The 72,089-nt window shown below is 46.9% G+C and overlaps 2 protein-coding genes across 2 annotated transcripts; both read right to left on the reverse strand.

The window, feature by feature from the left end:
- Window positions 1–1,860: 1,860 nt before the first annotated feature.
- On the reverse strand, window positions 1,861–25,306 carry LOC117891416 (dorsal-ventral patterning protein Sog). The gene is made up of 7 exons (XM_034796872.1): window positions 25,017–25,306; window positions 12,992–13,101; window positions 11,274–11,406; window positions 5,009–5,068; window positions 2,973–4,867; window positions 2,457–2,942; window positions 1,861–2,298 (listed from the first exon to the last, which is right to left on the reverse strand). The coding sequence occupies exons 1-7, from the start codon at window positions 25,159–25,161 to the stop codon at window positions 2,086–2,088; spliced, it is 3,042 nt and encodes a 1,013-aa protein (XP_034652763.1). The 5' UTR covers window positions 25,162–25,306; the 3' UTR covers window positions 1,861–2,085.
- A 31,393-nt stretch (window positions 25,307–56,699) lies between these two features.
- LOC117901891 lies at window positions 56,700–57,990 on the reverse strand. The gene is made up of 3 exons (XM_034812857.1): window positions 57,787–57,990; window positions 57,389–57,661; window positions 56,700–57,307 (listed from the first exon to the last, which is right to left on the reverse strand). Exons 1-3 carry the CDS (start codon window positions 57,856–57,858, stop codon window positions 57,212–57,214), a joined length of 441 nt encoding a protein of 146 aa, XP_034668748.1. The 5' UTR covers window positions 57,859–57,990; the 3' UTR covers window positions 56,700–57,211.
- Between the last annotated feature and the right edge of the window lie 14,099 nt (window positions 57,991–72,089).

A 72,089-nucleotide genomic window follows, 5' to 3' on the forward strand; every position in this document is an offset into this window, starting at 1 on the left:
GTTAGCTCAAGTATGAATGCGTGAAGCTACTCCCATAGTCCCGATCTTAAAAATCAGCTGCACAACATTTTAAAGGGATCAGCAGATGTCTCCAAACAGGCAACCATTGTGCCAGCTGTGCCAGCGAGAGATCGGCGAAGATCGGCGAAGATCGCCTGCGCCTTGGCCTAATGAAATGGTCGGACATACCGAAATAAGGCATTTAGCAATCATCATATTCTGGGCCATAAAAGCCATTTGGATCATTTGATGTGCTGTATGTCGGCTATAAACACCGAGAGATAATGGCTCTATACCAACGGCAGCAAATCCATCCGTCCGTCAGTCTGTCTGCCTGTGAATGTTGCCGGTAAATTGCTCGTTTAAAACTGAGTTGAGGAAGATCTCTGGCTTCCAGAGATCACTAATACCCTGGAATCTGGATTCTTGTCCGTGTATCCCCTCCCAATGCTGTTTATGATAAAAAAAGTAATTTTATAAATTTGTTGTTTGTTTTATTCTCTGTGTGTGTGTGTGTTTTGTTGTGGTTGATTTGAAATTTTTGCTTAATTTGTTGTTAACACTAAATGTACGTTATTAGTAAAGATTTTTCGTTTTTAATATTTTTTTGCTGGCAATTAATTAATTACAATTAATCAATCAATTATTATTATCTGTAAAATATTTGTATTTATGAGTACATGTCAATACAAACTACAAAAAAAAGATCATAGCAATAATAATAATAAACATAAAATAATAATAATAATAAGAATAATTTAATAGAATAAAATAAAAATTAATACAATTTATTTTTCTGCGGTTTGCGGTCAATTTTCATCGACTCTTTTTTGTTTGTTATTTTCATCAAGTGTATTTTTATGTGTGTGTATAAATATGTATGTGTACATGGCATTTTTTAGAATATTTTCGATTTTTTGTATCGTTTTGCTTGGTTGTAACAAATGAATAATAGAAAGAGTTTCCATAAAATGTATGTGTATAAATTTCCAAATGTTTTCATGTGTGTTTCTTGGTGTGAGTAACAATTAGTACAAAATAATGTTCGTTATTTCACTTTTTTTTTCGTAAAATAATAAAAAAAAACATTCTTATGAACTAGTTTTATTTTTGCCATTCAGTCAATCAGTTGAAACTTTTGGGTTGCTATAAAATAATGCGCCAAATGCGTTTCCCACTGTGTTTTGTTTCTCATAAGTTATAAATAGATGTATATATTTTTCGATATATATACATATATATATATATACTTATATATATGTATGTATATACTTATTGTATATATAAAAAAAATATTGTATATATGTATGTATAATCAGAATAATTAGCTTTCATTAAATATTCCCACAAAATGATGTATTTTTTCTCTTTCTGCATTTCGAATTGCAATTTAAATTTGCATTTAAATCAATTGAAACATTGAATATAATATTCAGCTTTTTTCCTGCTGCCAATGTTTTTCCTCATGGTTCTCCATTCGAAAAATTTAAGGTTTTTTTAAAACTCAGTACAGTTTCATTTTCAATCGAACTCTTTCTTTTGAATCGTTTGGTAATAAATTATAGTTAAAATTGAATTTTAATCATTTTTTGTTTTTTTTTCTTTTTTATAGGAGTGGGAAAGGTGGGTCGATTGGGTTGGGTTGGATTGGTAAAAGAAATTCGGAAAATGCTTTTCAATGAAAAATTCTGCTGTGGCGAATTTTAAAGCAAAACTGCACTGGTTTATCTTTTCCTCTGTCTCTCCATCTCTCGTCTCTCTGGCAAGCTCTCTTGCAAGATTCTCTCTCGGGAGGATTATCTCTTTCCCCCTTGCTGCTAATCTCTGGAGGAGCTTTCTGGTTGATCTCGCTCCTCTCTGATTTTTCTGCGCTCTCCCATTCGTTTATATAATACAAGTTTCCATTGTTGCCACAAAACAACAACGATCTAGGCAACCCCGCATAAGTGTGTGCAATGTGTGTGTGTATATGTGTGTGTGTGTGTGTGTGTGTTGGTAGGTGCCTCTGGCTCGGCACACGCCGCACTAAGTGTGTGTGTAGCCCAAGAATCCTTCGCTTTCCCGCTGGTCTCGACGCATCCGCGCTCAACTGCTGGAGCCGGCGGCATTGGAGCGCTGCTGGTGGTGCGGCTGGCGCTTGTGGTGACGCCTCGAGCGACGGCATTGCGTCGAACAGCACTCGTCCAGCGCCGGGGCGGAGTCGGGCTTCTCGAAGAGGCGTCGCTTGCTGGAGACCCGCGTCTGCTGCTGGCAGGTGGATCGCGAGCAGCGCTTCCGATCGCAGTTCACCTTGGAGTCCTAAGTGAATCAGACAAAAGAGGATATTCACGGATTAGTCATTTGCCCAAACCTTGAGGAAATGGTACACATATGGACACATGTATATGCATACACATAAATATGTACATAAAAATGTAAATATGTAGACATGTACATGTCCTCCGATTGACACTTACCTTGCAGCGGCACTTGATGCACTTCTGCTCGCCATGCGACATCAGTATGGGATGCCACTCCTGGCCGTTCTCGTAGACCTTGTTGACCACCTTGCAGCCACCGGCAGCCAGGACATCCTCTGCACTGTGCTGCGGGGAACGCTGCATGGCCTGATCCTGCAGCACATTGGGATTGTTTGGGGCGACCTTGCCACCGGCCGGGCTGCTCTGCTTGCCCTCGGGACAGACCTTGCAGCAGGCCTTCTTGTCCGGGCGGTAGGCCAGCTTCTCGCTGCACTGCAGCGGTGGGCAGACGAGCCGCGGGCAGCGGATCTCCAGAGTCAGGGGGTCGCAGCTGCAGGTGGTGCAAGTGTCGAAGCCATTGGGCGGCAGGAAGGGATGCCAGCTGGCGCCGGCAGCATGGAACTGGTCACCCAGCCGGCAGCCGCGACGCTGTTGCTGCTGCAGCAGCACATCGCTGCCATTGACTGCAGGCGAGGATGGGGCAGCGGCCGAGGCGGCGGCGGAGGCGGATGGGGATGGGGATGACCCCTGGGCCTGTGTCCAGTCCGAGGCGGCGGTCGTCTCCCGCTTGGGCACGCAGCTTGGACAGCATTCGCCCTCGCGCTGCAGCAGCTGCTCGGAGAGGCGGCACTTGAGGGCCGGGCACTTGATCACCTCGCAGTTGGACTGTCCCCGCAGGCAGGCGCACATCTGGCAGGCGTCCTGGGCGCTACGCCACTGCTCGGACTCGTTGTAGAAGCGGCCAGAGTGGAAGCACTTGGTCTCCGCGTTGATCAGGTGGTTGTCGTTGTGGTCGCCGGGCACGGGCACATTGTTGTCGGTGTAGACGGGGAAGCAGTGGGCGGGCACCTTGGTGCTCTTCAGCTTGCCGCGCAGCAGGAGCTGCTTGGAGTGCTTGGAGTGCAGCTCCAGGTAGCAGACACTCATCTCCAGCTTGATCAGCTCCGCGGAGGGCATGCTCAGGAAGAAGCCCTCGAGGTAGGAGCCGTTGAACTCCTCGAGCAGCTTCCGGGTCACCGGTGCGCCGATGGCCTCGATCGGCTTCTCCTCCAGGTACAGCTGCAGGTCCTGCGGCGGCACTCCGCTCAGCGTCAGCTCGTAGTGGAGATTGCACTCGTTGTCGATGGACATCCAGGCCATGCCCATGGCATGGCCAGACTGATTGTTGCCGGCTGCCACACCCGAGTGCTCCTGTCGCTTCAGCAGAATGGGCTCGGCGGAGTCGCGGGCATCGGCCACAGGGCGCGGCACCAGGCGGCCCCGGATAAGGCTGGCCTCATGCTCGGTGCCCACGTTGACCCCCAGCTCCCCGACGTAGAGGGACTCGAGCACCTTGGGCCCGAGCTTCTCCACGCTGCCGATGGCTTGGTTGAAGTTGAAGCTGGGCGTGAGATCCTCCAGCTTGGCCTTGCGCTTGCCCTGCTCCTCCACGAGGCTGATGTTGGGGCGGTCGCGGGTGTTCACGTGGTCCGTCTCGATGTTGTAGGCCAGCGATCCGTCCGTGTTGAGGTAGACCCAGGCCAGGCCGCTGCTACGGGTCGCGGACTCGGCGTTGTGTGGCGCCAGCAGTGTCTGGAAGATCTCGCAGCTGGCCCGCGTCACAATGTGGCCCTGGATGCGCAGCTGTGGGTACTTCTTGGACTCGATTGTGAGCAGCAGTTTGCCGCGGGACATCAGGCGCAGATTCTGGATGGAGATGGGCGAGGAGAGCTCCAGCACATTGATCTCGGCCGAGGGCTTACGCACGCGCGGCACCTCATCGAATATCAGCTCCTTGCGCTCCGGCAGCTCGATCTTCACGCTGAGAGCGGCGTCCGCGAACTCCTCCGACCCGAAGACGCCGTTGAAGACCAGCGTCAGGTGCATGGAGGAGGCCGCTCCGCTGCTGGTCGACACAATGGCCGTGCCGCCAGCTCCGGCCAGCATGGGGTCGACCTTGCCGCCGGGCAGGCTCTGGGGCGGCTCCAGCAGCGAGCTGAACAGCTCCGTCTGCAGGGCCGTGTACTTGGCTATCTTCCCGGCCAGGGCCAGCTCCGACTGGTGCTTGTTGCCCCACAGCAGGACCACGTGCAGGCGGTCGTCGCGCAGTATGCGCTTGTAGTCCCTGGGCACGCGGCGCCACACGCCGCAGATCTTCCCCGTGGCATTCTGGTAGACACTGAGGGTGCCCGTGAGGGTCGTCTCCAGCTGATGCTCCTCGAGTATGACGCCGGCATCGTCGACGAACTGAATGGCCCGCGGGCGTCCGATGCGCGACGATGTGTAGAAGGAGTAGTAGAGGTTCTTCTTGTGGAACAGGAAACGGGCGGTGGCCACAATGTTGTGCGGATTGTAGGTGGTATACATGGACTTCATTTCCTCACCCTTGAGGAAATAAGATGTACGGCCCGTCAGCAGCGCAGCGTAATCTAAATGATCGAAGGAGATGCATTGGAGATGCACAAATTAGCATTGGAGATGATCATGATGTGGGTGGAAGGTAGGTTCAAGGGTTCAGAGGTTCAGAGGTTCAGAGGTTTGTATTTGTGTTTGTGTTAATCTCTACTTACGTTTCATGTTGCGCTCCTCCTCCTCGTTGGGCACTGGCACATCCAAGGCCACATCCGTATCTGCAAATGGAAGAGAAGAGAAGAGAAGAGAAGAGAAAATAAGAATGAGAGATTCTGACAGATAAGCAACGACACGACCTTAAATGGAATTTAGATGGAAACAAATGCTTCAAAGTAATGCACCGCCCCCTTGGAATTCCGTCTGCTCTCCTGCTCTCTCTCTCTCGCTCTGTCGATCCAGAATGGATGAATGAATGGGCTGGCAGAGTGAATGCTGAGTGAATGGCTGAAAAGCGGATGCTTCATAGAGCCACAATGAATGGCGGGGATCACAGGTAGAGAGGATCGGATCGGGTCGGGTCGGCTCGGCTCGGTTCGCGTCGCCCCTTCTACCCAGGTGGCATTCATTAATCGTGCATAAATTGAGGGCAGGTAGAATCCCTATATGCATGTACGTTGCCAGTGGTGAATGACAGAGAATACCAGAGGAGAATTGCTGGCTTCCAGATTCCTGGAATCCACATGACACGCTCATTTGCTGCTGCTTGGCGTGAAAGTAGGTGGACACATTTCCGGGACCGGTGCTGATGCTGGTACCCCAGTGCCGGGGCACACACAGCAGGGGACTTGATTGACACCAGCCTGAGCCGAGCTGAGGCCTGAAGCCTGAAGCCTGAGGCCACATAAATCACATTCATCACATTCTGCTCTCTGCACTCGCCACTCGGTACTCGGGTCGACGAGGTCTCTGAGTTCGTTAGAAGCAGCAGCAGCAGGAGCAGCAGAAGCCTGGCAGACGGCTGTCGGGGGTTCGGGTTCCGACAAAAGCTGATTAAAGCGAACTTGGGATGCCCTTTGAGGAGCACCTCTCCTTCTCTGTCTCTCCTATACAACATCATTTAGCATTCGAGCAGTGCCAGTCCATTCCATTCCATTCGATCTCATCCCATTCCATCGCCTTCGAACCGAGCCGAGCCGAACTCAACTGAACAGATCCGATCCGATCCGATTCTCTCCTTCGTTAGCTGCTGTCGATGATGCTGCCTGCATTGGCATTTCGATTATGCTGCTCCTTCTCGAAGACCCAACCCCAAGCCGAAACCCAAACCCCAAACCCCAAACGAACCTCAGCTCCAACGAAGCTCTCAGCTCGTAAGCCGCAAAAAATGTGAAAAAGAATACTCGAACAGAAGACGGGGAACTTCTTGCCGCCGCCATCGCATAATGAAGGGCGACAAATCTGACACCTTGTATAGCATTTTATTGAGCCCCGGACGAGGCCCTGGCTCTGTGCTCTGTGGGCTCTGTGGGCTCTGGTCTCTGTCTTCCAGTCTCTGGGCCCTGCCTCTGTCCCTGTCACTGTCCCTGTCCCTGTCCCTACCACTAGTCTACTGTTGCGGCAGTGGCGGTGGCGGTGGCGGTGGCGGCGGCGGCTGCTGTCCGATCTTATCGCCTGATCTTAATACTAGCCACTTCTGGACTGGACGGAACTGGACTGGGGACTGGGGACTGGGGAATGAGGTCTGGGGAGCCGCGTTTGGGTCTTCTTGGTGTCGGTTTTGGCCTTTTCTTTATTTCTTTTTCAATTTGTGGCTCTACATTCTTGGGGCTTATTGGTCCGGGCCATGCCTGTCCCCAGGCCGTGGACGGACGGACGGACGAACGGACGGACGAACGGACAAAGGCATCTGCCCTTGAATCGCGCTTGCAGATGAATGAAAATTTTAGTTTCGTTTTTGTGGGCTCTTCTCTCTTCTGTAAGCCAAGATAAATGAGTTTCGTTCGGGCCGCAACGACGACGAGACGTTGGCCATCCAAGACACAGGTAAGCAGGGGAAGGGAAATGAAGGGAAGGGAAGGGAAGGGCACGCAAAAGCGAAGGCGATGGCAAAGAGTGCGGGGTAAGCGGGCAGCCGAGGGCCGACAGCGTACAGCCGACAGCGGACAACCGAAGCCGACAAAGCCAAGACTGAAAGACAAACGACACCTCGGCATTGACTCAACGCTTTGGTATGCGGTGGCTCCCCCCTCCGGGTCCCGCCGACCACCAAAAAGAATCTCAGGCGGCGTCGGTGGCGGCACCTCATTAACAAAAATCGTTTGAAATTTTTTCAGATGGGGGGGGGGGAGGTGGGGAGTGTGCGTGTGTAAGTGTGTGAGTGTGTGCGTGAGTGTGGAGCTTTGAGCTAAATACAGAAACCCACTCTGGCAGCGGCTCGGGCTACGGCTGGGTCTCCGTTTCGTTTCGTTTCGTTTCGAAATACTGGCCAAAAATCAGAACCAAGAAGAGCACTGGAGCACTTCTCGAAGGTGTCCTGAAAGTACCCTTAAAGGAGTCGTAGTAATTGTATTCCTATAAAACAGCACATTAATTCTCCAACTCTTATTTAAGTTCAATCCGCAATCCTCGAGTTCCCCATTCCCGATCCACACTAATCTATCGAGCTCTCCTTCTCACTGTTAGATCTTTTGATACAGATAAAACCCCCATCCCAGCCCCTTGTTAGCTCTGTTCCTGCGTGGCTTATCGCACCACCAAAAATCTCCACTAAAAACAGACCGAAAGAAGGTCTCTGCCAAGGTAGAGGTAGAGGCAGAGGCAGAGGCAGTGGGAAGAAGAGAGAGTGCGGAGAGACGTGCCCAACATAATAGACGGTTCCGTTGCCGATGCAGAACCGATAAAGATAAAGATAAAGTTGAAGATTTTATTACTTGATGGCGCACCTCACGCCCGGCCATAAAAATGAATTTGGTTCAGTCGATCCTTTTGTGGCTGGCAGGGCAGGCCCATCCCAATTCCAGTCACAGTCCCAGTCCCAGTCCCAGTCCGAGTCCCAATTCCAATTCCATACCCTGCTACAAAGTTGCTGGGAACGACGATCCTCCGGTCCCAACATGGAAGGGAATGTACTACACAGTGCAGTGTGGAAGAAGGCCAGGGGCAGGGGAACACCGACCGACCAAGAGCATCAGACCAGACCACAAAAGATGTCATCAAGTTGAATTGTCAACGTGCGAGCGGTTCGGTTCGGTTCGGTTCGAATCGGTTCGGTTTTGGTTCGGTTTTGGTTTTGCTTTGCTTCGCTTAATGGGATCGTAGTCGCAGCAGCAGCTGCGATTGGAATCGATTGGAATCGAAAACATTAACTTTTATTGTCTACCTGGGGATATACCCCGCCAGTCCCCTCCCCTCCCCTACCGACCGTTTCGACTGCGTCCCTCTGTGTCTGTTTGGGACCGCCCGCCGTTTGTGGCGGCAAATGAGATAATTTAATAAGCGTTAAAATGCTCGAGTTATGTCATTATAAAAATGAACGAATGAGCAGAAGAAAAAAAGCAACAGGGCCCTGGCATAAATTAATGCTCCACAGAGCGTAGATGGAGCAGCAGATGGATTGGATTGCCTGGAAAAGAGAGACAGAAGCAAAGAGAGAGTGGTAGGGAGGAGGGAGGAGGGAGGAAGAGAGTGTAGCAACAGTGGCGAAGAGCCAAAAGATTCGATCCCAAAATGGACATTTAACGAAGGAAGGCAATTGCTGATGTTGATTATATGGCCATGTCATGAGCTTCAGGCTTCAAGCAGCCCCGGCCCCGGCCCCGGCTCCGGCTCCGGCTCTGGCTCTGGCTTCAGCTCCTGCTCCAGGCCTTTGCCTTTGCTGACAACTGGGACCACAGTGGTGTCGCGCTAAGAGCAACGGCCGCTCCCGAGTGCCCCTTGCCAGGCTGCAACAGTCGCGAGGCTTGACTGTAAGTCAACTATGAAGGTAGGCAAAAGCCAAGTTGGGCACAAAATAACTTTGGAAACGATCGCTGCAAGTGGTTGCTGCTGCTGCGAAATATTTGTACAATAGCTGGCACTGGGTATGGGATGGGATGGGATGGGATGGCCAATGGATGGACATTGGATGGCCAACTGGCAGACTGGCGGACTGGACGGGCTGACTGCGTGAGAGCCAAAGAGTCCCCTCTGGGGCAGAGCTGAAGCCGCGCCCGTGCCTTCTAACTATTTATGGCAAACGAGTTGCAAGTTCGGGCAGCCTCTGCCTCTGCCTCTGCCTTTGGACGTGGCCCATCCCCTTGCTCTCGGACGCGGACGCGGACTCGGGCTCTATCTTTTGGACAAAAAGAGAAGAGAAAAGCCACAAAATAATTCAAGAAAAGTGAAATTGTGTGAGTGGTGGGGGTGTGTAAGCAAGGGGCAAGGGTGATCATAGTAGTAGAAGGTCCCAATGGGGTCAACGGCTCTTTGCATAAGCAAATGAAAAATTGCCACAAAACGGAAACTAATGATGTGATGCCACAGCCGATCCTCCTGGCATACCCATAACCATACAACCATACAACCACACTCACCATCTGCATTCCCCATTCCTACTACCCACTTCCACTTCCATTCCCGTTCGGTGGCAACCAACCAGTTTGCCCCATGCCACACAGGCAACCACCACAGGCAGCAGCTTTGGGGACGGGGACTGGAATTCAGGCAGCACTTGTGCCTGATTATGTGAAAAATGTCACAAAGCGACTGAGAGAGAGAGAGAGAGAGAGAGAAGAGTAGAGCAGAGGGGGGAGCGAGCGGAGAGATGTGCTGTGGCCAAAAGCTGTTCTAATTGTGAATTCAATTCAGGCAGAAAATTAGCCAAAGCCAAAAGTGATTCAGTCCCTGGCTATGCTTCTCCATATAGTACCCGATCATAAATTATATATAAATATGTACCATATATGTACATACATACATATATGTATGTATGTATGTATGTTGGAATATTTTGTATATAGCGAGGAGATCTGACAGCTGCTTGAGTGCGATATTCCGCTAAATGTGCGAATGTTTAGCTTTAACTTCAGAGAGCGGATCTTATACATATGTACATATATGTACATACATATGGACATACATACATATGTAAAGAGTGCCCAGACTTTGGTTCTCTCCCTCTCTCTCTCTCTGTTTGTCTCTCTGTCTCTTTGGAGAGTACAATAATTGATCTATTAAAGCCTCTCGAAATGCGGCACGTGCGCCCCCGTTGGGACCCCCTTTCGAATGAAAATACTTGAAATACTTTTTCTTCCGCTGCTTGTGGCTGCTCTGCTTGTAGCTGGCTGGGGCTTAACCCATTCCTATTCCCACTGCCACTCCACCTCCTCTACTCGTATTCAGATATTCCTATATTCCGATAATACAGAAACAACAACTTCAGGCGCCGTTCGTTTGGGCGATATAAAATAAATTGCGAATAAAACAAAGAGAATACAAAATAAATAAATGCAAAAGTTGCCCAGAAAAAAGCTCCGTAGAGGGAGGGTGGGTGCGGAGTGGAACTGAGGGCTGAAGACGGGCGACGGCTCGATAGCTAGACGGCTCGATGGCCCGACGGTATGGCATATACATATGCTCTCTATAATGTTATGCTAAGTAGTGGGGACCAAAGGAATAGGAATCATCCACATCCGCAGCCACCAAATGATGGGAGACACACGGGGAGTGGCGAGTGGGGGCAGGGGTAGCTACGGACAGACACTGACTGAGACATAAAAACGAAATATAAATTGCGTAGCGCTGACCTTCATTTCGGGCCAAGTAATTTTTCATAAACAATTTACGCGTTTCGGCCACCAACTCGGCCATGTATCAGACAGTAGGAGCGATATGGAAAGGCAGGGTGGAGGGGTTGAGAGGGGTTGAGATGGACACCACCGATGCCGATGAGCATCATAGCATCTTGTTTGTGTCCCACTCGTCGCCGTCTGTCCACACAGCCAGCTGCCGTGGATGCTACGCTTAATTATTCATGGCTATATAGATGAAGATCCCCCCCCCCCTTCACCCCACTCCACAAAATATATCCATTAATGTTGTGTATATATCGCGACAGACAGAGAGCGCGATGTCAGATCTGTGGGAATATTCCATCTAATCCTGATTTATACGATCAAACAGATCTCCGACGGGGCAATTGCAAGTGTCAAAATATTGAAACAAATTCCAGAATTGATGGCCATGAATCAGTTTCGGAAACCAGTGCCAGCCCCAGAAAGGGATCGTTGGGATCGTTTTGTGATGATTTATCAGCAGATACATATGTACATTGTACATACATATATCGGTAGGTATGTAGGTACTTGTGTACATAGGTGGCAATTAGGGCGCAAGATGCATCACTTTTCAGTTTTTGTAGATTGGTTGATGGATTGAGTGGAAGAAGTGGAAGAAGCTCCCCCCGAAAAACAAGAGATTATTTTCTATGGATGGACGAGTACTTACCATTGCGATCACCGGGACAGGTCTTGCAGCATTTGCCGGGAAGCGAGATGGGATCGTCGCACTTGGCCGGCGGGCATTCGTTCTTAATGTTGCGACACTGGACGCGTGCAACGATGCGGCGCTTCTTGGGTATCTGGAATGGAGATGGATGGAGAAAGCCAGAGATCAGAGATTGAAGTACAGAACAATGTCTGAAAGATACTAATTGGAATTAGTTTTGTTCGTTGGGTCATAATGCAGATTCCCATGCCTGTCACCTGTCACCTGTCACCTGTCATATGTCATCTGTCACCTGTCGGTGATTTATGCCACTTGTTAGCAACAGCAACTAAATCTAATCTAAATCAGTCGTCGGCCGCTGCTTAATATAAAGTTTATATAAATATAGAAATATGCGCATACATGAGCGTGTGTGTGTGTGTGTGTGTGTGTGTGTGTGTGTGTGTGTGTGTGTATTTCTTTTCTTTTCTTTTCTTTTTGTTTTTGGTATAATTATTGTATATTTTTATGAATTTGCTGGTAGCTCTTTTTGGCTGCTGCTGTTTGTCTTTTTGATGTTCTTCTCGGTGGCTTTTTATTATTAATTTTTATTGGTTGCTGCTGTTTCTGCCTCTGCTGCTGCCCCTGCCCCTGCCCCTGCCCCTGCTGTTGCTGCTGCTGCTGCTGCTGCTGATGATGTTGCCGCTTGCTGTGTGTGTGTGTGTGTGTGTGTGTGTGTGTGTGTGCCTTAAAGTTCAAGCAGCAGCAACATGTTTTAAATAATTTTATGATGTGCTCATTTGCGACGCTTGCAGCCAACATAAATTATCATTAATTAATTTCCAAGCTGACTTTTATGCAATGCACATTAAAAATTAACGGACACAAAATATATACCTGAATACAGTCGCACTCGTATGTACATGTACAGACATGCATAGATATCCATGGAAACCGACCGACTGCTATATAAGTCGGATATATCTTTGAATATAATATGTATATACGGAATGTGGCCCCTGTCTGGCCTTTCGCAGACTACAACAGCAACAGCAACAGCAACAGCAACAACACGATGCCAAACAGCCTGAAGACCTGATGGCATCAATTAATTGTTGCTGTCTCCCGACGACGCCCCTATATCTTCTATTTATCCCATACCATACCCATACCCATACCCATATCCCATCCCTCCCCATTCGAGGACACACGAGTGTGGCGGTGCAACATTCTAGTATTCATCGCTTCTGCGGTTGCGTATTTTTTGCGTAATTCGATCGAACGGACAGGGCAGGCCAGAAGAATGCCAGAATTTGTTTTTCCGATTTGCTGTTTGCTGTTTTGCTGTTATGCTGCTTTGCTGCTTTGCTGCTTTGGCAACAAGAATATTTCCCACTGATTCGTAATATATCGCCAGAAAGAGCTTTCAAATCGATATTAATCATGCGTGGAAATGCCATAAATTAGGCGCGTCCCGAAACCGAAATGAAAACACAATCATTTTCATTCGTAGTTTGCTTTTTGCTATTTGCTATTTGCTATTTGCTAGTTGCTGCTTGCTGTTTTTCCGCCTCTGTCTCTGTCTCTGTCTCTGTTGCCCTGTCATTTCATTTCTTTTTTGGCGTTCGGCTTGTACCGAATGTCGACGGTCATTAGTCAATCGGTTCTAAGGCACATTTACCCAATGGAATGCACAGTTTAACTTGTCGTTCTCTTAGTTCTAGAGATTGCTTACTTACCGCCACACATTCGCATTTGATGCAGTACATCACCCCGAAGGGTGGTCCCAAATCCGCATACCAGGTCGAGCCCAACTCACGGAGAACTTTGCCAAACTGGCATTCGGTGACTGAAAGAGAAAAGACGAAAATTAATTTCCTCAATTGCCATGTACGGATCTCTATACATATAAGGAGTTTATGTACAAAATATCTATGTATATGCCATATAGTATATGGTTTTCAGGTTGCTCTGGCGCCAGTCAATTGCAATTGCTTATATACGAACAGCCGATGCCTATATATCACCGACTGGCGACTGGCGATTGGGAACTGGGAACTGGGAACTGGGAAGTGTAGACTGGGGACTGGGGACTGGGGACTGATGATGCAAAGCGAGGCTAGTACTCGTCGCACGAATGTAATAATGAAAATCCATAAACCAAATGACAGACGCCCACAATGAATGTGCCATTTGGCGGCTAAAGGGGCACTGTCAGTCGATCAACAACTAATTAACTTCAATCGAACAACTCTCAATTGATTGGAGGTCCCAGCCAGTGATCCACATCTCAGATATAGAGGCAGAGACTCGAGACTGGAGGCGAGAGACAGGAGGCAGGAGACTGGACTCGGATACAGGCCTAGTTGCGGATTCGGGTGGGCAGCTGGCAAATGCAATCGAAATTGCCATCCCGTTGCAGCCAAGAGAACGTTTTGCAGCCAAAAGCTGCAAAATCAGCAGCCATAAGCCAGAGACGGCTGTGGCACCAGTATTCTGTGGCGCCACATTTGTTGAGAGGCGTCGAGGCAGCGCTTCCGGCAGCGTTTTCAATTACAAATGCAAAACCCAAAGGCGATGGCGATGGCGCTGGCGATGGCGATGGCAATGGCAAAGGCGATGAAGAAGCGCCAACAACTGGGACGCTCTGCTGGGCGCCAACAAGTGTCAAATGGCGGGATTAGCTGCGGAATGGGGCTCGGGCTGTTGCTGGGACTGGGACTGGGGCTGGGGCAGCAGCAACAGCCGACTCGATAGTCTCAATTTCATTAGCAGACTCTTTTTTTTTGTGTATGTTCTGTGTGAGATTTTTGTGATTTTTCAGATCGTTAATTGGCTGCGCGCGCGCCCCACAATCGCAGGCAGAAGGCACAGCTTTGGCACAAACTGCCACAAACCGTATGCAAATCGAAGATGCGACCGCGAAGCGACGAGACGCGTTAAATTATGAATATATTTTAATTACCCACACACTCATGGCATCGCATCAAAAATATGTTAAAACTCTTGGCGCCACTCATAAAAAATGTAAACGAATCGAATCGAAATGAAACGAAACGAAACGAATCGAAAAGCAGCTAAAATGCCAACAGCCACCCCAAACAAAGCCAAAAACTAGAAACAGCAAAAATGCCCAAAATTGGAAATTTGTGTGGACTGAAATGAGAATGTCGGATGTCGGATGGGGGACGGGGGATGGGGGGTTGGGGGAAAACAAAGGTAGGAAAATTCATTGAATTAAAATTAGCCAGCGGAAGCAGCTGAAAGCGCGCTAAAAGCGCAGGGGAACCGCGCGCTTGAAGCTTGAAACGCGTTGGAGTCGCTAGGCGGCCGCAGGGAAAACACATTCGAATCGCGTTACATGTAAACTTTATGGAAAAACTTGTCTGAAGAAAATGTTAACAGTCAGTTAAATAGTTAAATAGCAAAAATAGGCAACACCTGTTGGCTGTGCCCCCCCCCCCCCACCCGGTAAACGCTTATCAACTGCGACCATCACTCCACATCATTCACAATTTCATATCTGTTTCATATTTTTCACAAGTGTTCGCCAAAAAGAAGAGGGAACAAGCGAAAGAGTGGAGTGGCAGGGCAGGGCAGGGCAGGGATGGGCTGACAATAAACTAATTAACTAAATACACGTGATAGCGACAGCCGCTGCCATGCTGAACCAGATATTTTGTGCAATCGAACCACCCACCCGGCGGCAGCAGCAGCAGCAGCAGAACCACTGACGGACACCGCTGCTGGGGCTGGGGCTGGGGCTGGGGCCGGGGCGCCATGGCGTATACGTGATAAGTGGCGCTAACGACGCGCGACGTTTATCAATTTTGTTGTAGCTGTTTTTGTTGCTGCTCTTGTCATTGGCGCCAGTTTTATTTGCGTGCGAAACAATTTAAATACGACTGCAACAACAACAGCAGGGGCAGCAGCAGCAGCAGCAGCAGCAGCAGCAAAACAATAAGAGAATAATCCCCGCGCAATAGATTTATAAGTAAAAAAAAAGCAGACACTCAAAGAGCATATAGTATTTTTCTGTCTGTGTGCAAAGCGAACCTCAAGAAGCAGCAGCAACAACAGCAGCAGCTCCAGTGGGAGGCGATAATCCCCAGCAATGTCCGTTAATCGCATTTCAAGAGACCCGCGGATCTGCAGCATACGGATCGCATATAATAAACGGACTGCGTCGGATCGGATCGGATCGGATCGGGTCGAGTCGGTGCACTCCAAAGAGAGTTTCCCAACAAGTGCAATTAGTGCTAGGCAAAAGGGTAGATCTGATCTGTTCCCAAGTACAATACAGAGAATTTAAATATCGATTGCACAAGAAGACAATTAATAATAAGAGGATAAATATTTATTTTGAAATGGAAACTAAACATGGAACGCTCGATCCTTCCTTCTGGGAGTTTCTTCGCCATTTCTGTCTCTCTCTTGTTCTCTCTTGGGAATCCACTTCCTGTTTTCATTTCTAAAATTTGCCCAGACATTTGATGTATTTCCAAAAAAACCAAAACAACACCCAGAAAATACTCACAGAATCCGGAAAATGCTGTTTCTGTTTTTGCTGACTTGTTGGAAAAATGGTTCAATTGTTGTTTGTTTGTGCACTTAATAGAGCAACATTTTTGACGGTTTGTAGTATTGTTGGTACTTATTGTTGCTGCCTGTCGTTCCAGGCAATTTGTGAATTATGGCCGTTGCCCGTTGCCGTTTTGTTGCCGATTCGCAGCATTCCCATTTCCATTCCCATTCATTGACAAGACCAGAACGTGCAACCGAACGAACGACCAAACGAAACAACGAAATGAAATGCGAAATATGCCTGTAAATAAATTACACACATTTTGATGTGCCACAAGGCCTGGATGTGGCCGAGGAAGATGCGGCAGGGTGAGAGGATGAGCAGCGTGGGCGGACAGCGTGCCACACACAAATGCATTCCACACCCAACACACACACACATGGGGCAGCAAATGCATATGTTGATGTAGAATCTGCACATGCATTTGGATTTATTTTTAAGTTTAATTTAAGACGAAATGTCTAGAAATAAATTGTATAGTTTTCTGTTGTTGTTGCTGGTTTTGTTGGCAGTGCATTGGACTCAAAAATACGCAAAAAGGAGACAGGCAAATAGTGGGGGTAGTAAGAGCGAGAGAGAGAGTGTGTGTGTGCGAGAGTGGGGCAAAAATTGCAACAATTTATGGACTGCAGGCAGAGCAGCCACCGCAACTTGAAAGTGTCTGGGCAAACATTTGCAGCCTACGAATCATTAGCAAACAAATGTTAAAAATAATATTGCTACCGCTCCTCCCCCTCGCTTGTCCCCTGCTGCTACCCACATAATGCAGTTTTGGCAGGCGACAAAAGTTTTCAAAGATGACATCATTCGGTGCAAAAACAAATACAAAAAGAATAGAGCAAACCCAAAAGTAAAGCACAGTGCTGACAGGAGAACTGTATTCTAGGTGGTCTGGTTAATCTGTGACTCTTGCCTCTCCATCAATTTGGACCATTGACCATTTGGTGGGGTGTGCAGCATTGGTGCATGCCCCTGCATAAAGACAACAAAATAAATCTCTTTTTTGTGCTGTACAATGTGCTAATTACAGTCAAAAGAACAGCCCCACACACGTGGGACAAAAGACAGGAGACAGGAGACAGAAGACGGGCAGATACAGATACAGATACAGATACAGATACTTGTACAAGCATCTCGTACCACATGTGTCATCAGTGGTGGTGCTGCTGCTGCCACCAGCCTGTGGCTGTGCTGTGGCTGTGCTGTGGCTGTGACTGTGGCAGTGGCCAAAAGGAAAACGTACCACAGATATTTTTGCCTGGCAATTGTGATTGTTGCCAAATGCGTTGCTGCCGCTGCTGCTGCTGCTGCCACATTGTGCTGTGCTTGCTGTTGTTGTTGCAGTGACTCACATGACGCAGAACCAGAACCAAAAGCCAGCAGCGGCGGCGTCGAATTGTCGGCTATTTTTTGTGGCCTTTCGCACAGCAGCAGCAGAAAGAGATAGGTAGAGTGGCTACGGAAAGAGACAGGGAGACAGAGTGCCTTTGAAAATTTTGGCGCTCGTACGCGCTTTTAATTGAGTTAAAAGATCAGCGGAGATCAGTGGATATATGTATGTACATATCGTATATAGAGCAGGCCAGTCAGGCCGAAACTGTTTTTATTTATTTATATACAAACACACACACACACAGGATACTATATATGTATGTATGTATGTATGTATATTGGATGTATCTATAAGATATATATTTATTTATTTATCTGGCCTTTTTGTGGGTTGGATCTTGTTTAATGTTATTTTTATTTTGTGCCTTAATTAATTGCTGCAAAATAATTAGCGCAAATGTTAAAGCTCAACATGGGATATCATAAAATGCAATGAAAAGAAAAGATGCATACATACGTACGTACATAAGTACATGTGTGTGTATGTATGTCTGTGCACAATGCATCTGTATCTGTGTCTCTTTGGAGACTCTTTGGAATGGTCACTCTGTTTGGGGTTGGGGTATTGGCTTCTCTCTCTCACTCTCTTAGACTCTATTAATGATTCGATTACGTTCCTGCTTTCGGGTTGAGTTGCTTCAAATTTGACAGCTACGAGTGTTGGCCTGTCAATCAGTCCATCTATCAATCGAATCTGCCCTCAAATGAAAGCACGGAGCGGCAGAGAACAAAACAAGACGAAACGAAACGAAACGAAACGAAAAAGTTCCCGATCAAAAACCAAGAAGAGAGATGAGATTCTATGGATTTGTACAAATGGTTTACAAACTGCGAGCCAGCTCGGTCCGCCAGTTATTTGTTTTATAAGCAATTAAATTATTTAAGTGCAAAGCAAACAAAAGCCAGAAATGTGTTTGCGGACTGCGTTTATCTTTAATTTTTGGGGACACGCCAGTTCTAATGAAGATTTCTAATGGTTGATTAAAAGCGTCTCCCCCACACCACAGCACACCACACCAAACACCAAACACCACACACCACACACTCCACCTCATCCCACCCAGCGGGTAGCTATGGAGGGGGGTGGGGCTTTGCGGCACACATCATCGCTTGTGGTCGCCAGGGCGGTGATAATTTATGACAGCTGAGGATAGAGGGAGTGGGAGTGGGAGGGGAGTGGGAGGGGAGAGGGAGAAAGTAAACACAGCCTGATCGAAGGCGGCAAAGCGGCAACAAAGCAAACAGAACAAAAACTGATGCACACCCTTAGGACCCCCTGCCCCTCCCTCCCTCCGTCCCCATCCACTTCCCACAGATTACATTGAGGTAAAGAAAAAGGAAGAGTAAATAAAGTTCAAAAATGAAAAAGCCGCACCACGCGTGGAAAGTCGCCAGCGAAACGCCCCCAAAGCAAGCAGCAGCAGCCGCAGCAGCAGCAGCAGCAGCAGCCGAACCCAAAAAGGGGGGCTCGTTCCTCGCGGTTTCTGCCGCGCCGCCTCATCTGCAGCCAAGAAAAATCGCTACAATAAAAGAAAGCAAATTTCCCTTACGCCTGCATTTAGCTTATGTAAAAAGACTGAAACAATTCTATTGTTGAATAAGAGCGGATATAGTACAGTGCGTTTCGTTACAGTCAAAACACACAGGTACAAAATGGGCGCTTTCATTTTCCTCAGGGTTCATCCGAAAGGAATCGAAAACCAATATATTGTATAAATGCATCTTGGGGTGCTGCATCTCCTACACGTACGATTCTGTCTGATCTTGGAGGCATCGAAGGCAAAGGAGGACCCCAGCCTGGCCGTAAACATTTTCAATGACTATTTTTATTTTGAATGTTTTTTCTTGTTTTGGTTTTTAGCTTTCAGTTTTTGCATTGCAGTTCCATTGCCAACCGTTCTGTTCCGTTATTTTCCGTTCCGTTCCGTTCCGTTCCGTCCCGTTCTTTTCTATTGTGGTCCCCTTCCGTTCCGTTTTGCAAGTAAAAAGCAAATCACGCGACTGCGACAGCGGGACTTGCCCCACAATTCTCCCCGCCACACATATGTACGTATGTCCATGTGTCGACGTCGACAAACAGCAGACAATAACGAGAACAACAGCAGCAACAATAAGAGCAACGACTCATGCCTCATGCCTCATGCCTCATGCCTCATACGTTGGCGGTTCAGTTTTGTTGTTGTGTGCTTTGGTTTTATTCTGGCTAATTTTAAATGCTCTGATAAGTTGCACAAATATGTTGTGGATGTATCTTTCTTTTTATCTGTATCTTTTTTTGGGGATGCGATGAGGATGGGATGGGGATGGGGATGGATCGATGCAATGAATGGGCAGGGCAGCAGCAGCAGCAGCAGCAGCAGCAGCAGCAGCAGCAGCCGGCAAAACGCGTCACGCGACACGCGATTTGCAAGCGCATTTTTCGGGGATTTTCTGCTTCTGCTTCTGTTTCTGGTGGGTGGGATGGCGAGAAAGTGCATATGTACGTATACAAGAAAAAGATTTGCCCAATGTGCGACTATTAAAGGGTAAATTTAATTGTTAAGCTATGCAAATGCTATGCCCAATTGCAGACAGTTTCTTGAAAGCGAAATTTGCCCTGCAATTTGTGAATATTTATACAACAGTCGAAGGCCCGATGGAAGGAAGCTTAAGGCCAAGTCCTAAGCTGAAGCATGAACTAATGACGATGCTGAATATTCGATGCTATTGCAAAAGTGCACTGTGCATCTGTCTCTGTATCTGCATCTGTATACAAATTGTAAATTGATGCACAGTTGACTCTGAGATCTATCTCTTGCCGACACAGCTTGGCCAGGGCAGGCACAGAAACAGCGACTGGCCCAGCTCGCCCGGCTATCAGCGATCCACAATTTAGATGATGCGTACAAATGCATCGCTCACTTGTGGGCAAGAGGCGGTGGCAGGAGGCGCTGATTGCGGCCTGATAATTAATGCATGGCAGGAATGCGGCAAGTGCTAATGAAAGGCATGGCGAAAGCCATACTGAACAGAAGAGAAATGAACATAAAAGAACAGGACTATGAGTAGGACAGTGCGGCATATGGATGGCGCCATCATCATCATCCCCTGGCCGAAAGATTCAGAGCGTTCTGTTCAAAGATCAGCTGTGATGAGAATTTGCCCGAAAACTTACTGCCCCTCCCACTCCCTCTCCCTCTCCCTCTCTCAGTGTCTGCCTCTGTGGGTCCTCCCTGGGTTTCCCCATTCATTCGAAGTTCGAACGGAAACGGCGGGAAACGCACAGCCTACGGATTCCGATTCGAGTTTCGAGTCAATGGGATCGTATCGTATTTATTTTGCCTACGCTCTTGGCCAAATTAATTTACACACACGCAGACACTGATACAAATTTCGTTTCAGTTTCGTTTGTGTGTGTGTGTGTGTGTGTGCTTTTTTGGGGTGGGCGAAGCGGAGTTTGCTGCAATTTGACACCTTGTGGGCATTAAGTGCTTCCTCTGCCCACACGCTGTGTGTCGGGGCTGTGCAGCTCTCGGAGGCTCTGGTGGCTGGAGGATGGTGACGCCTCGTCTCCTCCTCGTCTCGTATGGCAAATGCAACAAATTGGTTGCATTTCGTATTATATACATACATAGCTCTGGTCCCCGTCTCCGTCTCCGTCCCAGCCCCTTCCTCTACCCCCACCGTTCCCCATCGACTTCTTGGCTGACATGCAACTGACAACCGTCGTCCGTCTGCGGCTGCGGCTGTGGCTGTGGCTGGGGGGCAGCGTCTGTGGCTGTGGATGTGGATGTGGCTGCGGCTGCGGCGGTTGGTGGCTCATTTTGGGCTGTCGCGACGGCTCCACGGCAAATGTCTGTCTGTCCGACTCTCTCACAGACTTAACGTGTTTCCTCCTGCTTCATCTGCCCTCCCCCTTTTCTCCTCCCCCACCTACCTATACTTTGTTTTCCATCTTCTTCGTTTCTCTCGTTTTTCGCTTTACGTTTTCGGGCCCCAAAGATCATGATATGTTTGCCGCGAGATCCCAGAGATCAAAAAAACACAAAAAACAAAAACGAAACGAAACGAAATTGCCGCCGGCTCATTGAATGGGTCGTCCGCTCTTTGAATCTCTCTCTGTCCCGCCGCCCGCCGCCCGCCGCCGCTTGCTTCTCCGTCTGCGAGTATATGGGTCTCTGTGTGTCTGTGTGTCTGTGTGTGTTTCTGTATCTGTATCTGTATCTGCTGTTTGTCGTGGTCTTTTTACACGCATTCATTAAAAATAAGTTAACAACTTTTTAACACCTAACTGGGCGGCAGACAGTTGAATAAATGAATTATGCTGACGAATGGCGGCAACGTAGGTTGTCAGAGAGTGAGAGATGAAAAGATGAGGAGATGAAGAGATGAAGAGACGAGAGGCGGAAAGGTAGTGTTAGAGGGGGGCAGAAAGAGAAGACGAAGGGTGGGCAGGGGACAGGGGTACATTGGTCAGCTTGTTAATCAGTTAAATTAAATGCGAAATGAACAAAACGAATTGGTTGCTAGTTTTGATCGTCCGATGTCTTGGCTTGGCTTGGTCTTTGGGCGTTTGATTGGGTCTCTCCCCACTGCCCCCCCTCTTGACCACTCCTCTAAGTGGCTAAAAAAGAACGGTGTCTGCTGCTGCTGCTGCTGCGTTGGCTTTTCATTCATTAACCGAAATCATCAAAAAGAAGAGAAAAAAAAACGCAAACCACCGCAGAAGTGTGTCTGTCTGAATGTATGTTGAACTGTAGATGATGGGGAGGTGGCGAGGAATGGAGGGGGAATCATATAACGACTAAATTATGCTAAGACTTTGTATAAACAGAAAACTCCAAGAAGTGGGTGCCCAAAAAGGTAGGTAGATGGGTAGCCACACGGCTACACATTATACAGTATACAGTATACAGTGAGTGGGCGCCAAAGTGTGCCATGCCATGACAACGACTGGGCCATCTACGACTTTGTATGAGAGGCTAACCCATTTACCGGTTACCGATCATGGCCTGAACCCATTACAGCCCGCAATCTATGTTTCCTGGGATGCAGAGAAGGGTAAAGGACGCAAAATGTACTTTTTTGTACGCATTCAAGGCAAGAGGGAAAACGGAAAAGCATTAAGCAATTGCATGGATTTTGATTTGATCGATGCTTTTGCTGTATGTAAATCTAAGCCCAAGTTGAACAGAACCTGTACATCATAATTATCATTTGCATCGAGAGCAGCAGCAGCAGCAGCGTTTCTGTGTGTAAGACGAGAAACGTTTCAAAGTCGTTGCAACGTAAACCGCAATCTGTTTTTAATTGAAAATGCAACAACAAAGGCACCACAGAGCCCCACAGCCATAAAGCCATACAGCCAGAGATACATACACAGGAGGGTGCAGGAAGAGGCAGGGGCAGGGGCAGCGGCAAGGGCACGGGGCAGATAAAAGTGAGGCAAGCAGGCGGAAAATGGTAAAATGGGAACTGGGGAATATAATAGTCAGAAATACATATGTACATACATACATACACATGTATGTATGTACACATAGTGTACTTATACGGGGCCTTCCAAACAGGAAATGCAGCTAATCAAGCGTGTGAGTTGCAACAAATTGCAATTGGGTCTCTGCCTGCCTGGCTGCTTGGCTGCCTGCAACAGAGATATCTGCTTGTGCTGCTGCCTGGACTCTTGCTACGGTTTGTTGCCCGTGTTGTAAGCAGCTTACGGGTCGACAAAACAACGACGCCGACGCCTATGCGTCTGCGCAGGCAGCGCATCGAGCGGAAGGGAATTCCCGTTTTCCGGATTAGCACACAAGCAGAAAACGCACACACAATAATAAGGTGTGCGAAAGAAGTCACCTTACAATGCTTATGACCTGCTGTCAAATCTTCTACGTTGGGTTTAGTCTATTGTTTTTTGGGCAGAGATTCGTGCAATATATTCAACTTAATGGCAACAACAAAATTAAGAAGAAAATCCAATTTGGTTCCGTTATAATTTTTAAAAAGCTCGCGCCCCTCGTAATGCAGAGCGAAATAATTGACCTTACATTAGTAGTCGATGGCATCTTAAAAGTGCATCAGAGGTCCGAATTGATTAAAATGTTTTTCATTGTAGCTTAAATCAACATTTCAACTAAGTTTATTGTTCTAATGAGCTGTTTTAAATATAAAATTAGTTTATTTTCGATAGAGTGCCTCAAAGCCGCTATATGTCTAATGAAGTGCGTGAAAAAATGTCAACTTATTGCGAAAAGGGGATTCCACTACAGCAATTTGCTAGAAAAGTTAACAAAAGCTATTTTACGATCCAAAAATTGGTAAAAGATCCTGATAATCACGGGAAAAACCTTGCTCGGGCCGCCCACCATTGCTGCAAAAGCGTGATAAGCGCCGTATAAAAATCCCAGAAATTAAATAAAACCTTAGCGCAGACCAAATTTGTCACGAACTGGCTCACTCCGTATGCAAGTATCGAGTGCAACAACTTTTGAAAGCAAATCAGAACATTTCACAATAAAAAAATCTTGTCAAATGTCAGCACTTCCTAGACATAAAGTTGCAAGTTTCGAATTTTCAAAAATCATAAGTTTAGGGTTTTGAAGTGGCCAAATATCATCTTCAGTGATTAGAAAAAATCGAATTTAGAGGGTTCAGATGGGTATCGGTATTACTATAGGGATATACAGGCTCCAAAACATATGAAAATGTCTCGAAGTTTCCAAGGAGGGTCCCTTATAGTGTGGCCTGTATTTGGTATTGCTGAAAAGTGTGTAAAATGTTTTGTTACTCACAAAATAAGCTCGGATACATATGTTCAACCATTGGACGAAGATCTTCTCAAATTTTGGGGAACGCATTATAAAGATTCCTAGACATTTCAACAGGATAATGCCGCGGTTCATGTGTTTATGTACACAAAACCATTTTTTGAAGAGAGAAAAGTTCAGATTTTGAAGTGGCCAGCCGTTGTTCCTGACTTTAACCCAATTTAATACCATTTGTACATAATTTCCATCAAAGTGAACATGCACGGAAGACACTCTACCATATTAAAAGAGTTAAAAAAGGATAATGTCAAGGAATGGGCGAATTTGGATACATGCTTACTTCTAGGAATGATATATTCAATGCCAGGACGCATAACATAAATTTTAAATAGCAAAGGAGGTCATATTTAAGCAATTAAATATAATTTACGAATTTTAAACTTGAGTTAATTTAAGAAACTTAAGTTCATTTGAAATTATAAGTTCACTTATTTCGCTCTGGAAAATATTTATTTAATTCTCAAAAAACCTTCCAAGAGTATAAAAATCTTTTGTTGGCATTTTTTGAATTGTTATTTTGTTGACTTTAAGGCAAAATTAAAACAAGAAAAAAATTTGAAAATTTGAAAATTTAACAAAGGTTTTTATGTTTGTAAGGTGACTTATTGCGCACACCTTATCGTAAAATTAAAAAAAGGGAATCTCTATGGCAGCAGGGATAGGATAGGGATGCCGATGCCGATGCCGATGCCGATGAGGCAGGTCATAGGGTGGGATTAGGGTGCGAGCAGGTCCCGCCTAGGCCTAGACACCTAATTCTACCTGACACCGCGGGTTTTGCCCCTGCTCCTGCCCCGCTTTACCGCTTGCGACACGGCGTATGCGCAATCCGGCTGCAGGCGGCAAGCGGCAGGCGGCAAGCGGCAGGCGGTAGAAGCTTATGCAACGACTGTTATGGGAATATGATACATACATATGTATGTGGAAGGGGGGAATTCTACAATGGGGAATATAGCTAGATAGATAGATTTGTGGACTTACCCGCTGGTCGATTGGATCGCCTGCCTGTGTCGGACTCCTCGAACATGAGCGGGGCATGACGTCGCCCCTGCACCAGGCCGCCGGTGAGGCACAGCAGCAGTCCCACGATGAGCAGGTGGCGCAACTGATGGCTCAGCCGGCCCATTGGCCAGCTCACTGATGCGGATGCAGGTGCGGATGTGCTGCTGGAGTTACTGTTGTTGTTGCTGATGCTGCGGGAGGTGGAGGCGGAGTTGGAGGTGGCGGATGTGGCGGATGTGGCGGATGTGGAGTCTGTGGCGCTCTTCCGGCTGTTGCTGCTTTCCAAACTCGGCACTGTGCCCGTTGCAGTGGCCCAGGCCACGCCTCCACTGGTGGTGGTGGTGGTGCTGCTGCTGCTGCTGCTGCCACTGTCACTTACACTTGGCTTCTGCTTGTTGGCCATTTCTCCGGCTGTCGATTTCTGATTTGGTTGATTCGTTCGTTGATTATTCGCGGATACTGTATCTCTTTTTATTTAGTATGTATTCTCTCTCGGATACTGTGTATTTAAGCACGTTTTTTAATAAAAACCACACACAAAAAAAAAAAAAAACAAAGGTCAGAGCGCACACACACTACTCTTTATACTCTCTCTGCTCTCTCTCTCTACGCTCAGGTGGGATGGATGGTTTGGTATATGGTGGGGGCTGGTGGAGGCCTTGCGTTGGGTTTTCTGCGGTGTGGGTTGCCGTGTTGCGGCACGGTACTTTGCGGTGCGGTGCGGTGCGATGCGGTGCGGTGCGGTGTGGCGCGGAGAGTGAGTCGACAACTGTATTGATATAGACTTTTGCGTAGCGCGATCGATCGCTTCTACTTGATTTTCTTTTCCTTCGCTTATTTCTCTTCTTTTCTTTTACTTTTTGCTTTTTGTTGTGTTGTTTGGCTTTTGCTTTTGCTTTTGCTTTTGTTTTTGTCCTACTATATATTTCTCTGGCCGATTAGATAACACATGCGAGTTTCGCGCGCCGATTTGGATTTATTTGATTTTGTGTGTTTTTTTGTTTGTTTGTTGTATAAAATTTGGTTGTTTTGTTTCTGTTTCTGTTTCTGTTTTTTTTGTTTTCGATTTGGTGTCTTCAAAGTGTCGAGACGTTTTCCAGTGCGAGCTTCAGCGATAGATATGTTCTTTCGAGACTTTATCAGATACTCTTTCATTCACCTTACAGACCATATCAACTTTACTGTTCTGTTCGGTACGGTACGAGCGTTTTTATAGTGGAAGCGAAACGGAACGGAACGGAACGTACCAAAGCTGAGCGCGGATCACATCCGAATGGATCGAATGGGATGGGTTGGGTTAAGTTTGGCCGCTGCTCTTTCTGTGTCTGTTTCTCTGTTGCTGTTGCTGTTGCTGTTGCTGGTGGTTGGAGCGGTTTCTCCCAAGTGCTGTTTTGGCACGATGCAGATCGCTTTTCGCTTGGGCTTCGGCCTGGCGTTATTTGAGTTTTAGTTGTCGGCAAGTCGGCGACTTTTTATCTACTAGATAGCTCGCGGTGTGCACTGCCGTGTATATTGCTGGCAGAGCGTTGGCTGCTGCGCGGCGGCGCTCGCTACAAGCTTACTCTCTCGCTGTCACTCTCTCCCTCTCTCTCTCTCTCTTTCTTCCTCTGTCTATCTCTCGGTGTGCCTGTGTTAGTGTGTGAGGTGCGTTCGTTCACGATTGTTGCCGTGTGTATGTCCGTATGTTTGGCGGTGTGTGTGCTGTGCGGTTGCGAACGTTTGGTAAAATAATGTCCACACACGGTATCGGACGTTGGAATAAATAAACTAAAAATCCAACAAGCGCACACGACGATGACAGCAGCAGAAGCAACAGCAGCACCGGCACCACCAGAGCAGAGGCAGAGGCAGAGCAGCAGGCAGCAGCATTCAATTGAGTGAGAGTGAGATAGCAGGATAGATAGCCAGAGCGCGAGAGCCAAAACAGGCAAAAAATGTTGCAGAGAGCACACGCGAGCGCAACAAAGTTTCGGGCCCGATCGGCCGTTCGGGCCGCCTGCCTTCGGCTGCCTTGCAATTTTCCTCTGCTGCTGCCAGCGTCGCTGTTGCTGCTCTGTCGCTGCTATTGTTTGCAGTTTTCGAAAAAAAATGTTGGCTTAAAACTTTTTTTGCGCTATCTGTATTTCTGTGTGTGTGTGTTTATGTGTTAGTTTCTCGGCGTAGATGTATGGATGAGTCGCGTGTCGAAGAGATGCTTGGGCGATGACGAATGATGCGACGTCGCCGTGCCGTCGAATGCAAAGTTGAATGAGCGCAGCGCTGCCCACTGCGCATGCGTGCCTTGCCGGCCCAGCGCGTTCACTTTTGCGCACGCAACATGTTGCTAGGCCACATTCTGAATGTTGCTGGGACCACCTGGCCACCCTTGCCTCTGTTGCTGCTGCTGTCTTACCTGCTGCCTCATCGGCGCTGTCCCGCTGTCCCCTTCCCGGCCCTCGCAAATCACGGATGGTTGTGCAAATTTTGTTTGCTATCTGCGGCGTGGGCGTGAGCCTCTCACCTGGGCCTCCTTTACCCGCTCTCTCTCTCTCTCTTTTTTCTTTGTCTCTGTCTCTCTTACTCTTACTCTTTGTGTGGGTCAGACTTTGGGCCAATCGTACGCTCAGGTCCAATGAGAAGGAAAGAGGATATTTGCAAATGGTCGCAATATATCCCAACACTGGAAGGTTCCTCGTTTCAGGGATGCTCGTTTCATGGTTCATGGTTGCTCTTACTGCAAGGGAGCCATATTAGGAATACCAAGTACTCTGATGGAAATTACCTTATTTAATCATCAATTCCATCGACCATCCTCCAGGAAAAATACTCTAATAGATCCCCATAAAATGAGTCAGATTACCTCATACGATTTCTTGATCCTACCTTAAACATATGTAATGGCAAGCATACATAATGTACATAAAGACTTATATTCTTCATGGATACGAGACTATGAGTGATACTCGCCTGGTCTTGAACACACGCATTCCACAGGCATGTGAGTGACCCATGGATGATGGTCAGAAATAATCATAGAAGTATTCATAGGAGACCCATGAAATAGTCTTGGAATTCCGCAAAACAAAACAGCGACTGACTGCATTCCGTGGTCCCTCAAAGATTGCTCAAACGATGGGCATGTGTGTGTGTTTTGGCCATTGGATTTGGCATTCCTAGTCCCTCCCGACCAAAGAGTTTACGAGACATCTTACGCTAGCCGGAGACACAAGTGCCACAAGACACAAGACAGTGTGTGTCCCTTTATGGCCGAAACCAACAATCCCCCCACCCCACTACATGTACTATGTAGATATGTTTGTACATACATCATTATATGTATATGGTATGCGCACTACATACAGTTGTGTTCTTCGCGATGAGTCGGGGCACGTGTGAGCGCAATTAAAAACCAGAACAGGCACCAAACAGACACAAGAAAGCCAACAACAACAACAAGTGAACTATATATTAAGTATTGCTAATAAATAATGTGAGAAAATATGACAAGCTGAAAAATACGAATTCGAACTGCGAATGTCTGCGGATTGAATCCCCATAGAAAACCCAACAAAATTACCAAATTTTTGCGGTTATTTTTTATGTTTCTTGGGTTCTTCGATGAAGCGGAGAGTGGAGAGTGGTGGTGGATGGTGGATGGTGGAGGGGCGTTTAGTTAATTAATTTGTTTGCTTTCGCTTTCGATTTCATTATCAACGCGAAGGCAGAAGCTATAGCAGCGACAGAAACAAAAACAACAACAAAAAGAGGAAGAGGAGAGCATAGCGCCAGTCGATCCAATATGCAGACAAAAATATCGAGCGATATCGTTAACAATAATTTCTGTCACATTCAAAATAAAAATAAAACAAATTTAAATAGTTTTTGGTTTATTAAAAGCATAAAATAAAAAGAATGTAGACTCCCGTATGAAATAATATGTGCATGAAAATAGACGGATGCCAGCAACACAACACAACACAAGAAACAATACACAAAGAGAAAATAATGTGCACTACCAACATGGCATTAGCTGTAGATATCTGAATATTTGGATTTTCATGGCACTTTCATGACTTTTATTGTACGACAACCATCCACGGTAACTCTTTTTTCTCTGAGTGCAGAAATACCAAAAGCATGAGAGAGTCAACAACATCACCAAATATCACAAACAAAAACCCAGCAGCAACATTATGCTGCTTGGCTTTTAGCCGCATTTCCATCTATTTCATATGTGTTTTCTGATCTTTTTCTTTTGGTGGTCAACATGTTCTTCATGTTTGTGGAATTAAGAGTATGAGCAAAAGTAATTCTCCAATCTCTGGATACCCTATTTTGACTGGTTTTCATTTAGATCAATATTTTGCGGTGTTTTCTAAACATAATTTCATAATATTATGTGCATTCACAGGCATGCAATCTTTATATAATGTTACTCTCTGTTTCTTCTTATTGTTGGGACTATTCAGAGATCAAAAGAAATCTAAAGATGGCAATGGATTCAGAGACTGTTTTAATATTGTTGTCAAACTCCACCATCTGGTATCGAAATTTGGACACAAGTGAGTATCAAATAAGGTGTGAATTTGACGTTTTATAATTTGTTGAATATATTCAATTTTTGGAATGACAAAAAATACAGGAGATGTGTGTCAAAGGTATGATACATATGTATATTCTATTAAATTTATATTCTGAAAGAATTGTTAGGGTACAATCTGCATCGTTGTTGCCCGCAAATGCGGTGTTCCCTATTTCGTTTTTGTATTTATATTTTTTTCAGCCTCATTTAGTGCTCTGCTGTCAGAGCAGTCACCAGCTACGTCGTCGTCTGCAATTTGAAATATTCCTATAAATGTTTTGGCCTCACGGCCCCGCCGCAAACAAATAAATATATATTCCGGGCTCCCCCCTCCCACCGCAACACCCATGCTATGCCATGCCACACAGATGTACTACCTACAAATACTATATTGTATGCATACATGTAGATATGTGTGCCGTTAGTCTCTATATAAAAAAGAAATGTTAAATGTCTGAAACATGCGTACAAAATGACATTGCAAAAGCAAAAACACCAACGACACCAATCAACAATCACCAACAGAAGCAGCAGGGAAAAAGCAACACTTTTCTAGACGCCCAGAAAACAAAAAAATGCTTTTCCTTTGATTTATGTACTTTTAGCGAGCGCCGTCGACGTTGACGCTGCTGCTGCTGCTGCTGTGGCTGACTGTTGGATGTTGGCTGCACTGCCAGCGTCGACGATGCCGTCAACATAGCAGCAGCATGACACATACAACATAGTATATACATATGTATGTAGTACATACATACAAATATTTGAACGATCTGTGCGAGTATATATGTATTTACAAGTAGTTAGTGGAAAATATGATTGCCATGTTGGGGAAAAGTGTGCAAGACAGTGTGTCTCAGGGTGAGGGTAAGAAAGTGATTAACTGAGGATTGAAAATAAATAATACATGTTTTTGATGCTATTGGAGTTATGGTCACCTCTTCGAAGAGCTGCACTTGTAAGTTTTAAGCGTTACACCTCTAAGTAACCCCCAAACGAGGGTCATTGGCAAGCATTTGTTAAGGCGACAAATTCAGGAGGATGCCAATAAGAGTCGCTTATCAGAAAGAGTAGTCCACTCTATTGGGTTACATAAATACGAGTGGTGGAGTACCCCCGAACCGCTTCGATTGTTTGCACCCACCGTTCGATCGTACAGTAAACGCATTGCGCATACGCCGAGTAATCCGATAGAACAGTAGCCAGCTAACGTCCGTGGATTTGTGCTTGCGAGTGTGAAACTCTTTGACAATGCCCCGTCAAGGTGTCAGAGCTATCAAAACCGCACTCAGCACCAGCCATCCGAAGATCCAAGCAACTACGTAAATCAAGATGCTTGGGGTCTTAGTTAATGGCTTGATTGACAAGCCCCGGGCTAAGCTAAGTCGATATCTATCCATAAGGTCTGGCTGCTGGCTGTTGGTCTCCGCCGTAGCAGCATCTCTGCTTTGCGGTAGGCTCATTGCGAGACGTTTGTAACTGTCAATCATAAATTAGATGCCAATCAAAGCGAATCACAAAAACATCAGCACGCCACCAAATTGCCCACATTCATTTAAATGGCAAAGGCAAAGGCAGTGGCAATGGCAAACACAAACGCACACTGAAAGATATCGACAAGAGGCGAAGTGAAACAGAAATCTGCAGAGAACTGACTGCATAACACGTGAGCATACATACATATGTGCATATCGCGATCGATGCATACGTATGTACATAGTTACAGTACATAGTATCTATCACATAAACCCTGCACATTGCTTGTACTTATTGCAATTCCAATTGAGCTGATGGTCATCCGAGCCAAAAGGTTCAATTATGCGTTGAAAATAAACAAATGATGATGAACTGAATTAAGGAATTTAAAAGAGGGCTGTATTGATGATTTGGGCTGCTATCTTTTATATTTCGAAGCCGACGTTAGTTACGCGCTGATCGAAACCAAAAACTCATCCCATGTGATATTGAGAAGCTCTTACATACATATATCCCATGATACTTCCTGATTTGACATCTAAACATTATTGTTTAATGCTGCCACCCTTTTGGGATTGGTCCCTGTTGTGCCCCAAATAAACACGAGTGAATATTATTTATAGGCATCGTAACCCCAACAATGGTTTTGCACCTCCATGGCAACAGAGAGTTCGGGTTTCTTACCACCTCTTTCTGCCTCTCTTTCACTCTCTGTCTTTGTTGTAGCCTCTAGTCTGCTGTTTGCCAAAAATATCACGTATACGTCATGAGTGCGTCGCCATAAACAGCGACAGTGGTCGAGTAAGTAACACTGCCAGTGACTGGGGACTAACTGGCCAAGAGCCGCAAAGCAGTTAGTTGCTACATAACTAACTGTTAGTTTTCTCAATTTCATGATCAAGCCAACGATCGATCGACCGGCAGCCTCAAGCGAGTTCGATTTTGTATTCAATTGATTGGATGCTTGGATGCTGTGAGGTTTATTTTTTGTGTGTTTGCCTTCTGCCACACGTGTGGAGAGATCTCTTTCTTCCTTCCTCTTTGGCCTTTAATTCACCCTGTGCATTGCTCACAGCTTCTCTTCACTCGCTTCACACTCTGCTCTCTTTGTCTATTGCTTCTCTGTCTGAAAGTCGCTACAGTCTTTGCTGAAACAATATTCAATACACTTCCTCACATTGTCACCTTCTTGCATCCTCTCCCTTTTGTTTTACTGTTTTCAATGTCTCTTTTCATCTCTTCCTCTTTCTCGACTCTCTGTCAGCAGTTCTCGGTTCCCTCTCGCATGCTGTCGACGATTTTCAAACGATCGAGAGAATGTTTATGGCAAATACCGATGGCTTCGTCATCGCTTTTAACAATTTATGTACTTACTCCACCGCCTCCACCTTCACCTCCACCTCCACCTCCACCGCTTCAGCCACCACCACTTCCTCCTGCTCCACTCCCCACTGCCACCACCATTACTCCCCCCTGATGCCCTACCACGCCACTACATTTCAATCATGCTGCAAGTCACCAACAATTGCCATTCGATTGGAATTGTAAATGCTGTTGCTGTTGTTGCTTTTCAAGCATTCAGAAATTTCATCATACAGTAGACCGATCTATCCCCCAACAATCCTAAGCCCCCTCACCACCTCAGCGCCCCACCGCCTCACCGCTCGCTGGAACTGGTCCAAATCGATTGATTTTCTTTTTTTTTTTTTTTTCTGTTTTGTGCTTTTGTTTCGTTTTGTTTTAGTTGTACTTTTGTTTTTGTTTGTTTGTGGGTCGCCAGCCCTTTTTAGCGTCAGTGTTGTCGGGTCTAAACATAGTAATGAGGGAAGAAATCAAGCCCCATTCCTGAGTAATTGTCCCGTTTTGGGTGTGTGTCCCGCGTCCCGGACAAGTTTTGGGCCTCTTACCAATCTGAACTGATATGGGTTTGGATAAGATAGGTTTGGAATTGGCCGGGAATTGGCCGGGAATTGGCCGGGAATTGGCCTCTTGCCTGCATTCCATTCCGATGCGATCATTAAAACCGAAAGTGCCGGCTCTGAAAATAAAGTGGGTTACATGTGAGAGAGAGACAGGCAGAGGGAAACCAGCTTGATGGGTTACATATGCGCTCTACAATTGTATGTTCATACATACATATGTACGTGTAGTAAAGTGCGATACGAAATTCTAGGTATCTTGCACACATGTGATTTCCCCCGATTTCGAATGATGCGTATCTTTTTTTGAGGAATTAATATACTGAAACGCACTGTAAGTACCACGAAAGAGAGCCGCCAACCCCCTCACCACAACCCCATACTCTCTGCCATACTAATAATCACAAGCATATGTCATAATTTTCTGGCACTTAACATATTGTTTAAGAACAATTTGAGGAACAATTTTAAAACCATAAATGTTTATATATGTAAATGCCGCAAAAAAAAAACACTGCTCATACACACACAGCCACAGACACAGACACAGATAGAGATGCTAGCGCACATCTACATGCACATACACATGTGTGTATGTACATACAAAAGTGTCAGGAGTGTTTGGTTTGAAAATGTGTGTGTGGCGTTGAACGCGCGTGTTATCGATCGATATCGATTGCGATTAATTTACCGGTTCTATTGCACTTTCTGAACAGGACAAAATATGGCGGCAATACGGCTCCGCCTCGGGCTTTCGTTTTCGTTGCGTTTCGGGTTCGTTTCGGTCTCGACTTCCGTTTCGTTCCGTTTGTTTCGGCTCGGTTCGGGCATCGGCGTCGGCTGTGGGTCGGGTGTGGGAAGCGCGCGCGCGTCTCTCTAGCGGCGTTCGTTCGGTCGAACTGAAGTTTGGCCCCGTCGTCGTCGTTTTCGTCGTTGTCGTCGCCCGCTGCTTGAGCATAGACTTAGACAACGCCAGTGGCAGTGGCAGATTCTGCAGCAGCGACAGTTAGCAACAGTAGAAGATCTCTCCCGCTACCGCTCTTTTTCTCATTATTTTTCTCTTATCCTCTCTCTCTCTCTCTCTCTCTCTCTATCGTGTCACAAAATAGACGGCGGACAGCTGATCTATCAACGAGTGGGAGGACGGAGAGGCTACTGTTGCGGCGACATTGTTGCCAGAAAAATATATCTATCGAAATCCATAAAAAGCCTCTAATAGCATTGAGACGAGAAATGCGTGATGTACATATGGATGTATGTACAATGTGATGCAAACTTTTAAGCTCTTTAGTGAGTGTCCCACCGCATAAAGAAGGCTGCAGCCTATCCCCCTGTAGATTGCTCTAGATTTGATATCTCTCGCAGCTCTTATCTTGCTTGATGTCATACCTGGTGGAATTCACTTTTGGAAGCCTCTTACCTTGTAAGCTTCTTTGAAAAGCAATCTGTCTAGGATTTCTTCTGAGAATGACATTAGCTGTTTCAATATGCAATTTGTGAGATTTCCAAGGGTACATTCAGATTCGACTCCATACAGATGGTCCTATTTGCATACTTCTTGCTTTTTTTTGTATTCCCTTTTCGTCTACCTTTGACGAGTGAGTGGGTCGATCCTCCATCTGATCCAATCCGAATGCTGATTCAACCGCCACCGGGGGGCAGGTTTCAGTCACTAACCTAGGACAGTCCAGGCCACTTTGGGTATTGGATGTTTCATAGATGAAATTAAAGCTATCAATGTGCGTGAAATCGCACAAATAGCTTGCATATTTCGTGATCGGTTCTGCCATCGATCCGGGATGCAGCTACGCATATTGGTTACGTCAACGACGTTCCATCGAGGCGGGGAGCAAAAAATGTGTGCGGCATTTAAGTAATTTTTAGTTGTTGTGTTTTTTGTTTGTTACTGTAGTACGAGCATCGACTATATAAGTATTTCGAGTTACTTTGTAAGTGATGCGGTCTAAAAATAGCCAATTCCCGCTAAAGTTGCAGAACATTTTCTATACCAGCACGGAATGTATACAGACATTTGTACGCTTGTATGTATGTACGTATTCGTTGGGGCACACAAACAATCTGGTTTCCCTTTCAATTCATATTCTGTCACGATCCAATGTCGTCGTTGTTTGCTGCTGGCTCAGTCTCAGTCTCAGTCCCCAGCCCAGGCCCAGCCCAAGCCCCATTCTCAGTCCCAGTCCAAGTATCGACTCTGGAGCTTATTGAATGGGGAAATGTAAATGATAAAATGATGATTTTTGTGCGGTACTTTTACGAAATGTTGACTTTAAAATCTACGGAAAAGTATGGCGAAAACTTATTTTTATTCGCCCTTTTTTCTGTGAGCATATTTTCCGCTGAATCGACAAATATCTTTATCCTCTGACCGGGTAGTTGAACTAATCATCGCAGCAGTTTTCTTTCCTTTGTGGCCACACTAGTGGTGAACCACCCCATAAATATTTCTTTAGCTGCTGGTCGTCGGATACGGGGGATCGCTTAGCGTCAATTTCAGCTGCAATTTCAGCAGAGAATCCAATCAATTAGCGCCTCTGGCTGGGTAAGAGACCTGGCCAAGAGGCATTCCCGAAGCAAATACACGCCAATGAAAGGCAACAAACAACGAAGGAGGGAACAACAGTGGAGTCGGCGGACAAACAAACAGCACGCGATCATAAATATAACGGCACGTGAGAGAGAGAGGGCGAGGAATCGGAATCGGAGCGATCGATGTGAACGTCTCCCGTGATCGCCATAAATCGGGTAGGGGTTGTGCCATGATGCAAATTCTATAAATTATTGCAATCTAAACAAATGCAAATGCTTGTAACTGTAGGCAAAGACCCGACCCGAGCAATGCTGTCCCAAAAAACAAAACAAAAATATACAAAACAAATGAAATAAACACCACACACACTGCAGCTCTTTGTCAGCTTTGTTGGGCGAAGCGGTTAATACCCTTGTAGATCGATCATTATCCTAAGACATAGCCAGCCGATCTGAGTAGTTCCAAGAGATCCAGGTGAAGGCTTTGTGAGATCAGAAAAGAGAAGTCTCTGCGTATTTGGTGCAAGTTGTGATGTGCATACCTTCTGAAAGGGCATACACATAGAATTTTATCAGCGATCGCGTAGAGGCGCGTGATCTTGCGAGAGGAAAATAGAAGCGACGCTGACGCTGATTGTGCCGATGGTGATGATGATGATGATGAGACTGGGAATGGGAATGCGAACGAGGAATAGGAATAGGAATGCTGGGGACGAGGACCCAACTGAGGACGAGGAGAGCCAAAAAGCTAGATGCGAATCGAGGTGATGATGGCGATGAGTCAAGTCAAATCAAATCGAGTCGACTTGCGCCGAGTCAAGCCACGGCGGCGTCGGATGCGGCTGCGACAGCGGTGGCGATAGATAGTCACGGCATGAGCACGAAATCCGCAGATAATTAAGACAATGCTCGAGAGCACGAGCATTGCCAGGCAGAGGCTGTGAGGTAGTGAGGCAGTGAGGCAGATAGGCAGACCGTGGAGCAGTCAGTGCGGGTATCTGCGAGATACCAAACCGTAGATATATCGCTGAGATAACAGTGCGACAAGAAAAGAGGGGATGGGGACGCGGCTGCGGCTGCTGCTGCTGCTGCTGCTGCTGTTGCTGTTGGCACTGGCCACGGGGAGAAGGCCCAATCAGTGAAAATCTGTGCGCAGACAGCGCAAATTGTTGGGCAATTATTTATGTGTTTTCTAAAATTCTAGTTTTTCACTGATGCCCCCAAACCCCACCAAGCAGCGCAACCCACCCACCCCCGGCTCTGTTCTGTGCTTTCCTCTTCGTTTTTGTGTGCTCTGTGTTGGGTGACATACGTGGCGTATGCGTAATATTCACCGTATACGTAATGATACGAGTGTTTGAGTGCAAGTGCATGCAGTGCAGAGATCACTTGGGAGATTTTGGAAACGACTTCGAGTGGGATCATCTGTATGAATGTATTTGAATATACCTTTGCATCCCATTCCTTGGCCCCTATATCCTACAGTCGTCCAATCAGTCCAACACACAGACACGCATGAAATCGTGACTTCTTTATACAATTCAATGAATGAATAATCAGGAAATGTTACGCACATCAGCGGCAAGGCAGTACCTAGTCCCTCTCGAGTTCCCTTCTTGTTAAAGGTCTCTGGCCCAACTTTAGCCGTGACTTACTATATAAAAATACAAACATACATATACGAGACGGATGGTGTGTGCGTGTGTGTGTGTGTATGTGCGTGTGTGCCTCTATCTGTAGTCTATGCGGGCCTGATGTCACTACTTTTTCCTGGCAAATGCAAATTTGTTTTCTGTCAATGGAGCGTGGAACGTGCGAGGGCCGTTGGCACAGTGCTCGGGCTTTTACCACCTTCACGTCACTTCGCTGGCCGCTGGCCGCTGGTCGCTGGTTGCTGGCCGCATCCCAAAATGTCTCGCTGTCTCGGAATGGAAGCACGGAGTGCGGGACAGGCAGTGGATCGGACCTCGGATCTTGTGCTAGGGAGGAGATGATCCACGACAAAGCACGAAACTTTACGCGATTGTAAGGCCAATCGCCAGAAAACCCAACTAGACATAAAAGTGAATCATCCTTGAGGTTCCTTTAAACCTGTTGCCAAGGCGAACCGCATTCCTGATTCGTTTGCCTTCCAGGGAAAACTCTTGGCAGCATTTTCTCATTTGTTTTCGCTGCACTGCGTGCCTTCTGTAGCCGTCACGTACATGCGTGAAGCCTACAGCGTCTGCGTATGCGTGTGGGTGGGTGGGCGTGTCTCCTGCCCCTGCCCGCTACCTATTTGTATGCCTAATTCGTGACACAACAAGGAGAGAGACAGCCGATTGTGCGAGAGTGCACAAACAATTTATGATTTCGAATCGATTCGACTCGTTTGAAGGCGATGCAGCTGGAGACGGAAGTGGAAAGTCACGTCTGAGCACGAGGCCTGCAACTGCAATGGCGAATGACCGAAATCGGGTCGAACGCATCTGGGAGATTCGACAGATTCGACAGATCCAACAGATCTGTCCATTGTCAGGGCTCACGGATTGTCGGGCTGTCTGCCAGCTACCTCCAACATCCATCTGCGTTGGCTGGCAACTTGTTCTGCTTTTGTTGCCACTTTTGCTTTTGCTTATGGTTTTGCAACAGCTCCATCCCATTGCTAGTCCCAGCCCGAGCCCCAGCTCCAGCTACTCCAACTTGACTAGTACAAGATTATTGACATGCCAACATGCTGTTGCTGTTGCTGTTTGCTGTTCCTTTGTTGTTCCTGATGTGGCAGAAGTTGCTCCTTTTCTGCGGCAGTGCTGCTGCTGCTGCTGCTGCTGCCGCTGCCCAGTGCGACTAGTCATATGAAATTGCATAGTGAGTGCCCAGAAAAGCGGTTTGACTAGCTTTGGCTATCAACTTGTTGCATCTCTTGTAGCTGTTGCTGCTGCTGCCCCATAGCCGCACTCTTTGGACTCTGGCTCTGACTCTAACTCTGACTCGGACTCTGACGAGCACGTTGTTGGCTATTAGAAAGGCATGTGAAATGTTCCCTAATTGTTGGAATTTTAATACATCCAACAACGGCCACTCCGCGCCACTTTGTGTGTGCCTGCCTTTCTGCCTGCCTGCCTGCCTGCCTGCCTGTCTGACAGTAAATCTGGGAGGGGACTGCCATGTCACTAGTCCCCGATGCGATCAACTGGGGACCCAACTCCAACTCCAGCTACAAGCCCAAGTCCAAGTTCAAGTCCGAGTCCAGATTCATGGGCTTGCCCAATTGCAATTTTCGTTGCACGGCCCTCGAGTCTAAGTACTCTATTAGCGGATGCCTCGCTAATTGACACCTGCTCCCTGCAGAAGCAGTTACCGAAAAATTACTCGAACAAGTAGAGACCACCAGAAACAGTTGCCAAGGAAAAGACAACAAAAGGGCAGGGACGGTAATCGTTATATTATATAGCTATATTTTAAAAATCACACAATAATAAATATTGATAAATGAAGAACACAAAAATATTGATTAAACTTTGAGTTTTCTAATTCGCTCAAATATTTGCATAGTTTATCCTTAGAGCAGTCTATTGCTCTATTTAATTCGTTTGTGTGCTACTTTAAATGGATGATTTAAGAATATAAAAGTAATAATAACAATCATTATTTACGGTCCCTGCAAAAAAGAGAACCAGAACAAGAACAAGAAGCAGAGTAAAACAAGCCATACGAAGGGTATGGCTCAACCGAACCCAACCCAAATAAAGCAAATCAAGTACAAACAGAGCCGAAAATGTGTTAAGACTTTGATGGTCAGCCATAAACAAGACAAACAGCCAAAGAACGAAACTGTTTCGATAAGGGAAAGCAACCCAAATGAGAACCCTCAAGAAGATGGAGCCGCCATGGAGTACGGGGAGGAGCGGGAGTAGGAGTAGGAGTAGGAGTAGGAGTAGGAGTAGGAGCAGGAGATGGAGAAGGCACCGACGAGGTCAGGAATTGCAACAGAATCAGATAAAGTTGTTCTTGGCATTATCAGCTGTAATGAGGATGATTATGATGATGATGATGACGATGATGATGATCAGGGACAGCAGCCAGTCAGTCGGTACATGAGTGGAGTACTCGCAACTGCACTGCCAGAAAAAATTGCCAAAAGTGAGGCACTGGGCATGGGCAGGCACTTTGGGAGTCCTCGTACTCTGAGTCGGATCTCCCCCGTGCTCAGCGAGCACAGTGCAGAGCGGCAGTGTAAGGCTTGAATTATGATTTATCAGTGGAAGATCCTTCGTAATTGTTTTTGATTATCTAATGAGTGGCAACAGTTCTCTGGCATGATCTCTTCTGCGTCTTACAGCTGCGGCACGCACTGTACGCGCATACATTAATGCAGAAGCTCTGAAGGTCTGAAGTGCGTACCAAAATATAACCATAATAAAAATTCGAATAATGATGCATCATAAATCGCGCCGAATGCCGTCGGCAGTGGCTGCGGCATCGGCCCGGGCATCTGCTTCGGAAAGATCTTTGGCATCATCCTCCTCTGATCATCGGCAGGCGGATGGTTCCTGTATTGAGGATCGAGGATGGTGGAGACCTACCTGACCAGGGATATGTGCATATTTCATACGAACGAACGAACGAATGAGCGATAATTTAGTATTTCTACCATTCCCATTCCCATTCCATCCCATTTCCATACTGCCATGCGGCACTGTCAATTCAGTGTAAATTTCAACTATTAAATGCCAATTTATTGGGCATAGCTTATTATTTTTATTATCCCTTTTATAACACCTTCCCTCAACAAAGAGTCGACACAAGGGGGCGTGGCATTTTGAACCGCATTTAGTCTCCGCCTCTGCCTCTGCCTCTGCCTCCCGCCTTCGCCACAGTTCCGTTGAAGCTCCAGCTTCAGTCTCAGTCTCAGTCTCAGCTTTAGCTTCAGATCTTTTGAATCTCTTCAGTGCAGAGCCGAACGGTCCAAGCTGGATGTGCCCCGCCTGAGACGCTAACAGGCGGAGCTGGAGCTGTTGCTGTGCCGTGCCGTGCCGTGGTGTGGTGTGGCGTGGCGTGAGAAGAGATTGAAAGAAGGAATTCGCAGATAAATCACACTAAATCATTTCACTCTGCCTCCAGTACACGGCGCATGCTGCAATGCAACCGACCGACGATCGGACCGACTAACAACCATCCAGCCACAGACATTCAGTCAGACAGCAATAACAAAGGCCACTGCAAAACCTGCATAAAAAACGAAGGAATATCTGAAAAAAACTGCAGCTACGCCAACGAATCCAAAGGAAAGAAGATGGGCAAAGCCGACTATCAGATACCTAGAGATATATCCGACCAACCCTCGTGAAAAACGCACAAATGTGAGGCTTATACTAACAGAAATTCAGAATTCTGATAACAGCTGTCGGTCTCTGGCGATCTTCGAGAAAAGTGCCCATTATATGTGTTCGATCTACTCCGATATTCATGTATCCAAGGACTTGGACACTTTTTAACATTCGAAACGTATCCCACACAAAGGAAGAGTAACAGGTATGAAAGAAAAAACACAAAAAAAAAAAAAAAAGGTAAAGTTCGCTGCCATCGGCGGATTGCGCATGTTGAACGCCGGCGCGTACTAATCACTCGCATTGTTACACGATCACGCCATGGCATCACGTAGCCAAGGTGAAAGAAGGCCAATACGAGGGGGTGGGTCTAAGAAGGGGGAGGAGTGGATAGCAGTGGAATGAGAGTGGAGGTGGAGCCCCAGCCAGGTGGGAGAGACAAATAGGCAACAAATGTAACTGCACTCCGTGCACTAGGCTAAGGAGGATCAGGAATGGAAATGGAAATGGGAATGGGAAATATTCATCATTCGTTTTGAAATTATATACAAAACACCATCAAATATATAGAAATGTATGTATGTATATGAGGTGACAGAATTTTCATGGACATTTTTTCTGAGGCTGCTTACAGCAATTGCCAAGAATTTGACTTCAGACTGAAAGTAGTTCGCGTGGATTCACCCGATTGATTCTTTAATGAAAAGAAACGGCCAAAACAGACCATAAGGATTTAATTTCCTATGAATTTGAGCACGTTCAGCTTGTTAAGGCGAATCTCGAACCTATGAGAAAGAACTTGTCAGACTTTTTAAGAGCACATAAATGAAAGTACTTCAGAAGATGATACAGAAAACGATAAAGCTTTTATTCAATACACACACAAATTTGTTTACCAGATGATGTTCTCCCCGTTCCTCATTAAAACGCCAAATGGTTGTAGCTTTTCCCATTGTTCCCGTTGCTGTTTACCGAACATCTTTGGCGGAGCAACAAAAGAAGCTATCGAGCAAATATCTGGGTCTGGGTCTGGGTCTGGGTCTAATTCTGGCAAGGCCAACCTTCGGCCATGAACCAATTTCTAGCGATGGATATATGCGTATACCTATACAAATAATACCCGTGCATACATAGTCGAGCACACACAGATGTGTGTGGTTCTTGCTACAAATGACTGACTGTGTTTATGTTGTGTGAGGTCGTCAAGTTCAGCAGTTGAAGGTTGCCGCGAGTCGGAGGCGTTTTGAAGCGCTGGAAAAGCGCGCACAGTGGGCCCCACAGCCGCTTCCGCTCGTTAGGCGGTGCAAAGCATAAGTACATTAGCGGCTTTATATCCAACGAACAATAAAAAGCAAAAAAAAACCAAGAACATGCCGACAAGACAACAACTTGCTAAAGAGCTAATGACTGGGATAATGATTTGGATTTTGACCGTTTCGCTGGCCATATTATAGCATTTTTTCTGTGGGTTGTCTACCCGTCCGTCCGTTCGTCCGCCCGATTCAGCCTCTTCAATATTTCAGTTTTCAATTTTCTTCCCTGACTGCTGGCTGGGGCCGCTGTTGTTGTGGGCCATTGTTGATTCGTGCGTCAATAATTAGATCATCTCTCTGCTGGTTGTTGTAGAGACGATTAGCATCAGCATCAGCATCAAAAGGCAGCAGCCCACAAAGAAAGCGAAACGACATCCCAATACACACGCACACTCGCACACTCGCATACCCATCCATCCAGCCATCCATCCATTCATACTCGTAAGCGTACACCCATAAACAAACACACTCAGAACGGGGAGAGGGGTCGTGGTCGGGGTCTCGGGCATGGGTCTGGGTCTGGGTCTGGGAATGAGAATGGGAATGGGAGGAAATTTCAATTCATTTCAATTTCGCTTTTGTTTCGCTTTTTATTTTAGTACCCATTACCCATTAGGGTTCACAATGGGTGTCATGGCATCGTCGCCTGCAAGAAAGAAAGCGTTTCTCCCCCACCAAGTGCTGCTCTCTCCCAGAGAGTGGAGGGGTATAAGCTCCATCGAAGCATCAATTTTTAATATGCAATGTGAAGCCTTCAGAAGCTCTTTAGGGAAGGATGTGACAGTTGTGCGCAGTTCTTTGGCCAGCAGTTTTCAGGGTATTTTGTATAGGGTATCGCCCTCGTCGTGCACGTATCTCGGCTGCTTGGCAGCTTGTTCCCTTGTTCTCCTTGAAAACAGCTAAGCGGAAAGGAACAAGAAGAAATGCTCTGTTCTGCTTTATAAACAGCATTTGGAAGCAAACATTTATAAATAATAGACGGGTGTGTGTGGAACAAAAAAGAAGCGCAAATTTAATGAAATTTTCGACTATTAGTTAGCTCTTTAGACTTTAATGAATCATGCGGTGTGTGTGAGTATGAGTGTGGGGTGCAGCTAGGGGATCAGTGGTGGGTGGGTGAGATGGGATCTCGCATGGGCTGGGAGCGTGGGCAGGAGCGAAGCGCAGACAAATTATAGACGTTAAAGCATTTGGTTTATGGCCACATTAATGGCATTGACTGGGATTGTACTGCCCGGGATTGGGATTGGGATAGCGATCGCCACTGTCCAGATATTTCCCACAGCCAAACCATTGCGGAGGGAGGAGCCGCATAGACAAATTAATGAATATCCGCAGTCGTAAATGCGAAATGTGCGAAATGCAAAAACGGATCCAGTAAATCGCATTAATTGGATATCTCGGCCATTAAGGCTGCCAGAGCCGACAGTGGCTGTTGTTGCTTTTGGCCAAAAAAAAACCATTAAATCCCGAATAGCCCGGAGCCGAATCGTTCTCAACAACAAAACAAATGTGGAAATTCGCCCCCCTTCCACCCCATTCCAACAGCCATCCCAGATCCCGCTTCACTCTGCCAATTCCTGTCCCTGGCTTCCTCCTTCCTTTTATTTCTTTGGTTTCGTTTCGTTTCGTTTTGGTTTTGTTTTTTTTTATGCCCGTCTGGCGCCTATAATTTCGAAAGCTCCTCCCCACCCCCGCGAGTCCCACCCAAAACAATTCCCTTGTTTGATTTTTGGGCTTTCTATATGTGTGTACACACATACATATGTGTGCATGCCTGTGTGCATACATTTCTCTGCTGTATTCGTGTTTCGCTACCAATACGAGATGTCGCTCAAAATTGACGACCCTGACGGCGCCGGCGCCATCGCCATCGGCAGTGGCAGCGCCAGCGCCAGCGACAAGTGCGATCGCAGAAGTGGGGGGAGGGGCTGGCGACGCCGATGGGTGTATGGGTGTATGGGGGTATGGGTATGGGGATTGGCATGCAGACGGGGTGCTTTCAAGTGCCATATATGATGTATCTGTTGGATTATATGGTCAAAGGCTGAAATGGATTTGTGCTTAAGGCATTAGCAGCCAACACACAAATGGATGACTGACATCGGCATGGACTTTTGGTATCGATCATAAAAGTCCGATCGCTTCAAATGTATGTACATACATTTGTGCATAAATACAGACATATGTATGTACATATGTGCTGCCTCACACAGGATTTTGTGCCCGAAAATATATAAATTTTGATTGAATGAACAACAAAATGCAAAGTCGGCAATGAGATTATATCGATCAGCAGATAATTTGCCAAATAATCTACGCATTCCATCAACATTTCCCTCACGTGGTGCAGGTAACGAACGAAGAACTTGAAAGTTGGGATAAGGATTGGGCTCGCGATCTGTTTGTCGCTGTTTGTCTGTTTGGGGGATCAGAAGCAAAGCCAAGCCAAGCCAAATGGGATGTTTGCAAAGATTAAGTATAAGTATTGAGTATTATTAAAGTACATACACACATACATACATATGTATAAGATGCCTCTTTTTACTCATGTTCAAATTGACTAGTTCAAAAGTGATCCCTACCCTAGACCCCAATTGATGCCGCAGTAATTTTAGATCTTAAATTCGAATCTAAAGTCCAAATTATCTTCACGTAGATCGTGGGCATTCTTATTACATACATACATACATACATATATCAAGTTCATATGGATCGTATGATCAATCAATTAGATGGAACCCTCCTCTGTTCTGAAGGGAATTCAGAGTCCAGGACAGTCGGCAGCAGGACAGACAACAGGTAGGATGGGCAGCCGGAAATTCCCACCGTATAAAACCGAATCAGGCGAAACAGAAAGTGCGAAACAGAAAACAGATGCAGCCTCATAAAAGGGGCGCAGATAAGCCTATGGGCTATGTCCAATGTTGGCGTGGGAAAAGCCCAGCCACTGGCAGGCGGGCGGACGGGCGGACGGGCGGACGGGCGAACCTGTGCGGTGCGGTTGGCGCATCATCGGGACTTGTGCAAGGACACGGACACGGACACCGAAACGAACACAGGCACAATCCAGGGACCAAAAGGGACCACGACTGAGGTGGTCATAAAATGCTGTCGCTTTTGTTTATGCTGCTTATTTAAATTGGCTTCTTGGCGGGCGTTGCGAGCCGCCGTCGCCGCCGCGAAACCCAAATCCAAGTCCGTGCTCGGATCCGAGACTCGAGACTGGCAGAGACCTGGAACTGGGCCTGGATCGACCTGGACCTGCTCTACCTGCCACTGGGAATTTCCGCCAGATTCAACCCATATGGTCGCAGCGGATGCGTGAGAAGAATGCGACGTGAACCGACAACCGACAACCGAGAACCGAACCGAAGCGAAGCGAACCTCTCGTTTCTAGATCATCATGTTCCAACAATCGGGACAACAATCGGTTATTGTGTCGGTGTTTCTTATTTTTCGGGAATCATACCCGGGCCGGGTTTTTCCTCGGTGCCGCGAAACGTGCGTCATCTGGTGGCAGGACTTCTTGCACTTGCTGGCCCGTTGCACCCCGTCCAGGATTACGACAGGCCCCGTGCACGTTCTCTGGAAGTGAACGATCGACCAGAGCGCACAATGACCAGAGCCAGAGGGGACCATGGCCATAGCCATAGCCGTAGCCATAGCCATTGATTGATTTACTTGTACAAAAATGTGAGTATGCATATTTGATGAATTGTTTTCGATGATTGTTGCATGGGTTCTAAGTACGAAGGCGAATGCGAATGCGAATGCGAATAAACGAGTAAGCGAGTTGAGTGCATGAGTATATGAATATATGAGTATGCGGCACTGCCGCCTGCAATTGCTGCCATGGTCGTTTATGGTCTTGATTTTGATTTTGATTTATTTCTGGTTTGTTTGTCAATCGAACGGACGGACGGTGATGATGATTAATTGCGACGGTGAATGCCAATTGTCGCCATCTCGGTGTTCCCTCCCGCTTTCACACCCGCTCTCACACCCTCGCTGGGATGTGTGGGCGCGTGCTGGGATGAAGGCGCTACTGGGACTGGTATCAGACCCAACAGCCCCCGCATTTCCGTCAACAAATCCATTCGAGTAAGTCAGCGAAAGCATGAAAGTCACGTGGGGTGCGTCCCCCCAAGCCCTGCATGATATGTGATCGCTTATCGGCCAGCGGGTTGTATCGAGAACGCCTTCTCCTCCACTGTTGGAAAGAGATCTCATCGATAATCTACAAGACTGGTCGGTCCATGGCTCAGAAAGAGAGGGAGAGAAAGGTTTTCTACTACCCCAGCTGACTTCTGAATGCCGGAATGATTATCGATGGATTTGCATTCAACTGTGTGACCTTGGAGGGCTGATCATCGCTCTGGGAATAGGGAATGGGCCGGGGGTGGGGATGGGGATGGGGTCCCCGTACTTAAGAAAATAAATTGCATAATCGTTGGCTGACAACTCAAAAATCGAACAGAAGCTGCCGCAGAGACAACGGACTCCCCTTCCCATCCCTCCCCAGCACTTCCCTTTGGCTATCTTGGCGTCAGTGGCGGGGCGATGACGCTAATGCTGGCCTCCCGCCACCGCCGCTCCCCTCTGCTGATCTGATGGTGGGACAGAGTGGTGGGACAGAGTGGTGTGGAGATGGACACACCCACCCTGCGGCCAATTACGTGAGTTGAGTGGCTGGCTTCCCCTCTACCGCCCACACCTCTGGGTCTCTGTATTTGACTTTTGTTACGTTTCTTCTTTCTTTTTTTTTGTTTTTTGTTTTTTGCATTTCCATTTCAATTAATCAAAATTTGCGCTTCCGTTTCAATTTTCCTGCTGCCTTCTGGTGACGGAGAGGGGCTGAAAGCGAGGGGTTGAAGCGGCAGCGGTATCCGGGGTGTCGAGAGCTCCATAAATTGACGAGCTTCGTTTTCTGTAAATTTACAAGTGCATTTCCATCTTAATTAATAGCCAGCTGTTGCAGATGCGTAGTGGAAACCGATGTACTCAATGGAAGAGGGTCCAGCGGGGATGACTGTCCATATTCGATCAGATCTTTTTTCCAATGAGTTTTTGTTTGTTGTCCTTCCAATTTCAATATCCTCTTAGTGGAAACCCCACGCTCCCAAGCCTCTGGGCATTTGATTGCTCTGCGTCTCCGGTCGTTGTTTCAATTCGATTCGAATCGAAACGATTCGATTCGATTCGATTCGCTGGGATGTGATGAAGATTTATTGTTTTCATTAAAGTGCCCACATTTGCACCTCCGTTGGAGGGAGCCTCCTCCTTGGCCTCTCCCTGTCTTGTATTTTTATTGCCTGTTGTTTGGGTTATTTATTTGACATTTCTCGGGGCTGGCCTCCGCCTCGGTTCGCCTATGGCCGGGTGATCGATAGTGCGACTCGGATGGATGGATGGCCGGATAGATGGATGGCCGCCCGCCCGCTCTGTTCAGATCGGATCGGCGGATCGGCGGATCGGCGGATCGGTTTGGAGTGAATTGATCGTCGCCGAGTGCAAATATTTGCATCGCTGCATAAATTATGACCAATCGGCACTTGGCCAAATGTTGCTGTCAGCTCCCTCGGCTCCCACCGATCACAGATCACCGATCTGCCGCTGATAGTTTTCTAATTGACACAATGGGAAAAAGCAAAGTACAGTGGCCTCAAGTGCGACAGCTCTGTCCCAGCAAGAGTGCAAGTACGCCACCAGTCAGCGTCACCATCAGAGTCAGAGTCAGCCAGTGCGCTTCGCCGGTGAAAAAGTTTGAAAAGTGGCAGAGCAACAAAGCAGCAGAGCAGCCAGAGAGAGTGGAAATGTGGGTGCGCGGAAAGCCAAAGATCGATCGGTTCGGATCATGGTGCACTTAAGGCCATTGCACCGTTTGCCTCCTGCATATTTGTATATTTATACCCGGTACTCGAAGAGTAAATTGGGTATATTGTATTTGTGCGGACAACGGTTGTATGTAACGCACAGAAGGAAACGTTTCCGACCCCATAAAGTAAATATATTCTTGATCAGCATCAATAGCCGAGTCGATTGAGCCATGTCTGTCTGTCCGTCCGTCTGTCCGTCCGTCTGTCCGTCTTGTTTGTCGGCTAGTTCTCAGAGACTATAAAAGCTAGAGCCACCAAATTTTGGCACCAGACTGCTGTATGCTCACACTGAAACCAGTGTATTTCAAAAATGAGCCCCGCCCCCTTTCGCCCCCGCAAAAAGGCGAATACCTCCCAAATCTACAATTTTGAAGATAACAGAAAACTAAAAACGCCATTCCGTAGGGAATGACTATATCTATCAGATCACCAAATTGGGATCCGATTGGATCATTATTAAAGCCACAATGAAGAAATTTTCAGTGGCCAAACCCACCCCGTCCCGCAGCTTATGGCAGCACACTCTGCTTCGCGCAGTTTATGGCCTCTGCCCCTGACACATCTCTGCCGCTGCCTCTGCCGCGACTGTGCAGTGTGTGTCTATAGGGGAGGGTGGCGAGCTAAAGGAGCGTGTTGGCGTGAGTAGTGTTGTTGAAGTAGATGACAGATGAAGAAAAAATGTAAAATTTGACAAATAACCGCTAAGTTGCAGATGTAGTACTGAGTGCCGGGTATAAAAGTTGTGACGCGTAAGAAGCGTCTCACACGTCCCTTCTCGTTTTAGAATGCATTTTGCCACTTTGGGGGTCAACAAAACATTTTTGGGTTGCACGGGTCTCAATGAAATTCCATCCATGCCATCGGACAAGCTCAAATAGTGGAAGAAGTGCTTGCCCCACCGAATGGCGCATGAACCCTCCAACAATGAACCTCCCCAGCCAACCAATAGACAAAAAATACTTCATAGATACATGTGTCGCAGTTTTTGCATTTATTTCTTAGATGGAGATGGTCCGCATTTCATCACAGGTATTTTGTGTCCTTCAACATTGCTGGCCGGCCGCAAAGGAGGCAAAAAGTAGTCCCCTATTCTATGTGGGAGCCGTTGGTACTTCCATTACTGTCTATTCCTTTGGAGCCGTGGAGACTCCACGCAATCTATATACTCTATCTCTATACATATATTTAGTTCACTCGAATTGCACTTATTTTCACTTATTGGCTTATTATTTTGGAAAGGATGAAAGCATTCTTACGCTGTCACCATCATCTACCTCTGCTCTTCGATGTCGAGTTGCATATGTGAATTTATGTACTGCATTGCCCCAAAGCGAGCCGAGCCGCAGCGCCCTCGACTGTTGAACGACATTGCAACAAAGTCATTTCAATTCCAATTCAAATGGCAGACAGCGAAGACGAGTGGGTATCTGCAAATGTCATTATCGGTCTGTCCCATCTTAATACAGTCGCAGTTTCCTTAGGGTGGTGGACTGGTGGTGCGATGCTGCGGTGGGGCCTGGCAGATGTGGTTGGCTGGAAAATAACATAAATATGCTGGAGGCAAGCGATAAATTCCAATCAAAGGAAAAACAACTGGTCACAGTTCGAACAAAAGATATGCTAGAGATTGACCCTGCAAGAGTACCCCTCCCACATGCTTTCGCACGCTTCATTCAATTTGCAATACCCTCACAGAGGGTATACGTCATCCGCATGGCATATCTGGTTGCGCAGATCCCACTCTCGAATATCTCTGACTGAGATCTTTCTTTTTCCATTGGGGGTCCAGATCGGATCGGATCACATTCAAAGGTTTTGGCTTATTATGCGTTGAATCACTCCTTGTGGGATCTGCAAGGGTATCTGAATCTTCGAGGCTGCGAGGCTAGCATTTCACTTTGTCTTAATTTGTGCAGTTTTTTGTCGGACGGGAGGCTGGAGGCTGGAGGCGAGTTCAGCGACTGCCTTGGCTGATTAACTTCAATGAAACTGCATTTATTGTTGCAACTTGCTTTAATCAACGCAGGGCCAACTATCTGGCAGCAGAAAATCTGCTGCATCATCTTCCGGGTGTCCACAGACCACAGGCCACAGCCAGAGCCCAGCCAGAGCCCAGCATCAGCATCGGCCTCGACATCAGCAGTTGGCTTCATCTACATCTCCATCTCCGTCTCCGTCATCAGCTCCAGCAGCACGTGTGGTCCAAGTGGTCGTAATCTTGGCCTCCTCCTTCACCTCCTCCACCTCCTGGTTGCTGGCTTGTAATTAGCTTCAATTAATTTGCCTGCCATTTCTATTTGCCTACACACAATGTTTCTGCCATGTCTCTTTTTTTATGGCTCGTAAAATAAAACGTCGCATTTGCATAATAATTGTGGCTCTGCTGCCGTTTGCCATTTCATTGCGTGTCCATATATCACACATCATCAAAAACGCATAAAAAGAAACATGGGCAGGAGGAAACGATCGACTCTGAGGGTACGAACACGAATACGAGTACGAGTACGGGTACGGGTACGGGCACGGTTACGGGTGGCAGTGAGGCAGACATAAACCAAACTCGTTTGGCCCCTGGCGCTTTACAAGCTTGTAACAGCAAGTGGACAACCACCGGGCGTATGAGTAATCTGCCCGAAATTGTTACGTTCCCCTCGCCTAATTACGCGCCTAGAGCGCCGCTGCTGAGGAAGCCGACGCCGCGGGCAATTAACAAACAAACATTGGCGAATTAAAGCCAAAAATAAAACTACTAAAACCCCGAGAAACCGATTGGGAATCGATTTTCTTGGTGGGAAAACACGCGGAAAAGGAGACTGATTCTGTCTTCTTTTGCTTAACGATATTATTTTACAGCATATTATTTAGCATTCACATTTGTTTGGTCTGCAAGGAAAGAGCAGACATAATGATTTTGACGCTTGGCTATTACATGTTTGCACGGAAGAACTCCCATTACTGGAGGTCCCAGGAGGTCACCGCTCCTGCATTGATCTCTTGGCCTTGATCGTCAATGCAAAATATCCAAAAATGCGCAACTCTGACACAATCATCGATGATTTGGGTGTTGGCTTGGTAGTGGGCGCTCCGTAGTGTCTACATGGTTGGGTGGGTGGGTGTGAGACCATTTAAGAGTGATTAAGAGCAAAACGGCATTTTCCATTGATTAATTAACATAGCGCAACGTCACTCGATGCCGAAGCCGATGCCGATGCCGATTCTAAGCGTCTAATTGAGAGTGCTTATGGGGGGGAAGAGAATGGGCACAGTTATGAGGATGGGGATGCGGATGCGGATAGGGGTTGATGGGGTAGGGACTGGCGGGCTGGCGACACCGCGTCTGTTTCTGATGAAATGCAACGTTGCCATGTGCCGCCCCAGTTGTCCGACATTCACCCTTTCACCCTTTCACGGCGACACTCATGTGATATGGTGCCGGCCGTGCAGCGGTTGCCAGAGCTGCGGTAGCGTTGCCCCCCAGGGGTGAGACGGGGTTGCATTGGGCATTTTATAAACTGCAATTTTCCACTGTAGTTGATTCATGGAATTTATTGCTGTGTTTTATTAGGTCATTCATGCGATCGATTTCATTCACAATGCCGACGTGGAAGATGATGTCATGCCGATGCCGATGGTGATGGTGATGGCGATGGCGATCCATCTGCCAATCTCTGGACCCGGTCAGATGAGATGAGCAATGCGTTTCCCCACATTCTCATCATACCCGGAAAAAGCGAGGCAATAGTTTTTCCCAAAAATGTGTTGGCCCGAAAGCCGATCGCACATCGCACAGCGCCGATTTTTGATTGCCGATCGCCATCCCACTCCGTTTGAGAGCCCATTGAATGGGCCCATTAAATCAATCAATTTCAAATATAAACACTTGCGAAAAGAGCTGATTGCAGACCTAACGAGCAGTATATCTGAAATGAATGGGTGCGAATGGTCGGAGCTCATAAAATGTTGCGGTTCGACCGGAAAAAGCATCAATCTACTATCGATGAACATAAACTGAGGAATTATGAATCACTCCAGTCGTAATTATTCATATTTTCGTGCGTCTTTCGTACTGTCCAGGGAAGATTGCCTCGATCGACGGCTGTATCGAAGGCTGGGGGGTCAAACTCTCCACGATTGTGAATCCGTCGGCAGGCCATTGCACTGGAAAAGCTCACACAATGCAGGTCAAGACAGATGAGGCAATGCAGGCTGCACATCTGACCTAGAAGAATGGATATGAGGAGAATTATTATGATGAGGAAAATGAGAAGAAGGTTGAAAGTACGGAATATGAGGATTTCAATGCCCAGCAATACCATCCAAGTTGACGTAGATGAGGAGAACTAATTATTTTTTATTATTTATGGTTTCTTTATAGTTCGTGGCATTAAGATTTTATGGGACATGGCTAGACGGAATTTCAGAATTTTACACGAGTGCTACACTTACTGCACTGCGCTCTACATGCATTTTGCTAGTCTGGTCAAGAACCTTTTTTACTTATCTACATATGTATGTATGTACGTTTACATATAGCAAATTCTTCAACCAGAAAACAGTAAGCACGATGGCTAGATGGCGCTGCTCAAAGTTTATGTAGAGCAAATGTTGGCCAATCATATGGACATATGATATCATATGACAGCCAGCAAGTGAGAGGAACGATTGTCAGATTATTAGCAATCTGAATATGTAATATGTATACATATGTACATATTCATACGTATTGAAACTATTTACTAGACAAACTCAAATTGTGCATGCCCCTATACTCAGACTGACTAAACACTAACCTCATCTCATTCTTCCAACGAGCTTTCTACAGCTGTCTGCTGGAATAAACATTGAAAGCTGAGTGCAATAAAACTATGAAAGCTTGATGCCATGAAACTTTTAGTGGTTGGGGAAATAACATGATCGCCTGAAGCCAATGCGAAAATGAACTACTTATTACACTGTGCGACAAATGGGAACTTTTTGAAAGTAGTTTGCCCGAGACAAAAATTAGGTTGTAGGCCTCGATGAGTAGATCCCTTCCTCATACTTCGAATTTGCAATATGTATACCCCCAAAATCTCTTTTAAAAATGCACAAACCGCATATCCTAAACCGATTTCCGGACCCATTTTAAAAGGAAGAGCCATTACACGGCTGCCCAGAGCTCTTTACGAATACTCTTCTGTGCCTTCTGGCCAGTGGTCTGCCTTTTCCTTGTTTCTCGGGGGACTCTCTTACGTCACCAATTTGTTTTTGTCTGCTCGGTTTCGGGTCTTTGCTCTAATGAGGTACATCAATTGGCCATTTAAATAATAAGCGAAAGCGTCAAGAACTGAGTCGGAGGCGGTGCACGGGAGGGTTTTGGTGTGGCAAAAATATAAATTGCAAGCAATTTGTGCAATTAATTTTCCATTTCAAATTAGCGCAGAGTGGCCCGACAGCGGAGGAGCCGAGTGTAGGGGCAAGGCTAAAGGATATGCGACAATAACGGGCTGCCGAAGATTAAATGCGAGTGCTGAAAATAAAAAGACAGCCAGGAATTCCTGCGTTCCCCAAGCATTTGCATGCCTGTGGCTAGGCTTCTCCGACCCACATTTCAGGACATCACTGAGTCACCGCAACACGAACAGGATCTGCTTCCGAATAGAAGGAAATCGAAGGAAATGGGATGGGTTGAGATAATCTGGACTGAGATGGGGTACGGCTAGACAAATTGCACAGGCAGATAGGACCGGCTTGCTCCGATCTCCCCTTGCTCCTGCTTCTGTTCTTCTTGCGACTGACTTTGATTAAATGCGTGTTTGATTTGAAAATGATTTCATTAATTAAAGGCGCCGCCACCTTTTCCGCTGCCAAAGCACCAGCACCCAAGCCATACCCAACGCCTCGCATAATTATAAATTATTCTTGGCTAAAGCCTATTTGACCTCGTTTCGCCATCAGGTTATGGGCTCGTCTTTGAGGACTTTATTCGTTTTCCGCTTTCTCATATTTTCATTGAAGTGTTATCTCATATCTGTCGACAGCTAATTAAGCCCGAGGAAAAAGCAACATGACTGCGAGGCGCGAGGCGCGAGGCGCGAGGCGAGTATAAATAAGCAACGATTTCCATGGAAATCAATTTTAAGGCAACGAACTTTGAGCTGCACTTAGCCAGGGTCCGGGATCTCCTCGTGCACTGGGCGGAAAATAAGGGAAAAATAAAGGGACAGATTGTTAAATTCTTTTATACATTTTCCAGTACACAAATGCTTCTGGCCTGTGGATTTGTATATTTATTTATTTCGGAGTTGCTAGAGGTCAAAGCTTAAGTTTCAAAGTAGCCACTGACCTGCACTAATGGTCAAACGGACTGTGGGGACAGTTAACGGATCGAAAACGTTTCCATTACTTAATATTAAGCAACACTCAGAAACGCACCGAGATGTTATGGTAGACTAGACCCTTTTCCATTTGCATAAATCATTCCTCAAACGGAACTCCAGTCGTCATCTCTGCGCCTCTGCGTACACGAGTCTCCAAGGAAGAGGCCCCAAAGAGAGCCCACAGAATTCCCGCAAATTCAATACCTACTTATCCCACATGATTGCACTTCAATCATTGGGGGAGCTGAGGCCGATGCCGATGCCGATGCCGATGCCGATACCGACTGCCCCGCCCTGCAGCACGGGCGCCTGCCGCTCCGTCATGAAGAGGCCGACTAGCTGGCAAACAAGACTAATTAATTTCACTTTACGTGACTTGCATGGCCAAGAGGTCCCTGCTAGGAGTCCGATGGGTGGGGGAGTACCAAGGAATTATGGCACATTATGCCAGGAGGATTGGAAGTGCGAAGAGCTGCTAGCAAAGAAATAATTAAATGACCATTTAGCTCAACGACTGTGGAATGGGAGATGTGGGGAGATTTACGGACTATGTTGTGGCAACACAGCGACTAGGGCCTACGGCTGGGGCCAGGACTAGGACCAGACCACTGCACTGCCCGGTCTGCCTAATGCAGTTGCAGTTCGATGATTGAACGGTTTCGTGCCTTAACTTTAACGTGAAGTGGGCTGAAATGAATCATCCGACATGTGCGCCCAGGGCCCATGCCAGGCCGTGTGCGATATGTGTGGCATACGTTAGTCCTAATTGTATTTGAAATCTTCCAATTTTGGAAAGAGCTTTGGGTGCAACAGTCATGAATATATTGCGCACTTCATTAGAGCGTTAAATATACTTAGCAGAGTGCCGAGCGTTTGCTTATGTTCCACCAGAGCCAGCACCAAACACGAACTGTGCGAGCACCAGTAATGTATGAATAAATAGCCCCGAAAATAGACAAGAATCGACGCAAAAAGTTCATCAAACTGGCAACAAAAGTAATAATAATGAGCCGGCAGCCACAACCACTGGCACAGGCCCATCCACAGCCACAGAAGCAGCAATAATAATAACACTAACAAAGAAAAGACCGGGGCGAAAGAAAACACCAAGGTGAATTTATGTTTTCATAGAGGGTGGGAAGGCTGGGGGCACAAGAGTACACAGAAAGATTTTAAAAGCCAACAATGCCAACAGCTTACCGAACAAAAACAAAAACAGCAACAGAAACAGAAACAGATAAGAGTCCCCCTCCAGTCGAGTGCCCCCCTACCAAAGGATACGAACCCAACCCGCTGAGCGTGGCGCAGAAAAATTCCACAAAGGTGTGATGGAGAGTGTATGGAAGAGAGACGGCGGCTCCCACCGGAATCACTGACTAATCGTAATATATAGTATAGATTGGCAAATCGTTCCCTGCGTTACTGTCTCCGTCTTTGCCACTAATGTCCATCAAATACTCAAGAGTTTCTTTTTTATCTCATTTATACTCGTAAATGTGTTTGCGTTTATTTTATATACATATGTAAATACTCGTACATATGTACATACATATGTACACATGTACCTCACAGATATTTTGACTTCTTTCGTTAATTCTTAAGCATATTATGAGAAATTCATATAAAATTATAGAGAGATACAGGGCGTCAGTTATTTGTTTTAATTTACATATGTATGTATAAATGTACATATATACATATGTACATATACATATGCACATACCATGCAATGCAAAACAACAGGTTTCGCGGTAGGAATATGTTATATTGTGAAAAAACAGCAATGACACTCGTACGGTATTTGCGGTATTTGCGACTGACTCAAAGGCTTCAACAAAAACTACAGAACAACGTTTAGAATTATTAAAAAAAAACTAAAAAAAAGAGTATTATTGTGCTTTGCGAACCAGTTATCGGAAGAAAGGGGAGTATAGGCGTATAAGATGAGAAGATGAAGAAACAAAAGCCAAAATACAAACAAAAGAATGTTATCTTCGGGGTCCGATAGCCATTTGATGGCATTGCAGGTTGTTGGATCTTTACAATGGAGTGATCAGATTCGTATTTTAATTAGTTGAATTGTGTAACCATATTGGATAAATATGTTAGATATATGTACATATGTACGTATATATATACATGTATGAGCAGCTAGGAACAAAGATGGCCCCTTGTTGTGTTTGAATCAGTTTTTGAAGCTCGAAAATATGTTATATGAAGACTTATCTCTTTGGTATTTGGTGTATCTATCATTCTCTTGACCTCTTCTCTGTCTCTCTGTCTCTCTTTTCCTCTTTTCCTCTTTTGCTTTTCTTTCGACTCTGCACGTTTATCTGAGGCTTGTGTTAGACTTTGGCTGCGGACTATGCTTCTTCGTTCTGTGTCTTCTCCTCTCCCTATTCTCCGATTTCTTCTTCTGTGCCTTGTGACCTACATACTAACGACTATTAGATAACATAATCGAATAACAGTTCAGGCAGCAGCAGCATATGTACATATGCGTCTTACGTTTGAATCTTCAATTTTGTACACTTAACTAACAGACTTTAATGCAAACAAAAGCGCAGGGTGGCGCACAAATTAGCACTGACTCTTGCTCTCGAAGTGTGTTCATGTTGTGGGGTGAGGCATTCCCAGAGCGTGCTCCCACCTGTGGACCGACACAAGGAGGGAGAGCGAGTGTACCCCACCTTGCATAAACACACCTTGCTAGCTCTTCTTCTGACAGCCAGTGAGACTCGACTAACTGAGAGCGGAATTAAAGTACCAACTGAGAGTGATCAAAGCTTTCTGCAGCGGTGGGGAGGGCGGTGCCTACACTGTTTGGGAGGCCACATCCCGTAGACGGCTGCGTCGGTAGTGGGCATAGGCCTCCAGGCCATTGATGCTGAACGCTGTGAGTCCGAAGAACTGCAAGAGAGAGGACGAAGTGGGTATTAGCCTCATAGTAATCATTTGCAGAGCACCTCGCACTGAGGCATAGGGGCTTACCGCTGCCGCCGTATAGGCACCAATGTCCAGAGAGAGCACCAGCCCAGAGGCCACAAAGTAGGACACCGCCAGCGTGGAGTGGACGCCGAGAGACCAGAGCGTGGCATCGCACCGACTGAAGTACCGTTGCCATAGGCGCAGGTAGCGGGCAAGCAGCAGCGTAAGTGTGGCCGTGAAGCCCAGCGCAGCCACGACCAAGTAGAAGCTGCCCCGAAAGTTGCTCACTCGCACCGGTCCGCACAGAATGAACAGGAAGCCGATGAAGCTGCTCAGCTTGAGAGCACAGAGAGAGATAGAGAGATAGAGAGAGAGAGAATAAGAGAGAGCTTTAGAGTGGGACCACCAACTCCATTCAGGTGGAGTGGAGTGGAATGGAGTGGAGTGGAAGTGGGGCTTACCATGCAGGCGATCTTGCAGATGCCCCCCATGCTGCGCAAATACTTCCGATCATAGTCCTGGCTGGCAGACATAGTGGACACTCCCGCAAATCCACAAGTTCGACAACGATATGACAGCTACACTCGATAAGATTTCAACGACAGCCCGGCAGAAGTATTTTCACATTGCGCGCTCACGGGCACGCACAGAACGCCACTGAACGAACGCCACTCAGAACGATTTTGTGTGCTGGACGCCGCGAGGCGACGCGCAGCGTCGGAGAAAAGGCCATAACAAAAACTACAATTATGAGAGAGCGAGCCCAGAGTGCGGGAACCTAGAGTGAGAGAGCCCAGAGGCAGCTCCATGAAGACCTTGAGCGGGAGGGAGTGGCGGGGAGAGCGTGGGGCCATGCACACGCTCTCCAGCCCAACTGAGAGCCAAAACATATGGCACAGTGGGCCAGTGATGGCGAAATGATGGCGAAATTCAACTGGTGCTTCGTCCATTAACGGACACTCATCTCGCTTACTGTGGTTCACAATTGTGTGCAATCAAGAGGAGATACAAATCGTTCAGTCAGTTCCGAATCAATAAACTTGCAGGTAATCTCTGTGTACTGGGAAGCAAATTCCTGTGAATTTATTATAATTGTTTTTGCGCCTCCGTGGCTGGCTTCACTTTGGGTGATGTAAGCGGCAAGGTCATGACTCACTCAATGATGGTGTCTGTAAAGGGAGCGGAGAGGCCTTGCAGTGGTGTGAACACCAATAATCGCCCCACTGTGCAATGACTGTTTCGCTCTGCTGAGCGATAATATCTGAACACAACTCCATCTCTTCAACTCAATACGATTCATATGCGGGCTCGACCTTATCAGACGGAGAGAGATAGGGAGAGCTAGAGAGCGGGTGGGTGGAGAGCCGCTGTCCGATCGCTTCGTGTTATCGTGGCTGTTTGTTAATTGATTGAGCAACCAACCAACAAGTACCTAGTCCCCGCGACGCTGTTGGTGGATCTTGTGATGTGATGTGCGGTCCCAGTGCTTATGCAAATGCGAGAATCCAAATCAGCTGCACTTGCAGCGTGATTCATACCACACGTCACACAAAAGCACAAACAGAGAGGCTGGCATAGAAAATGTTGTGTTGAAAGCAGCGAACAGTGAATACCCTTCTTCAATGGAGAACCATTTTATGGGGGTACATTGTGGACTTCGCAGCAGATGCCACATCGTACGTGTACGTGTACTGCCCTGCTGGGTGGGGTCATTTGTATGCCACAATATATTTGTATTTAGTTTCCAGTGGATCGGTGCACTTGTACTACTTTGACCGTTGTGCTGTGCCTACGTCTATTTCTGTCTCCGCCACATGTTCAACTTCCACGCAGTTCGTCGATAACCCTGGGGGGAAAGTAGGGCAAATCGAAACACTCACATTCCTGCGCGACCTGCGAGAAAATTGAGTTATATTAATTGATTCATATTCATGGAGAATACACACATACACTTTGGGGACTGGGACTGGGACTTGGACTGGGACTGGGACTGGGTGTTCGGCTCGTGATGGGAAGATGATGGGTTGATAGGTGGGTGGCCCGCCCATTGCGCCCAAGGCCACTTATACAATTGCTTGCTGTCAAAATCAGATTCGGAATGGAAAGCGGCGACAAATGGGAGGGGATATGGCAGGAATACGAAACAGGGAGCTGATTCAGGGAGCTGCCACACCCAGACCCAGCGGAAATGAAACTAGGCACAACAACGACAGACAGGAAATGACAGAAGGCAAAGTGTGAACATAAACAATAATCACAGCGAACAGCAGCAGCGAAAATTGAGCTGGAGGCGGACTCAAAGCGAATGATTGTCTAATGCCGACTCAGACAGAATGCACTTTATCAGAGCAATTTATCAGAGAGCTGCACAGAAAGAGAAGTGTGACTCGTAGGAGAGAAAAGAGCATCAGCAGGCATGCATTTGCATGGAAAGCGGAAAGCTTGCCTAAACGACTTCTAAAAATAGATGTGTATGAATCTTTGTGTTGTGCTTTGCTCATCGATACAAAAGCAAATCATAATCCAGAACGGGCGTGCAGTCGGGCTGTTGGTTGATGGTGTCCACTGAAGGGAGTCTACTAAGTAACTGTAACTAGAATTGGGACATGGGACATGGGATTCCCCATGGCAAGGATCGTTGATTTCAATGGCTCATACCTCATACTCTGTGTACTCGTACCAAGAGAGCTCTCCTTTGCACCTCCGTTGAACATCTTTAGCCAATTAACCTTCGATACCATAATGAGAGCCACGTGGCTTTTGTTCATAATCGAACAGAAGTGCAGAAAATGTAATGTTGCTAATTCGAATAATGTGTATGAAAGTTCCTTCCAGTTCATGATTCATGCACATGACTAAGCTTTCGAAACTCCATGCCACTCGGAACATGGAACACTTCCACACATGCCATCTGGGTGGCGCTCTGGGGGAGGGGGGAGTGAGTGCATCTAATTAGAAAAGTGGCCGCAATTGGCAACTGCTGCATCAGCGGGTCGTTGTTTGCTTTGGCTAGAACCAGGAAACATGGCCAGGACCATGATGATGCTTTCGCTGCGCTTAAGCGATGACAAACAATGTCATTGGCGAGGAATGGACCAACTCTGGTTCTAGCTTGGCCAATTAGTGCAAAGGTGTGGATCTTTTGGCTCCTTCTCTGAGAAGATAGTTAATAATACACCTCGAGCAGCTGTGGAAGTCATTTTTCAATGCGACAGTAAGAGTGTACCATAAAAAAAACAAAGAAACTGATGGCTCGGTATCTGTCAAATACATGCACCTCACACTCCGTTCTCCACCTCTGGCAAAGTCCATTCGAATGCAAATTTCGTGCACTGGCTGTCAGGACGATTCAATGCCCAGACTCTGCAGCTGACAACACCAGCAGTCCTTTGAGGAACACCCGTAAGACAGCACAGCACCAGCACAAGCATCAACACCCCCGGAGGCCTCAAAAAACCCCTGTGTAACCCCCCTGGATCCCCTGGAAAACCCCCTGTAAGACAGCATATCTGCCAAGTGAATTTGAATCGGAGTCTTTTTCTTCTTTTTGTTCGCCTCCTCTGCTCCATCTCAATGTTGTTTTTATGTGATTTTGTTTCTTTCTTCTGTGAGTTGTGCGCATTGTGTGGCCGACAGCAGCCATCTGCCCAGGGCTGTCCCGCCCAGATCCCAGACCCAGAACCCAGAACCCATATCTCACCCCCACCAACAACGAATGGGAACAAAGTCGCAGCTAACATTTATGCGCCTTATAAATGATTATCGTGTGCACTCAAGTGCCATCGTCATCAATCAAATGGACCAAGTGCAACAGGATGCCAACCCATCCCCAACCTTTCCACGAGTATCTGCCTCTGCCTCTGCCTCTGCCTCTGTCTCTTATTTGCATCTCTTAAGAGTACGACTATTTGCATGAAACTGAATAATAACTCTCGTTAAATCCGTCTTCTCTCCTCCAGTGTATGTCAGCACAGGGCTGGAGACATCAAACCGTTTCATTCCTACCCTGCAGAAGTGGGTTGTTCCCTGTCTAGAAGGCGCAGCAGAACTGCAGATAATAAACATAATTTATTTTGAATCTTCATCTTTTGGAGTCCCATTCGATTTAGCTTCTCGGTATCGTAACGATGTTGTTACGGACAGGGCATTCGAAATTCGACGCCCATTTCGTGCTCGTCGTGTAATTTATGCTAATGAATTGCTCCCCGTTTGGTCCGATTACACTTGCCGCCAATCAATCTATCAATCAATCAATCAAGTGCCCACCAGGTCGAGTGCTGCAATGGGGGGCACAGCTCATTAATGGCATTGCCACGATATGATACTCTCCCACCCCCCCTCTTCCTCTGGTAAGTGTTTGTTTCTCCCCTGGACTTTCTTTTCCTGTCTCAATCAATTTCAAAAATGTTGAGTATCAAATCAATTTAATTGGCATTTTATTGGCCCCGTCCACCCACTGGTCCGCCGGTCCTGTCCATTTCTATCTCCCGCTGGCTTCTCCCTGTACCTTTGCTTCTACTCTTACTCGTATATATGGATGTACATATCCTCCAGTATCTGTAATCTGTTTCTTCATCCTCGGACTCCCCTCGATTTCGCTGCGCTCGCACATTTTCAAGCAATTTCTCTGCGTGATTTCTGATGAATTTATTTTGCTGGTTGGTTGACGGGCAGTCCGCCCCCTTGCAGGTCCTGTGTACGGCCACGTCCGTCGCTCGGTGCAAGCTGCATGGCCAGGATTTACGACTGTTGTTGCTCCAAGGCGATATTTGGCACTTTTGTAAGTGCTTGGTTGGCTCTGAAAAGTTGTCTGCCATCAACCCAGGAAGGTTGCTGCTGCTGCTGCTGCTGCTGCTGCTGCTGCGGATGGGTTCCTCCTTTCCGGCCAGGTATGCAATTGTTTTCGGCCAGAAACAGAAAAGAGAAAATATATATTTTCAATTGAAAGCGTGCCAGCATAGATTGGCTTCCAAGTCTAACACCAAGTCGATCTGGCAGAGCAAGTCAGAGTGGCCAGGCACGTAGACCACTGCCACTGCCACTGTAACTGCCACTGTAACTGCTACTGCCACGTAGTCAAAAACTAAAAATAAATTTACGTTTGCATGTGTGATGCGGAATCTATTCAGCTGCACTCGGGGAAACTTGGCAGCGGGCTTCCCAATGCAATTTGAGAATTGGAAAATAAATGCCAGATACTGTGGATGCTTTGGAGGATTCTTCATGCTTCGTTTTTGTTTTTTCTCAGTGCATGAGATGGCCAGAACCTACATATGTAGCTGCTGCTTGCCATGCAGTTTGCACGCCCTTGATTGCGGTGTGATTTTTTGGATATTTTCAGTTATTAAGCGAGTCAATGCTGCACTTGTGGTATATGTTATTCATGCCAAATGGAAAACCGACTGACTGATGGCGGCGCACCACTTGACTTTGACGTGACTTTGGTTCGCCCGAGGTGGGAATATGCACATACAGACATTCGCATGCATAAGTACCATACATATATGTACATATAAATATGCATGTACATACATATACACACTGTATACCCGTATTCAACTGAAGATGGATAATGAAACAGGTGCACAGTTGTGCTTTAAATCAGAGTCACGCGCTATGATTGATCAGGGGCGTTACACCTGAGAGCTTGAGAGACTGTCTGACTGATGTCCAGCTGGGCGAAGCCTGGGGAGTGGGTTGCAGAACTAATATCCAGGTGATGTCTTCGATGTGACACCCAGAAGTGTGTGCGCTCTTCTACTGAATCTACTGAATCTACTGAATCCGCTCAGATTTACTTTTAACTTGCACATTAAAGGATAGTCGTCCGTGCCTTTGTCGTGAAAGGAAATTTGAATTTGCCCCAAACCCTCCCACTCATCCGCAGGTAGCGACAGCGACAGCCAAGTTTGATAGTTTTTTGATGACTAAACGTTATTGTGGCCGCCATGACCATCCATTTGTAATGATAATCCGCAAAGTGAGTTTCCATTTCGATTCCGTTTGGCGTCTGCCAGGTGTTCCCGAGTAACGGTAGTCTGTGAGCAAATTGCAGCGGGTAGGGCGCGGGGGCGGGAGTGAAGTGGGAGTGGAGAGTGTGGTTGTGGATGTGCTGTGCATAGGTATGTGAGTGTGAGTGTGAATGTGAATGTGAAGGGATAAGTGGAGCTGGCGGTAATCGAATGGAAATGCGAATGCGAATGCGATTGCGAATGCAAATGCAGCTAGAGTCAAAGGCGCTTGATCAGAGTCATTAATTTGATTTGAGTGTGATTTGCTGGCGGGGAGTCCGCGGAGTTCGCTGCTAAGTGAATTCAATGAATAATGCAACAAGAGGCAGAATCATCAATCCAACTATCCTGCAGACATCCCGCTAACATGCTCGCAGCTCTCTGCCCTCTCTGCCCCCTCTGTCTCCCGTTTGCTCAATGCAATTACACAATTTGCTAAATTACAAGAGCAAAAGTGACTTTAGCAACAATTTTCGTCACAGAGGCACATACAAAGATATCGCAAAAGCTCACATGCATACACATACACATGTACATATGTATGTATCTATGTACGCACTTGTATGCAAGGACGTTATCAGATAGATGCACACATGCATAGAGGAAAGGGGGAAAATGTTAGCTAGATGCAGGAAGTCGTATCGACGGCACCCAAGGCAGACAAGTTGGAAGCAGCAAAGGAAGCCCGAGCTCATGATTCGACCCTCCTCACGGGCAGAGGGGAGCCCTACTCCAACGCCCACACATACTGCAGCAGCATCCTGCTGCACATAGTAATCAAATTATCAGTTATGCCAACTGACAGTTGTCTCCTGCTCCCTGCTCCCTGCCCCCTGCCCCGGCAAACGATGTTTTGAGATCCAATTACAAATTATATTAAGAGTTTTCAATTTGCCAGAGCACATCACAGATAAGCAATCGGATATCCAACGAATTGGACGGGTCCCGAAGCTCGAGACTGGCTAATGGGTGGGAGTGGCTGCCGAAGATGAGGAGAGATGGCTTAAAAACTGAAATACCCAGAAAACTCGTTTGTACCCACTTGTGGAGCGATTTTGTGTACGGTCAATGGATGATTTGCTTCTGGGAAAAACCTGGGAAATGCGATCCAAGAAGCTCTTGGCTGGGCAAGACACCATTAAATGCATTTTCTTTGTTTGGGACTTTGAGCGTTGTTTCAACAGGGTCACATTTCTGGACTGCATAAGCAGATTCGCCAACTCCTTGGGTAAACACCAACCCATGATGTCGCATATTTACCTCGTTAAACAAACATAATTAAGTAATTTCAACCAAGAGCGCACTCAATTCGGAGCTCGGAATGCAATCAGGAAAGCCACAGAGCTACAAAACCACTCGAATAACGCAATTAGTGAATAATCCGGTTGAGCCTTCGCCACACCCACAACCCCAAGCCACAGCCCACAACCAGTGTTGCGTACTGCTGCATTTGCATTGTTCTGGACTTTGGCTCAAGTCGCTACAAAGGGTTACATTTAAGGATACAGCTGCTGCAGGCGCAGCTCCAATGAGCAGGAACCCACCGCGTAATGAGCTCCAAATCAATGCTGCTCTTGGAGCCGAAGTATCTCGAATGGCACATCATATTGTGGCGCACTTCAGGGCACCGCAACACTCTCGCACACACACACCGACACGTGATTTCATTTTCTCTTGTTTCGCTTGCCAATGGTAACGGCTACGGCTACGGCTTCGGCTGCCCCGAAAAAGCCTTTCGTCATAATCATAAAAAACTGCTTAGCACTTTATTTGCCACAGCTGCCGGACCACGCAGCCACACGCACGCGGCAAGCCAAAGATTTATTGCCACTTGCACATTAAGTAAATAAGCAGATTTCGACGTCTCGACGTCTCGACGTGGCTGCGCCCTTTGTAGGCCCAAGAGTCTTTCCGGCTGCAAATCGCATAGGATGCCGAAAAAAGCTTCACAGGCTTAGCCTTTCCTCATTGAAATCTGTTCCGAATCTGTGATCCGTATAACTATTTCTGGGGGTGATAAAGTCGCCGCTACACCAATTGCTCGACAAAAGCAAAATTTTGTTTAAAAAAAAATTAAAAAAATGAAATCTCGCAAGTCTATCAGAATAAGTGGGTTTTGGTTCGAGCGTAAATAAAAAGTGCAATTCTGTCGAGTAGTGCAGTTAATCAAAACAATCAATTCTGCTGCATGGAAATCATTTGTGCCCTGAGTTAGAGCCGCTTCAAGCATGTGCAGGCTTCGGTGAGCGGATGGAAACAGTTCAATATTCAGGCGACAGTCTGGGGTATCTCTGCTTTTTTATTGCCCGCTCAGACAAGTGAGCAGTCCATTCAGGACTGTCTCAGGACCACTGTCCACGCGGGGCGTTGGGTGTGTGTGTGTATCTGGGATACTTTGATTGCAGCAAAACGGGATCGTTAAATCAAAGCAACGATTCCAGCACGCGTTTGCCTATTTCCATGATAAATGGCCAGGGCCAAGGACAAGAACAAGGCCATCCAGTAGTCCTTATAAGTACCCAGCACCAAGGGGTACGGTACTCAGGGGGGGCACGTTCGCTTCTGTCTGCATTTGATTGGCATTTTGGCATAATTGTATGTTAATAGCTCAACAGCTGGCGATTGCAAGCGGCCCACCAAAGTGGCTAATATCAAATTTATTTCCAATGCTAAAGCACATGCAAGCGCACACACGAATTCAGACACCAACATACACATTCACACACATTCACACACACACACATTCACACACACAGAGCAAAGCTTAATGCTGTTGTCATACGCGCTTATGAGCTTGACCTTGACATTGGCAGTGGAAACGCTGATAAACTAAGCCCTAATCCACTGGCATTATGTACATTCGGCACTTTGCCAGCAGACAGCCCAGCAGCAGCAGCAGCAGCCATCGAAACAAAAGCAGCGACAGAGAACATCATTCGGGGGGAGTACAGCCGCCAGCCCGCCAGCCCGCCCACCCTGGCTCGATGCCCAGCCATCTGTGTCTTTCATAAAAGCAAGGCCCGAAAATGGGGGAGGTCCAGGAGTGGCTCAGGACCGAACTGGGGGCCCAGACTGGAGCAAAACAATGCCGGAATAAAAAGAAAGTGAAAGAGATTCAGAAGAGGAAGAAAAGAAAAGAAAAGAGAAGCCAAATACCAACAGCGAGAAAGAGCGAAATAAAATCAATTTTCATTGTAATTGGCAACTTAAAGGCTTAAGCCGTGGCTATTTCTATTATTGAACTGCCCCGATTCCGATTGCTTCTGGATCTGGATCTGGCTTTGGCTCTGGCTCTGGCTCTGGCTCTGTGCCTGTCTCCGCCCCTGGCTCCGGGCTTAAGGCAGGGGGAAAGAAGCTTCAGCTAGGAGTCCAAGCGCCAGAACAATCCTGCATCAGTGGAGCAGTAGCTGTGCCAGAAGGGGGAAACTTCTCTGGGAGTCAATGGACGACAATCTTAACTAATTGTTGCATAATTTTGTTTGCTTTTTGCTTGCTTTTACATTGATTTGGCCCACTGTGCTGTGGCGCAGCTGCATGGCACACAGTACTCGGGCAGTAGCTCGCACATTGGCTGGAAATGCACTTTACCTGCACTTCATTTCACTTTGAAGCCGGCTCCGGTCCGTCCATCTTCTCTGACTGTCTGACTGTCGGACGGGCGACTTGGCTCATTCTATTTGGTTTGCTGTCGCTGGCGGGGACCATTAATTTATGGCTTTGACTGTACGACGCTGCTTGGCCCGGTTTCATCTTCATCTTCTGTCGTGAAGGACTGTGTCTGGCTCCCCTTCTGGCTTCTGCTTCTGGCTTCTGCTTTTACTTTTGCTTGAGCTCCTTTAACGCATTATCCACGCTTATTGTCGTATATCAAATTTAATGGTGCTGCTCGCCGACAACTTCCTGAGCGGCTTTAATGGCGTTCGCATGTCTTAAATGTGTTTTAAAGGGTCATCCGCAGACACCAGTCCCCAGTCCCCAGTCCCCAGCCGCTTTCGGCCTCCGTTCTCCGTTCTCCGTTGACAGGCCAGACGTCAGCGCCCATATGCCGTTCAGGGTCGAGAGGCGCTGGAAGGGGTGGCACAAGTCTCAGGGGGCTGGATCAGATCAGACACCATTGCCTCCTGTTCATCAATCAACATTCAAATTGACACCCCCAATGCCTAAGAAACTGTTTAGCCATTCGATCAAGTCCCTGGCAGCGGGACATTCCCAACAAAAATTCCCATCAAAATAGACTTCAATTTGAGTTGAACTCGAATGGGACTCCAAACGGACTTCAAAATGTGCCCAAAATGAATGGAGAATCTCTTGCGGAATCGCTCGTGGAACGTCTCTGTTCACCTGAAAGTTCAATGGCAACCTTTTCATTTTTTGTAAGCTATTGCAGAGCTGCTTTTCAACTGTCACTTCTTCCCGGTGTTGTCTTTGCCGCGATTCCCGGGAGCTAGGAGGCCCAAGTACAAAATGAAGTTGTCGCGTGTCGCGTGTCGCTGGTGCTGGTGCTGGTGCTGGTGCTGATGATGACATGTCGTCGATGTCGACGACGATGGAAATGGCAATGGAAATGCCAATGACGCTGATTCAAAAATGTTCTCGTGTTGAAAATCGAACAATTTTCTGGCAAGATTGAAAACGCTGCGAGTCCCCGAGTCATGCCCCTCGCTCCAACAGTTCTTTGGGCCTGCTGTTGGCACTGCTGTCCTTGGCTCAGACATCAAATTATGCTAATAAGGTAAGGACTGAGCGAGTGGGCGAGTGGGCGCGTGGGCGAGCAACAATGAGCCGCGTCGCGTCTACTGGGTAATCGATTGCCTTTCAGCCGGGGAGGAGACGAATGGAAAGCGTGTGCAAAATGGAAGCGAACTACAACAGATTTCGTATGTGGCACACACAAACCTCTACCAGTAACGGATTCTTATTATTAATCAGAAAGTTTGCGTACAATTAGCATCCATATTCAATATCAACACTTGGGGCACAATCTGTCCCCACCCCTCTTTCGGCCACGGATAGAGTGGATTCTCCTAAATCTCACTGATTGTTGAAGAAGTCCAAGAAATTTCGGTGAACGAAGGTCTGGCCCAGTCATGTGCAATATTTTCGATGTCGCATCGATGCACACCAGATGCCATGCACTCTGCCCTGGAAGGCTACTTCAAGATACTTTTTGTACCCAAATGTTGCCACACCCACACCCACACCCACACCCACACTCACACACAAACACATGGAGGGAGAGCGAGATGGTAGATGGGAGATGGGAGATGTACATTCACGGACATCGATGATGTGCAAATTCCCATCAAACAAAACATGTAATAAAAGTAAAATTTGTCAAGAGAATTGACTGCATTTTTATGGCGAAGAACAACATTGTGGCCAGAGGGTGGGTGGCTGTGGCATGTGGCACAAGTGGGTGGGGCCTGCCCGTACAGCAGGCGGCGTGGTGAGGGGAACATCAATTTATGCCGCAGATAAAGCATGAAAATGTCATTGCAATGCATCACAGAGCAGCCAGCTTTGGGGGCGTCGATGGGGTGGGGCGACAGTGGGCGGTGGGCGGTGGGCGGTGCTCTACGAGAGTGAGAGGTTCATCATCCATCTGGGAGTTGGAAGCGGAAGCGGAAAGCGGAAAGCGGAAAGCCGTGATCACGGTGGGATGGATAGTGTGCTCGTGCCACATATGTGGCACATAAGACCGGTGCCATCTAAATTGACAGTGTCATCAGTTTTGAAGTGTTGCCATCGCTCTGGGGTTGCTTGCTGCTGGTGGGATGGTGGGGGAGTTGGCCGAGGAGTCCTAGAGGGGGTTGCTGGCTGTTCGAGTGGGGGACTGCACGGTCATGCTTCAAAAATTGCTGGCAATTTGTACACGATGTTTTTGGGAGTACAGGGACTACTTGAGCTGAATGAAGATGAGCCTAGAGGGGGGAGTTCACCCTGCTAAGAGTTCACCCTGTAAGCCCAGAGAGATATATAGTTACATAAGTCAACAGAAATTACTGGGAAATACACAGCACACATGCACACACAAATACTTACGAGGATGTCAAGACATTTACCCTTTTCCTGCCAATACAAATGCTAAATAAAACATCTAATTGCAGCCTTTTAGAGGGACTTCTCGCAAGGGTAGTCCCCTTTTAAGCTTCAGCTGGGGACTTGCCCTGGATTCGTCGTTTAAGCAGAGACACCGGAACCCGCTTTGCATTATCTTTGGAAGCTTTCATCAAGCTGTTGAAGCGGCCCGCAGAGGGCCAGGGCCAGAGATCCAGAGAACCAGGACAAAAAATGAAATCTAAACATTTAGCTGGCGGCCGGGCCGAGCTCCCATCCGTTTGCCTCTGCATTTGCCTGTGAAAGCACCCGCCCAACCGCCCAACCGCCCAACCGCCCAACCCCCCATCCGCCCGCTCTTTCCAGGTAATTACTTAATGTAAATGAAAGCCCGGGGCTCAACGTTCTTGGACTACAAATTGCATTCATTTGGCGACGGCGACGGCGACATCCAACAAAGTTGTCTCTCCACTGAGGAGCAGTTTAACCAGCAGCAAAGGGAATGGGAATGGGAATGGGAATGCGAATGGATATAATGATGTGGATGTGGATGTGGATGTGGATAAGAAGATTGTTGACATACTTTAGTCTCGGCAATGAATGGCAATAATCGTAGGTTAAACTGAGAACCCCAGCCCTAGGTCCCAGTCCACAGTCCCCAGTGCCCCTTAGTTCTATTCCCAAAAGCACTTAGAATGTTGAGTAATGATGCGGGCACAAAAATCACGCACTCCCATTGCAAAAACAAAAGCAGAAGCAGAAGCAAAGGCAGCGGCAGCGGCATAGGCGGAGGTGGCCCTACGACTATTTGGGAGAGAGACTCTGCAACACGTCAGCGGCAGCGTCTCGTGCTCCATTTGCTGGCATTTATATGTGTCAGCGTGTCAGGTCCGTCATCAATCACATTTTCAGTTATTTGTCAGTTGAATATACTCGTAGCCCGTAGCCCGTAGCCCGTAGCCCGTAGCTGTACCCTTACCCGTATGTGCGTCTTGGGAAACCCGAATCTGAATCTGGGTCCAGGGTCCTGGGCACGCCTAAGGAGCCCCTGACATTTATGACTTGCCACCAAGGAATAGCCCCAGCTCCACAGCACACCACACTCCATCTTTTAGTCTGCGTCCGCCTCCTACTTCGTCTTCGTCTTCGTCTTCGTCTCCATCCTGCTGCTGTTCCTCTTCCTGCTCCGTGTCCTGCTCTGAGTCACGCTTCTGCTCGGCTTCTGGCCCCGGGATATGCGGCTTCTCCCGCTCCTGCCCCTGCTCCTGCTCTTGCTCCTGCTCCTGGGCTAATGTCAATTTGTGTATCTGGCCCCGCTGCAGTTCCTTTCTGCTGCAGTGTCAACCATTTGTCTTGCTTACAACAAACTTTTGCCTAAAAAAGCTGCAGAATCGGGGGAGGTCAAGTCGCTCTGGGTTCGCGTATTAGACACAGAAACAAACAAGAAGAACTTACTATGCAGTGGTGTGGGGTAAAGGGTGCCACACTTCGTAGGGTAATTCGATCCCAACCCAGGCTGGTTCAAGCCAAAGGTGAGTTTTACATGTTCGGCTCTTTCTTTATGCCGTTGCTGCCTTGCCTTGCCACCTTTCCACTTCAGCATCGATTTCAAAAGCATAAAAACAATCCCGCGATCCGCGTTTGTGTGAGGTCGTCTCTTTTTGTTAACACGTTATTTTTAGCCCGAAAAGTAAATTAAAAAATTATGCAAAAATATTGTGTTATTCTTCTGTTTTCGCTTTCGCTTTCGTTTTTGTTTTGTTTTGTTTTGTTTTTGTTTTTGTTTTGTTGTTGCTGTGTTTTTGCGTTGTCCTGAAGCAGAAAGAGAGAAGACAAACACGAGCACAACTAAATAAATAAACAAAGAATTGTGTAAAAAAGTTTTTAAATATATGCGGATGCACGCACGCCTCGGCCCGGTGCCTGGGAAGGGGTGTTCGTACGCACAGGGAACTGGAACTGGAACTGGAGATGAGAATGAGAATGAGAATGAGAATGAAAATGGAAATGGAACGGGACACTCTTTGCATATGAAAATGAGTTTTGTTTGTTCTCACAACAAGACTCAACTGTTTTTCCATCAATTTTCATCATGCCTGCGTCGCCTGCCAAAGCTCCAATACTCGTAATAAATCCAATTAGGAACGCCCAACGGGAGGAACTATCAGACGGTATTACGGCCAACATTTGACATTTTGATGGGCCAGCGGCCTGCTGAATAAAAAATTACAAAACTATAAAGGACAACAACTATGAAGACTCCGAAAGACTGGCACTCCGAATACCCTACGGCAAAGTGGAGCGTACAGAAAAAAGCAGAGCCACCCCAGCTTCTTCTCACTTAAGATTTAGTTGGTGTTTCGCTGCACTATGGACCCATAGCCTAGGGATTTTAGGATGGAATCACGACCGATGGCCAGCAGTGGCGAGTTTCCAGTTTCCAGCTTCCAGTTTGATGAGTCTGATTAAGTCCACGCGTAAAACCGAATATGGCGACCTTCGACTCTCAATCGATTCCAGTTGCCTTCAAATTGAATATATTACAGAGTTTTTTCCGTGCGGAATCGCAAAATGTAAACCCAAATGGAAATGATATTTCAATTCGCAGAAACCGAGGCAGATGTCAATCAAATAATTCAATAAACAGCCTCGCGATACGTGAGTCTCGCTTCAGATAGCTTCTGTTTGTCGTGGGG

Source organism: Drosophila subobscura, chromosome A (genome assembly GCF_008121235.1).
Source record: "Drosophila subobscura isolate 14011-0131.10 chromosome A, UCBerk_Dsub_1.0, whole genome shotgun sequence".
Lineage (NCBI taxonomy): Eukaryota > Metazoa > Arthropoda > Insecta > Diptera > Drosophilidae > Drosophila > Drosophila subobscura.

Bases quoted from the DNA above. Each gene is read 5' to 3' on its own strand.
- LOC117901891 (XM_034812857.1), bottom strand. From the start codon at position 57,858: ATGTCTGCCAGCCAGGACTATGATCGGAAGTATTTGCGCAGCATGGGG. The intron at 57,662-57,786 runs GTAAGCCCCACT...TGTGCTCTCAAG, and splicing joins TCTGCAAGATCGCCTGCATG to CTGAGCAGCTTCATCGGCTT. The intron at 57,308-57,388 runs GTAAGCCCCTAT...TCTCTCTTGCAG, and splicing joins GTGCCTATACGGCGGCAGCG to TTCTTCGGACTCACAGCGTT.
- LOC117891416 (XM_034796872.1), bottom strand. From the start codon at position 25,161: ATGGGCCGGCTGAGCCATCAGTTGCGCCACCTGCTCATCGTGGGACTG. The intron at 11,407-12,991 runs GTAAGTAAGCAA...TCTCCATTCCAG, and splicing joins TCAAATGCGAATGTGTGGCG to ATACCCAAGAAGCGCCGCAT. The intron at 2,943-2,972 runs CCATCCGCCTCC...GCCTCGGCCGCT, and splicing joins CCCAGGGGTCATCCCCATCC to GCCCCATCCTCGCCTGCAGT.